General features: G+C 35.8%; 2 protein-coding genes and 3 pseudogenes across 2 annotated transcripts; 1 reads left to right on the top strand and 4 right to left on the bottom strand.

Annotated features, from left to right (window-relative positions):
* LOC131875069 (phospholipase A1-Igamma1, chloroplastic-like) overlaps window positions 1–13,524 on the bottom strand; it is a 35,677-nt pseudogene extending 22,153 nt beyond the window's left edge.
* Window positions 13,525–17,218: 3,694 nt separating this feature from the next.
* On the bottom strand, window positions 17,219–19,075 carry LOC131874760 (phospholipase A1-Igamma1, chloroplastic-like). Its single transcript, XM_059218676.1, has one exon. The coding sequence runs from the start codon at window positions 18,988–18,990 to the stop codon at window positions 17,650–17,652; it is 1,341 nt and encodes a 446-aa protein (XP_059074659.1). The 5' UTR covers window positions 18,991–19,075; the 3' UTR covers window positions 17,219–17,649.
* A 13,999-nt stretch (window positions 19,076–33,074) lies between these two features.
* Window positions 33,075–34,764, top strand: LOC131065499 (phospholipase A1-Igamma1, chloroplastic-like; annotated as a pseudogene).
* A 9,885-nt stretch (window positions 34,765–44,649) lies between these two features.
* LOC131065495 (phospholipase A1-Igamma1, chloroplastic-like) lies at window positions 44,650–62,116 on the bottom strand (annotated as a pseudogene).
* A 4,104-nt stretch (window positions 62,117–66,220) lies between these two features.
* Window positions 66,221–67,899, bottom strand: LOC131065497 (phospholipase A1-Igamma1, chloroplastic-like). The gene is made up of 2 exons (XM_059219083.1): window positions 67,731–67,899; window positions 66,221–67,620 (listed from the first exon to the last, which is right to left on the bottom strand). The coding sequence occupies exons 1-2, from the start codon at window positions 67,897–67,899 to the stop codon at window positions 66,245–66,247; spliced, it is 1,545 nt and encodes a 514-aa protein (XP_059075066.1). The 3' UTR covers window positions 66,221–66,244.
* Window positions 67,900–72,089: the final 4,190 nt, after the last annotated feature.

Genomic DNA, 72,089 nt, shown 5'->3' with positions numbered 1-72,089 from the left:
TTGAAGACGATGGTAGATATGGTCATTTCTAAATAGCAATACATTCACTTGACTTAATGTTTATCCACAAAATTTTATCTGATTAATGCTCAAAAGAATATGTACCATCACCAAGAGAGGGTCTTGTCAACGGCGAATGATCTAGCATGAACCTGTATATCATCAAAAATCATAATGTGATGTACTATTGTATATCATCAATAAAGACCAGCATGAGCATAAAGGTTTTGCAATAATTATATCATCAAAAATTGTCAGATAGTGTTCTCTAATAACAAAAATTGTAAAGCTCATCAAATGCATGATAATAAGTCATGTTGCAAAAATACGTCCCTTCCGATTATATCCTGTACCCGCTATGTGCATGCAAAAACCATGTTGCCAAAAAAAAACGTTCATCAATAGACTTGCATTTTCAACACATCCTTAATATACATGTAACAAACTTAATCATTAAGGTTTAATGATCATTGTTCGAAATGAAATGCATGATAAAAAAATAAGGCACCATTAAAGACCTACTACTCAAGTGTGCCTAAAGGGTCATCTCTTTGTTTAAGAGTATCCAGTATTGCTTCATGATCAGCAGTAGTCACTATCCATAGCTCTTTGGTCTTTTGTTTTGCTTGATGCTTCAACAACTTGACATTTGTAGCTGTAATAAGGTGTGAATACATTATAATGGTTTTGTGTCTCTCATAGTCTTCAAATGCAGGTATGCCATTCTTTCTAATCATGTATGTTCGCAACCAAGTTCCCACAACAACAACTGAACCTGTAGGATATGTGAACCCATCATCATCTGTCACTAGTTGTGTTAGCTTTTGTTTTCCCTGTACACATCATGCCAACCAATATTCTGATCTCTCTTCATTCCCTTGCGGTGCAACAACTGCAAAAACATGTCCTGGCTATACAAGATCTGATAGATGATCATACTCAAGTGAACTTTCCATGTCATCGTTTGACAAGGATATTGTTTGAGATAAAGGAGTTAGATAGTGGGGAACCCACATATCAACCCACTCACTTGACTCGCACTGATCCCAATCACATCGAACACAACTCTGACAAAAACAAGCCAACGCCCGTGTCCAAATGGTCCATGTACTTGCATCTAAGCTGAGAAATGAATGCATTTTTGAAGAATCTTTAATTGTTTGACAATCCAATCTATCTCCCACTATTCCCTCCTCAACCAACCAAAAGAATCTGCTCACTACTGAATCAAGATTACCTCCATGTGACAATGTTGAACTACACCAATCAACAATATAAAGTGCATCAGAGAAATTTGCACCTGAAATCCTCAATTGCTCCTTAACTAGAGCTCTCTTCAAACATGCACCTGCTCCATCATGCTCTCCCTTTCCATGCCCTGCCTAAAAAAAACACCAAATATGAGGTTTATGCCTCTCCACATGCATTCTACTCAACCAATAAAACATACGGGCATTCTTGAATTGACCCGTACAGTTATCTGACCATATTATATGCTGGTCAATTGCAATATTTTTCTCATGCAAGAAACCAAAAAAATTCTCGAAAGAATGTTGCACATACTTGGAGGAGTGTGATCTATCATCACTCATATAAAAATGATACTCCCTAATTATCTTCCTATCCTCTTCTGTACTATTAGGAGCATGTCTATATGTAATGTGAACAAAAATAGCAATCTGGATTGAATTGTAGTACTGAGACTATACCTCATTCTGTGGTTGCAATGTATAGTTCTCTGCAAAATCAACCACTGATACAATAGTGCCAATCGAGAAAGAGTTCTTACACATCCTAAACTATTGATCCAACCACTGAGACCTATGGGTGTGCCTTGCATACTTGTAGAAAAGATTTTCCTTAAAATCCAAAATAAAATCAGCAATACTCACTTCTCTTGAGATTAATTCGCATCTAGAACCTTCACCTCCACTCTTCAAATTATATTTCACTATCTCGTATCTTTTTTTCTCAACATAATTATTTCCAAACTCATGTTCGCTGCCCTCATGAAAACATGAAACAAACTTTGACAACCCACCGCATTCTAAGCACTTCTCGTTCAAACAATCATTTCTATAGAAATAGAAGCCATCATCTCTAGTGCATAAAAATAGATCTTGCAAGTCTCTTGATGATATCGAAAATAGCATTGCACCACACTCCTGCAACATCTCATTAGTATGCATCGTAGAACGAATATGACATAAAATTTCATGGTACATTGAAAAATCCACATGGTACTTGCAACAACAAGTTTTGCAAATCTTAAAAGGAACACAATAAAATGGTTTCAAAGATTCAAAGGCCCTTTGTGATATTTGCAAATTTGGATGTAATTCACAAAAAAAATTGTACAACATTGTTTGGCTTGATTCCAAGAAATGTTTGGGATGCGATGTGCGGTCTCGGTTGCCGATTCTTAATTTCAAAACGTCCTTTACATTGGGTGACACTCTAGAATTAGAGTTCCAAAATTGTTGAATCTCTTCCTTCACATTGTCAGTCAACTTTCTATCAACACGTGGAAGCCTCCCACCAAATGCCCATGTATCTTGTTGAAGTGGATCGTCAAGTCTTTGTCTTCATGCAAGTGCTCTATCCAAAGTTTTACGGTTTATGTTAAAATCAACACAATTTTGTCTCATTTGATGAGCCTTCCTCAATTGATGGCTTACTAAGGAGGTTGTAATCACTCTTTGAGCAGCTCTCTTACTTTGGTATTCTTTCCAATAGAATTGAGAGCGTTAAATATATTTTTTGCAATAAAAGAATTTCTCTCCATCTTCTTGTTCATATGAATCTTCAATTTTTTTAGCAATGGTCTCATCTTTATCATCTTTAGCAATTGAACAAAGAGTTGGCATTGCTCGGTCAAAGTCTTATTGCTAAAATTTTGGTTGAAAAGTTGTGTAGCCCACAACTGAACGGTTCTTGTTGACCTCTTGCCTTCAAGATTCACAATAATGTTCTCATCGATTTCAAATAACCATTTTGGGGTTCTTGAAGGTCTTGGATTTGGAATTTGTCTTTCATCCATGAGAGGGTCTTCATTTCTAAAGTAATTAGGTGTTACATATGGTTAACTTGGTTGAGAAATTCCACCTTCAATGTTAAAGTTTTCCACATTTTCACCTCCTATGTCAAAATTTTCCACATGTTGAGTATTTTCATTATCACTTTCAACATTTTCAAAATTTTCAATATTTTCACTTTCAAAATCTACATTTTCATTTTCAATAACTTGTGGCACATTTTCAAATTCAATTTCCTCTTCAGTTGAAGTAACATTAGCAACATTTAACATAACTTGTCTTCTCCTCCTATGACATTATCTATCTCTTTCTCTATACACTTCAATTTGGTCATTTGAAAGTTTTCTTTTGCATTTAGACTTCCAACAACCACTACTCCCCATTTCCCTCCACACATGCTCCTTCGTGATTGACAATGTAAGTTTTCACTTTAAGAATCTCCCAAAAGCATAAATTTGTCTCTAGCTATCTGAAAACCCGTGATCCTCAATAGAAAATAGAATATATGCAGACTATGGGCCGTTGGAATCTACAGAATGGCCCACAAACCCTTTTTTCCTCGGTTTTTTGTACAAAAATCAGATATCAGATAAAATTTGTGATCCCCAAAAAAATTCCCGTTGCTGCCATTTATTTAATAAACTGCCACATTTTAGAAATCTGATATTCAATTATATCAGATTTTATTAGTCATATTTTAGAGAGAGAGAGAGAAGGAGAGGGAGAGAGGGAGAAAGAGAGAGAGGAGGAGAGGGAGAGAGGGAGAAAGAGAGAGAGAGAGAGAGGAGGAGGAGAGAGAGAGAGGGAGAGAGAGAGAGAAGGAAGGGGAGAGAGAGAGAGATGACCCTGTAAGACACAATATGACCCCTTAGGACACAATATGACCCAAAGCAACCCAATATGGTGTCATTAGGGATCATATGGTGTCCTAAGAGGTCATAAGGGTTCATGGGACACCATATGACCCCTATGGACAACCTATGACCCCTAACGACACCATAGGACCCCTTAAGATGCCAAATCATGTCATTAGGGGTCATATTGTGTCCTACGACCCTGTAAAACACAATATGACCCTTAACGACATGCTTTGGTGTCTTAAGGGGTCTTATGGTGTTGTTAAGGGTCATACGGTGTCCATAGGGGTCATATGGTGTCTTGGGACACCATAGGACCCCTTAAGACACAATATGACCCCTTAGGACACAATATGACCCAAAGCGAACCAATATGGTGTCATTAGGGGTCATATGGTGTCCTAAGAGGTCATAAGGGTTCATGGGACACCATATAACCCCTATGGACACCCTATGACCCCTAATGACACCATAAGACCCCTTAAGACACCAAATCATGTTGTTAGGGGTCATATTGTGTCCTACGACCCTGTAAGATACAATATGACCCCTAATGACATGATTTGGTGTCTTAAAGGGTATTATGGTGTTGTTAGGGATCATACAGTGTCCATAGGGGTCATATGGTGTCTTGGGACACCATAGGACCCCTTAGGACACAATATGACCCAAAGTGACCCAATATGGTGTCATTAGGGGTCATATGGTGTCCTAAGAGGTCATAAGGGTTCATGGGATACCATATGACCCCTATGGACACCCTATGACCCCTAACGACACCATAAGACCCCTTAAGACACCAAATCATGTCATTAGGTGTCATATTGTGTCCTACAACCTCATAAGACACAATATGACCCTTAACAACATGCTTTGGTGTCTTAAGGGGTCTTATGGTGTCGTTAGGGGTCATACGGTGTCCATAGGGGTCATATGGTGTCTTGGGACACCATAGGACCCCTTAGGACACAATATGACCCCTTAGGACACAATATGACCCAAAGAGAACCAATATGGTGTCATTAGGGGTCATATGGTGTCCTAAGAGGTCATATGGCTTCATGGGACACCATATGACCCCTATGGACACCCTATGATCCCTAATGACACCATAAGACCCCTTAAGACACCAAATCATGTTGTTAGGTGTCATATTGTGTCCTATGACCCCGTAAGACACAATATGACCCCTAACAACATGATTTGGTGTCTTAAGGGGTCCTATGGTGTCGTTAGGGGTCATATGGCGTCCATAGGGGTCACATGGTGTCTTGGGACACCATAGGACCCCTTAGGACACAATATGACCCCTTAGGACACAATATGACCCAAAGCAACCCAATATGGTGTCATTAGGGGTCATATGGTGTCCTAAGAGGTCATAAGGGTTCATGGGACACCATATGATCCCTATGGTCACCATATGACCCCTAACGACACCATAGGACTCCTTAAGACACCAAATCATGTCGCTAGGGGTCATATTATGTCCTACGACCCCGTAAGACACAATATGACCCCTAACAACATGATTTGGTGTCTTAAGGGGTCTTATGGTGTCGTTAGGGGTCATACAGTGTCCATAGGGGTCATATGGTGTCTTGGGACACCTTAGGACACAATATGACCCCTTAGGACAGAATATGACCCAAAGTAACCCAATATGGTGTCATTAGGGGTCATATGGTTTCCTAAGAGGTCATAAGGGTTCATGGGACACCATATGACCCCTATGGACACCCTAGACTCCTAACGACACCATAGCACCCCTTAAGACACCAAATCATGTTGTTAGGGGTCATATTGTGTCCTACGACCTCGTAAGACACAATATGACCCCTAACGACATGATTTGGTGTCTTAAGGGGTCTTAAGTTGTCGTTAGGGGTCATACAATGTCCATAGGGGTCATATGGTGTCTTGGGACACCATATGACCCCTTAGGACACAATATGACCCAAAGCAACCCAATATGTTGTCATTAGGGGTCATATGGTGTCCTAAGAGGTCATAAGGGTTCATGGGACACCATATGACCCCTATGGACACCATATGACCCCTAACGAAATGATTTGGTGTCTTAAGGGGTCCTATGGTGTCCCAAGACACCATATGACCCCTAACAACACCATAGGACCCCTTAAGACACCAAATTATGTCGTTAGGGGTCATATTGTCTCTCTCTCTCTCCCTCTCCTCCTCCTCTCTCTCTTTCTCTCTCTTTCTCTCTCTCTCCCTCTCCTCTCTCTCTCTCTCTCTCTCTCTCTCTCTCTCTCTCTCTCTCTCTCTCTCTCTCTCTCTCTCTAAAATATGACTAATAAAATCTGATATCCGATTTAATCGGATATCGGATTTCTGCCATGTGGGAGTTTACCAAATGAATGGCGGCAATGGGAAATTTTTTGGGGACCACAAATTTTTGTACTAAAATCCGATATCCGATTTTATCCAATATCCGATTTTATCCGATATCCGATTTTTGTAGTCAAATTTTCAAATTTCAAATTTTGGCTCGGGAATGCTTTGGTATTTGGCTTGGAAGTGATAAGCATGGAAAGTCAACTGAAAAAATGTGTTTTTCAGTATTCCTTGATTTTCTAGACTTTACATTGGTGGCTGACGACTTTTTTTGTAACCAAAATTGATAAAACAAAAAGGGTTTTTTAAGGACGTTCCCAGCATTCCAAAAATATAAGGCTTGTCTTATTTTGACTTTAATAAATAATTATTATTTATTTTCTAATTGAATTCTGACAATAGTCCTAATTGATATACTGATTGAAAAACACTCATAACTTTCTGTAGCGTCCTAAAATTGTGACACTTGCAATTTTGACTGCATTTTGGTCTTCACGATGGCGATGCAACACGCAACCTGAATGGAGACCCCGAAACTTGCTCACGACACTGAAAACTGCATTTTTCAAGCACCCTGGCCTGAACCTCCTTGCACCCTGCTGTCCCGGGAGGTGGGACCAGAGCGCCCAGCGCCCTGGTCCCTGGGTCCTATTTTGGGCCCGGTCTCCTAAGGGGTCTCGGGTCTTTTTGTTTGCAATTTGGAAATTAACTTTCCTGGTCGGCCTAAGGTCGGGAAAATCAGTCTATCAGCCCTAAATGACAAGTATATAAACTATATTTTTTCTCTCTCATTTGGCATGAAGAGGAGATATGTGTACAAGCGTGGAAATTATACTCAAGCATTCAAGCATTCAAGCATTCCTTCAAGCAATTGATCATTTCAAGTCTCCATTCAAGGATAAGTGTTGCATTCAAGTCAAGGATTCAACCATTGAAGAGGAGATCACATACTACATGCTACAACATACAACATACAACATCTATACCTTCGCACATAAGGATACAAACATCCTTAGAACAAGGTATTAGTACTTGTTTTACAGTCATTTACATTTATAGCTCTTGCTCATTTCTTGGTTAATTCCAAAACCGGGGTTTGACCTAAAGGCAAACCCCTAATCCCTAACCCCCCAATCGTCTTCGCTTTTCTGTGTGTAGGTTGTAGGTACGCGGCTGAAATTGAAGATCTGGAATCCTTGTGCAGAGACGAACAGATCCCCCTTCGTTTCGCGGATTTTTCGGAGGACCATGGCGCCGGGCGCCATCGTCCCGACAACTTTTGCTCAAATTTGCAGGACAGCACCGTATCGACATTTTACTGCTAATTCCAGGTCCGCAGCTTCATCCTATAATCCGAACTCAATTTATAAGCAAATCTTTGTCACTTTCTATGCATGCTTAGCTTAATTCTCCTATCAACATTCTTTACAAAAGAGGGTAGCCTTGCTGTCTTAACCCTTGAAACACATTTAGCATCCAATCTTGCATTGCGTGGGATTGGATCTTGTGGGTTTCAACCCCTCTTTTGAATGTAAAGTCTCTCCCCTAAGTGAAAACCATCGAATCCTAGCGAACCCCCCTTCTCTCTCCTCGGAGTTGGAAGAGGGGAGAACAACTAGGGTTCGATCGCGATTTTCCGCTTTACACTTTCAAACGGTATAACATTTTTTGAAACCAAAATATGCGTCACATCCTATGCTTCATCTACTATAGGGAAAAATTAAAAAAAATTAAATTTCATAAGGTTTTGACCAAGTTAAGGTGGTCAGACGTAGGAGTTTCTGAATTTCTGAAAATTGGTAGTAAAAAAATCATAAATAATTATTTAATTTATAAAAAATTAAAAAAAAATATGTGTCACATCCGGACATGAGTCTAATACTTATATTATAAATATTATAAAAAAATATTAAGATTTTATTGTGATTAGGGTGGTCAGACATACATCTACTTATTTTTTTCCTGAAATTTTAGTACCATTGCATTGAAATTTGAAATTTTCATCAAATAGGATTTTTTTTTTTCCAAAAAACAACTAGTAGCTTAGAAACTACATTCAATTTTCTATATATTCTCTTCTTACATATTTTAAAAGTAATGTTCATAACTTATTCAAATTTTCATGTCAAGTTGCATAACTTTGATTTTCTGAAATTTCATTGCCACTTAAGGTCCTGTTTTGGCACACCATGATCCTGCACATACCCTAGTAGAATATATTAGATCTTCTAGTTTATGGAGATTCACAACTAGTAATCCACCAAACTAATTATGGATATTAGAATAAGGATGATAAGCTTCTACCCTACAAAAGGATGGTTGATGATCTTAAGGGCAATTTTCAAAATATCATAATTGATCAACTTCCATGAGCTCAGAATAAATAGCTAATATAATGGCCACCATTGGATCCCTCTTGTATATCATCTTAGATAGTCCCAGGTATGAATTCATAGTTGAACAACTTCTACAACTAGCCTTTGAGACATCACACATAGAAATGGTGTGCAACATTGTTGGATATCAATCACCTTGGTACCATGACATCCATGCCTATCTTAAAGATATTACCCTCCCTCAAAAATATCCCACAACAACCACCAAAACCTTATTTGTTATTGTGTCCAATTTACCCTTATAGGAGACATTCTATATCATCGTGGCTATCATGACATACTTTCTTGGTGTTTAGATCTGAATGAAGCTAATCTTGAGATGAAAGAAGTACATTCCAATACTTGTGGTGCTCATATGAGTGGATATGTTCTTGCCAAACAACTCTTAAGAGTGGGTTACTACTAGCCCACCATGGAACATGATTGTTGTGAGTTTGTCAAGAAATGTGTACCTTGTCAGTAGCACGAAGACTTGATTCATGTTCTGGCATAGGATTTGCTACCTATTGCAACACCATGGCCTTTTCTACATGGGCCCTTGACCTTGTTGATAAGATCCATCTTCCCTCCTTAGATGGACACAAGTTTATCATTGCTGCCATAGAATATTTCACCAAGTGGGTGGAAGCCATTCCCCTCACCCTTACTATTGGTGTCTAGGTGTCCATGTTCATCCTTTATCATCTCATTTTCCGCTATGGGATCCCTTCCACCATCATTACTAACAATGGAACCCCTTTTAAAGCCCAACCCATGCGTGATATTTGCTCCACCTTCCATATCCAACATCGTTGGTCTACACCATATTACCCACAAGGGAACGACCAAGTCGAGGAAACTAATAAAATATTGCTCCATATCCCAAAGAAAGTTGTCAATGAAACTGGTCGTGACTGGAGTCTCAATATTAATCCTTCCCTTTAGGCTTATCACACCAGCTTTTGGACTCCTACGGGATCCACCCCCTATTCCTTGGTATATGGTGCAGAGATGGCCTTACCAATTGAGGTTGTTTTTCCTTCGTTGCGCATCTCCCTAAAATATTTTGTTTCTGATGAAGACTACAGGGTAGCAAGGCTAGCACAGCTAGACCTTCTTGACGAACAACATCAAAAAGCCTATGATCATCTGCAAATATATCAGATCTACCTCAAGAGCAAATATCAAAAGAAAGTGCACCACCGTGAATTTGAAGTGAGTGATCTAGTCCTAATAGAAAACCCAAGAAATCAACAAGCCCGAGAAAAGAAAAGAAATTTCAAAGCTAATTGGCTTGGTTTAGTTGTGGTTATAGAAAAATATGGTTCAAGAGCATATCAGTTATCTACTCTAAAATGGGAGCCACTCACCGATCCCCTCAACATCTTGCACTTGAATAAATTTTATGCATAGTTCGTGACAGTGTATCTCATGTTTCAAAAATTGAAATACCAAAAAAAAAAAGGATGTGTCCAAATGGTGAAAACTTGACACACAGGTGCCTCAGACACGTACATATGGTGAAAACTTGGAAACACGCGCCGTCTGTACAAGAGGGTAGTTCCATTACCTTTTGGCCCTTGTTTTTGACTCTTCCTGGTGCGGTACCTATCATTACCCACCATTGCCTATCTTATTCTCACATGGTATCCTATGATACCCACACTTCCATCTTCATCTCTCTCACATTCATCTCCTTTTGGTGCGGTACCTTATGATACCCCCATCTCCATTCATCATCATCTATTTTGCCACCATTCGTTTCACCTGTACATAATTCTTGTGAATCCCTTTTCCTCACTTGATCTTTTGTGCAAAGTGTCATATGTATATATGTTTCCATGTATATGTGGTTCCTCCTATGCGTAGATTTGTCCTTGTCCCGCGTGTCAAGATTGCGTCCTCTTAGTTGGTTCTTCAACAGAGCTTTTGGTATCCTAACCTTTGCTTGGTTTCCAGGTCTTTTTGTTGGTCTTAGGTGTTTACCCATCTATCATCTGGTTGTTGCTTCGAGATATATCATTTTCACATCAGCAACACTTATCCATCTATATGTGTAGGATGTATCCTTCCTCTAGTCAGACATCATCGTTGATAATCATCCATTTGTCATCTTGTCGACAAAAGACATCTATGACACCATGTGTTGATTTTGGATTTTTTTTTCTTTGTTTATCTTTTAGAGCTCCTTGAATCCTATTTTCTCTTGGTTGCCATGATCTTTTATATCATGGTGCACTATGAATAACAAGGCTCGGGATGAGATCTTTCTTCTCTTTGGGTTTTGGCTAGCATGTCTTTTTGGAGGTGTTCCTTTGTTGTTCCCTCGTGAGGTCTCTGTCATCTCATGTTACATTGGGGCATGTCTTCTTGCTTGTGGTCATTCTAGCATTGTTTCCTACAGGGTCTCTATAACTCTGTGTGATGCTGGATTGGCCTGCGTGTCTGTGCATACATGTGAATCCATGCATTAGCTATGAAATTCCACCCTGGTTCTCCATACCTTGGTTGACTCATAGACAATTCTATATCAAAATAAGTGTTCACTACATGGTATCCCATTTTATGAGGATGTTCGCACTCCATAATTCTCCTTCATCTTCATTGCATCTCCTTTGCATTTGTTCCCTCCATTCCTCCTTGGAATATGCACATGTTCCCTTGTCTATTTCCTCCCTCTCCTGTCCAGCCTGGTTCTCCTGGAGCAATATCCATAGCATCCTGCATCACATATGAGTTAACACACAATCCATATCTATCATATCATATCATATCATATCACATGCATTACCTTATCCATAGAATCTTGTATCACACATGGGTTAGCATATAATCCATACATCCAATCACATAATATGCATCCATAAATCATATCATACATACATAATATCATCACATCTTGCATCACAAGTGAGCCAGTCAATGGCATATATCATACATCAAACACCCATGCACAACATCATCATAAAGCATAAACCATACATAACATATATCATGGCATCCATATATGCATCATAAATCTCATATAAAGCATCATATAGCGAAACCAAAATAAAATGTATATCATAAATATCATCATGGTCTCAAAATATATGTCAATACAAAAATGTACATGTATATCAATGTGTACATCATATGTTGTATCTAATCAAAAACTAAATTGAGAGCATACAATATTATAATGAATTATGATCACCTATCATGTTCATAAAACATGCATGAGGTGCAAAAAATGAATACAAGGCATATATATATACATCTCTATGTTCATTGTATGGTGTACCAAAATTTTCAAAACCTGCATCATCTGCATAATCCTCCATTGTAGGATGACTGGGCTAGTTCGTATCCCTATCCCTATGATCCTTGTGTGGATCTTGATCCTGATACTGATGTGTCCTCTGTTTGGGTCCTCCTACTCGATCCACCTGTACTATGGCTAGATCTGCCTGACCCCTTGCTAGATCCTCCACTACATGAGGAATTGGCTCCCTGAGCTCTGGGAGGTGGCATATACTACTCCCTCTGATCTGATGGTACGGCCTACTCATATCCTGCCCGATATCACCCTTCCTAATGAGAAAAGGCCCCTATCTTGGCCATCTGTCTCTCCAGCATGCCTATTAGTATCTCCCCCCTCCTCTACTAGATTCGGCCTATCTCCGAGCCTCATCCCTCTCCCTCTGGTAGCGGGCCATCATCTCCTCCGTCGTGCATGCTCTATGACATCCCTAGCTGCTATTGCCACGTCCCTCTCCTGAAGGAGCCTATCTCTCTTTGCCTATAGTTGTGCCCTGACACTCTCTGCTGCATCCCTCTCCTGATGTAGGTTGTCTCTCTCTGCAATGACATCCTATAATTGGTATTGAGCCCTATTCACTGTCTCCTCTAGAGCTCAAATTTGTGCTGCTAGATCTAGAGGTATTGATGAGACCTCTCATCTCTCCACCCTCCTCACCCTCCTAGCAGGTATCAACATCAATGATGTCCTGCCTCGACCCTGTCCCTCCTCCTGTCCCTTTGTAGGTCCCTATGCAGGCGGATCTACATTCATCGATATCACCTCATCTCCCCTGTCTCTTCTATCCCCCCTCTGTCCTTTCCTCTCCTCCTCTTTGGCGCTATCTGCCCACAACTAATCTAGACCTAGCTCAGATAACTACCTCTGCGACTGTCTTAATCGACCACCTGGCTAGCTGATATTGTCCAACCTTGCCTCCCCTAGTTCAAATCTATACCCTCCTAACACTGAGGGGCTCCAATCTTGTCCTACCAACTAGCCTAGGTCTCACCTCTGCCCACCAGGAACTGTAAGTTGCTATCACACTTGCATCTGCACTTCTCCCTCATTGATCCCATAGAACTGGAGCCAATCGAGTCCAACCATCGATGATACCTGCACTATCATGTAGTGAGGGCCCAAACTCTATTACCCTCTATTGGGTAACCCGCTAAAATTTGTGTGTTGCATCGGGCATATCCTGTACTCAACCAAACTGTCTCTACACTCGGTCTGGTCGATACATCTCTATGACATACTTCCACCTGCCGATGATATATCTTGTGGTGATCATATAAGGAATATGTCTCAGATCCTTTGGCCATCCCCGCGATATCCATATATGGTCTCCAGGTGATCATGTCCACTGTCAACCTATCAAATGTGACCCTCTAGTGGTCAATGTCGTCAGTGAGCTTGTACCTCAGACCCCCGTGCCAGTTGAATACCATAGGCGAGGCTACGTCTCTGTCCTGCCTACCCACTGGCTGCATGACAGTAATATGTTCCCATGCCCATACCTGTAATAATGTGACAAATCCAAAGCTTTGACCAAGATGATAGACTATATTATGGAGCTCTTTGTAAAGCTCCGCTAGCACCAAGGTACCCCAGGCCATTGGTCGGCTACCATCTAATGCCTTGATAATAATTGGGATCATCCCCAATAAAACTAGACTCTCTGCGATCTAGTAAGATATACCCACTCACTAGTGCGCAAATGAAGAAGTAGATCCGCCTCACAGCTGGTGCATGTGCCAATGATTTCTCTAATGATAATAGACCATGATGAAGAGGCGCGTCTGCACCTACTAGTCATCTCACAGCCTCTGCCTACGGGATCCTTTGGGCTATGCATCATGCCTCTCGTATTAGCAATTTGAATATATGATAAACATCCTCAAGAGTCATCATAATCTCTCCTGTAAGCAGGTGGAATGTGGTTGTCTCACTCCTTGATCTCTCAACCAAAGTTGTAACCATCATCATGTATGATCAAATATGGGGCATCTGTGCCACATATCCTAGACCGATTGCCTCGATCTGTGCCCAATCCACAACACTCAACTCTACTCTTAATCTCAAGATAGGAGACTATCTCTTTCGACTCATCAGGATATCAATGCTCCACTACACAATAAAACAACAATAGCTTGTCAACTTCTTGGCCTCGTTTCTTCCTCAGTCACCTTTCAACGACTTGTCTTGCCCCTTTTTCCTCTATCTTTTCTTTCCCCCATCTCCCTATCCACGGGTTCAGGAACCTGCTATTTCTTCTTTGGCAGGAATGCATTCCCACCACTCTTTTTAACGATCTCGTCGTAGCAGGATCAAATTCTCAAGGGTCTCCCATGGAAACCCTCTCTTCCCTTGTGGGAACGCAAACTCGTGCTAGCGGGAACGCGATTCTACACCCTTATCCTAACCCGATTCCCCTTTGCGAACCTGTTATTATGGTATCGTGATCCCGCACTTTCCTGCCACCAACCCTCTAGATATGATCCAGTGGGAACATGTTTCCTGGATCAATAAATGCTAAAAGCACAAGCAAAATCAAATCACAAGAGTGGTTTAAAGGGCCTACCTCATGCTCTGACGCTTAATGTCTCCTGAGGCTACGTACCATGTCTGCTCGGTGCCTCGTTCGCACTCCCTTTGCCATTTTGTGTGTGCGCAGTATGAGCTCAGAAATGCACTAAAAACAATATAAATCTCTCCGAGAGCTCCAATTTATAGCAATCAACTCATGCAAATGAGCATCCATAGGGCCTTTTTTTACCATATAAGGTGCTTGGTATGGCTCATTTCGATCGTTCTGGGCCCTCCAGACTGTTTTTAGCATATCTTATCACTTGATGCTCCTTTTAGGATGTCGTCTTTGCCTCTTGCTTCTATTTCTCATCCTCTTCTTTTCGATCCACTAGGGCAATTTTTCTTTCGAGATGCCACTCGGGCCCCATTTCCTATGCACCCTCTCGAGGGAGCACCCCTTCCCTCGTCCTTCATCTTTTCGTTAGTAAGGCCTGGGGCATTTTTCTTGCTTCGCTTTTTCTCCCTCAGGTCGCAGGTGTTTTATTTTCTTCACACCGACGCTAGTGTAGCGCCACCGCGAAGAGGGGCAAAATGTAGACACCTAAATTTGACTAATTAATTTAATCAAATTTAAATCCTATTCTTCTAATTAATTAATTAATTCATAATTAATTCCCCAATCCATTTCCTCTTAGCTAATTAATCAAATTGATTAATTACCTTCTTCACCCCTCTTGGTTAATTGATTTAATTAATCATATTGCCCTTTTCCCAAGCCTATGATTAAATTAATTTCATTAATTAATCAAATTTTAATCCCATTTGAGCACATGGCTCCTAACCTTAACCCCCCATCTAGCTTAACCCTTGTCCTAACCCTAGGGTGATAACTAACCTTATCTATCCTAACCTCCTGACCAACCTTATCCTATCCCTCCTAACCTCCATGTATGCACATCCTAACTAATTTCCTAAATATTAAGAAATATCCCTTATTTTGGGGTCGCTTTCCCCAAAATAAACATGTGTCCCTAAGGACACATGTCACTCCCTTCCTAGACATGTGTCCTTCCAGACACATGTCATTCTTCTTTGAGACAAGTGTCTCACCCTCACATCCCTTCTCCTTCCTCCTTTCTTCTATTTAATCCCTCCACTTTAGACCAAATGAATCCATCTTCATTCCATGCATCGTTACTCTGCAGAAATCGAGCATTCGAAGCTACATCACATGAGTACACATCTAATCCGAGAATAATCAAATTAAAGTGGGAATGGTGGTTTTCTTGGTTTATCATTTTATTCTTTGTTTTAGTTTTATCATTCTAATCCTGAGGTGTTTGAGTTTAATGGCTTGTTTGATTGTTTTCTTTGTTATTTCAATTATTTAGTTTAGCTTGCATATTTTCCCTCACACAATAATAAAACAAAAAAATCCATTAAATGTAGCTATCTTGCAATACATGTTAATCTATTTTTAGTATAATAAGATTTTTAATACCTATCCTTTCCTACACATTTTTCATAGATTTATTTTTAAACTTGTTATTCCAAATGTCCAATTAAAACAATTTTCCTCCTACAAAGCACCTATGTAGTTCTTGGTAGGGACTAAATCTCTGCTCTTTTATTTTTCCCTACTATATATAGCCTAAATGACATCCTTAATAAATAGTTTATTATATTTTTTATTATTCAAATATTTATTTGAAAATTTGGGAATAGATTCAAATAATTTAGGAATAGGATCATATCATATACCAACCAACTATTAATTAGAGGGATTTGAAAATGATATTAAATTAATATGTAAGGCGGTTCACTATATGGAATACCATTTTATAAAATTGTAGGATTATAATAGAAGGTCATCAATATCATAAGATTATTGGAATGGAATCTCACCATGTAGGGAGTGAGCTATAGATACCTATTGGTCCTTAATTTGAGGATCTAAATTTTATCAAGTAATTATTCAACACTACAAATTTATACAATTGCCATAAAATTATCTTTTATTGTATATGTTGACCATGTTATAACACATTTTCAAGAGTGATTTGACAATGCTATAACAACTAGTTCTTTCCAAGAGGGGGGAGCATAAGTAATATAATGAGATTATAAGACTATATTAGAATGAAATTTCATCATGTACCAAGGAATCAAAGATAGTTATAGATCTTCACTTGATGGATGTTAATTTTGTAAAAAAAAAAATTTGTATTAAACAATGTGTTTTTTTAGATCAACATTTTAGATCACACTATGTGTTTTTAGATTGACATTTTTTATCACACTATGTGTTTTTAGATTGACATTTTGGATCACACTCAGTGAACCACCATCAAAAGGAGGAAAAAAGAACATTAATTATTCCAAACAAAGATTATACTACAAATTTCTAATATGCATTGTTCATACAATTATGAACACAAATAATATTGTTAACATTCATGTCAATCAAACATGTTAGATAATACATTCTCACAATTGAATTGATGAGTCGATTTCTAAAATTTCTATTAAATCTATCACATGATTCATCTCACTTAATATCTAGCATTCCACTAGATATCTTATATTTTAATCAATATTTTTCTTTTTTAGAAAACTTTTAGAAAGCTTAATTATAAACTTTTAGCAATATACTTTTTAAAATACATACAACAAATTAAATGTTTGAATTACAAATAATTTAGAAAAAAATTAATTTTCTAAAATCAATTATACTAAAAATAGGTAGAATTAAATTTTGAGAAATAAATGCCTTCATTACACAATAATAAATCCAAAAAAACAAGAACCAATAATTACCGTCCCCAAAAGAATCTGCACAATAAAGTTGATACTAATTGTGTCCAACTGAATCTTTTATACCTCTTTTGAACCCAAAATCAACTTGAGAAGCTGCCTAGGCCATGTGGAGAGGGCACATCATCAGCATCTCTTTCAGGCTGTACCCATCTTCCATAGCAATTACGCACCAGCCCTTTGTTATCCAATTGATGCCAATTAGTGGGCACCATCAAATCCTTCCGCAACATATCAGAGGCCTTATTAATCAAAGCCACATCACGTCGAGCCTCGACTCGAAACGGAGCAGTAGAGCTTTCAAACCCATCCAACAAGTGCAAATACACCTCCAAATTATGACACTTGCCCAGATCAGGGTTACTCCTCAAGAACGGAGATTTCTTGATCTCCAACCCTTATTCAACCCCTACATGTTTATATGACCAAGGGAGAGACTCCAACACATGCCCAATTACTTTATCATATTTCTCCATTCCTTCATTGAACAAAATGCCAGGCATTTTGGGTACCACGTCTTGCTTGCCCACAACACGTAAGACCTTCACGCCGTGCTCCTCCACTGCGTCTTTGAAAGCACCGTTCCCCACTCGTGGAGCCCCAAACGAGAAGACAGTAACGGGAACTTTCCGAGTTGGGTCGTTTGCATGCACATTGACTCCCTTCGCGGCTATTTCAAAGGCATTAAGAAGCGCTAGGGCGCCACCGAGGCTATGCCCACAGATGCTAATGCTCACCTCCTCACCACGCCCCGTGTACAGCGCCACCAAGCGGCGTCTTTCATCCATCACTTGTTCCGATGCGCTGTGCTTGTTGTAGCGGGTGGCGTCATTTTTAGAAGTATAAATACTCAGAAACCCACGCTCCACCTTAATAGCGGTGCACTCGGAGCAGCCGAGGTCACCGACTGGGTGAAGAATATCACGCAGATTCTCCATCCATTCCAGTTGTGTAACAGTGCCACGCCACGCCACGATGATGTCACGCCTCCCAAGGCGCTTCGTCTCCTCATCGGTGCTCACTGCCACGTAGCCCATCCAGTTGGAGTCTAAGCTCCACGGGTCCATTGAATTCGACCGCCCGAAGAACTTGGGCATGTGGACGTCAGACATGGCGTACAGATACTTGCTGACCCGGTAACCCGTGTTCTGAAGGTGTAGTTTCTCCAGCAGCCTTTGCCGGTTGTACCTGCAACTGCCGCAGTACCTGGACTGCGCATCGAAGTCGAAGGCGGCGTAGGTCGCCTCGGCGAATTCCCCGTATTTTACAATCTCTCGCCTGAGTTTTGGACTCGAAGGATCCAGAAGCCCTTCCCAGTCATTGGAACCCTGGTATTTTCTCCAGTCTTGACCTAAATCCTCTTTTGGAGACACCGTTGGGCTGTTTCTGTAAACCTCTTCGAGCCGCCTTGCAAATTTTTGCAATTTGACGGGACTGAATCTGCCCGTCTGCGCAGCTTCTGGCGGCGGCGGATTCACGCGCAGTTCAGCTGTCTTCCGGATCGTGTTCTTCTGCCTCTCCTTCGTTTCCAACAAATCTGCCGCTAGTTCAACAACAGCGGAAACTTTACCGCCATTTAACAGAGATTTCGAGGATCTGTTTCGGGCCGCGAGAATGCGAAGATTTGTGAAAGAAGACGAGGAAACCCTAGAGCTTTTAACCTTGGTGCTCCCGGCAGTCGTGCAGCTGGTCCTCACGAACGGCGTGCGGGTGTTAGGGTTGTATGCCGATTGAATCATCGTTCTGGTAACCTATCTCCTGAAAATTTATCGTATAATCGGATTATAAGAAATGATTTGTACCTATAATCGGATTATAAGAAAGGATTCGTACAGCGGCAATTGTTTTGAACATAAAGAGCACTGGTATTTATAAAGCAAATGGTCCGGGGGGGGGAGAGCTGCGCACCGCGTTGATGTCAAAGTCAGGAATTATGAGCTCTTAGTTCCAACTTCTTTGTCAACTATTCAATTTACGTGTTTGAATAATGAATGATTCGTGTCATTGCCCTATTAGGGTTTACAGTAACGAAATTTGATTTCGTGGTAAAAGAATTGTGGTTTATTGACGAAATTGAGTATTTCTGAATTTTTGTCTATGAAGAATCAAATCGTATTGATTATACACGGAAGAAGAGTTTAAACTTCACTGAAATTCAGTTTAGACTCATTAATTATTTAGATTTGACATAAAATCTTCCACAACTAAAAACTTCAAATCTTCATGCTATTTATCTTTAATTTGATCCTTTACAATTTATAATTGTCTTCCACAAATTTCATTTCATGCGGATACAGTCTCCAAATTGTTTTTTCCGTTGCATTTTAAATTCAAATCATGCGGCCATCAAATTAATCAGATAAATCTGTTTACCTTTATTTAGGGTTGAAGAAGACCACGTGCATGAGAAAACATTTGTAGGTCATAGTCAAGGAAGCCGTCTAAGATTCGTGATTACGACTGAAGACCAGACATTGGCAAAACTGATTTTTGTGGTTTACTGTAAAAACAAAACGTTAGCTTCGCTTTGTAACGTCAAGATCAAATATGAAAGTGCATCTGTAAGGAGTAATTCAAATCTAGGTAGTTCCAACCATCATTTTAAGAGAATCCAGAGAGCAAAACTCATTAAATATGTGTACCGTCATCACCTACGAACGATATACAGACAACTTTCACTCTAACACAGATTTAAATGTTTTTTAACTGGTTTTAAAGAAAAAGGTGTCAGAAGCATTTATTTGACTTTAATTTTAGACTAAAATAATATGGCATTGTCAAAGTTGTTGGTGGTTTATTGTTGAAGTTCTTTGATTAAGAATAAATATATTTATTTACTGTATTCATTCTATTTATTAATTGATCAGCAGAAAATAAATTGTGTGCATTTTCATTGTCTCTCTTAGTTCTTACACTATTAAGAATCGTTTTAACACATGATTAGGTTTTTAATAGAACAAAATTGTATTGTAAAGTTTTAATTTATGATTGGGTCTTTAATGTATATGGTGTTAGCAGTAATCTCTATAGTACTAGAATTAAGTGATCGTTCATATGAAATTTTGATGATTGTATTGGCAAACTATTATAAAGGATCGTGCTCTATGGAAATTTATAAAAGCAAATATTGATCGTTCCTTACCTCCTAACTAAGAAGTAAAGACATGGTATTTGTGCAATTAATTATGAGACATGGTATTTGTGCAATTAATTATTGTATAATATAGATATGATAATAAACTATAAACTAATTTCAAACAGAAAAGTTGTAATATCATGATGCTCATAACATTGAAAAGATAAATTTCAATCCAATTAAATAATGGATGATGTAAAGAATTAACATTTTTGAGACTCTTGCAATTTCATTATTTTATGAATTTTTTTAATTAATAATTTAAATAATCAAATAAAAAATGGGTGGTTAACATCACACTCATGAATCACAATATTTACGTTCTTGACAATTAACATTTTCATCATCTAATGATAAAGGATATGCAAGTTTCTTTTATTGAGTAAAGTAAAATTAATTTAGATTTTCTAGCCTTGACACTATTAAAGGTTGCTAAAAAAATTGCATTACAAATTTAATTACCACTAAAAACACATAAATCACATTGTAAATTCAAATCATTTGAAGTTATAATAAATAAGAGAGGTGGTGTCAATATTCATCCTTCCAACAATTTTATTAGTAGTATGATGTGCATTCTTGATATACTAGGGATTAACCCAAATGCTTTTACATTCAATATGCAACATAGACATAATGGAGGAGAGGTTACCAATTATAACAATAAGTCCATTTATATATGACTAATTTAATTGACTTCTTTCTAAAAATAAAATCTAGATTCTTGAAGGGAAATGACATATTTTCTATAATTTGATTTGCATTTAAAAAAAAAAGTTCTTATAAAAGATGGGTAATATTTTCTATTGTCAAGAGTATATTAGATTAGAGTGCTTGAATGTGAGCTTCTAGATGATATATTAGACTAAGAAACATAACCAAAAATATTAGTCTCTATGAATGCTTTAGAATATTTTACTTTCAATTTTTACATTGATAAAGGGTGAGGGAGATTGTAGGCTAGGACTTGGGAAAATTTAAGGCAACAAAAACATTAGGTAAAACAAAAATAATATGTCAGTGAAAAGACACAAACCCTAAAATTGCAGAGCCGATCAACCAACATTGCAAGGGGCTTCAAGTTGTAACTTAAGGCACAAATGACCTACTCAACAAGTCACTGAGTGAATATAACAAAAGGTAACAAGAACCAACTATGAAATAAGACTTAGACTAAAAATTTACAACCCTAACACATAAAAAGGGGAAACATGAATAGTTACTAGACAAAATCTTAAGAAAACTTTGACAATTCCAACACAACTTACTTCATACATCAGGTTTTTTTAATCTTGGATTGTAGATCACTAAAAATAAATTATGCACTATATAAAACCTCAACTTTCTCCTGCATATTCATGCACTTTCTTCTCTATAAATTTGTGAATATAAAAACCTTCCTTTGTGTATTGCAAGTGAAGTCTCTAAATTACTCTTGCATGGATTTTCCTAGAAGTAAAGACTAGGATTGGTAACTTGTCATAGGTGTAGTTGAAAATAGGTTGTATGACCACTGACTAGATGATGTTACGATAATAGAGTTTAACCCCAACTTGTATGGTCTGATCATAGGCAAAAGTCCCAGGCTTAACAACTGCTAATTGCTATTATTTGTTGTGCAGTAGCAAATGCTCACTATGTGAGATCTTCACTATCCCAATATTTATGCCATTCTCATCATTGAAAGCTGCAAAATTTGACCATTGAAATTTTTCATGCTCTGATGGTAATCGCTAGATCCATCAAATTTTCATATGCTTAATATCTATTATCTCCCATTCAAGCGAAGCTACTAAGGTGGATGCGTCGCATTATTCTTCCATCCACGTGCATTACTCTTTCACGTGACTATCCATCATAGAACTATCATAGAACTATCACTTTCACCATATGATTAAAAATAGTAGAAAATTGATTGATTCAATTAAATTGGGTTGATGATACATATAGGAATGTAGGTAGTTGTAGTTGCATAGCTGTTTGCAGTGTCTAACTATTTATAGCTGTATAATAGAGGTTATTACTAATAGAGACAATGTAATATCTATGCATAGTTATACCAACAAGATTTTAATGTTCAGCAAAAAACTTATTCATAAAAAATAAAAAAATAAATATATTAATCAAATTAATTATATTTTTTGGAAAGCTTATGATAAAGATTACATACTTACAAAATATAAATTTTAAGTGAAGTTCTTTGACCTTCTAAAATGTAAATTAAAAGTAGTTTTTGTCAGCATTTTGATAGGTGCAAAGGAGACTCTATTGCAGACATGATTTAAGACTAGAGGGGTTCTATCAAAGGGGGTTTGATATATCCCTCTTCAACTAATTCCTTCAAATGGGACATCTCAAGGCTCAAATCATTATATTTTTTTTAAAAATGTGACTTTAGGAAAAAATAAGGATGTACCAATTTTATAATCCATTATTGTGGGATCACCCACTGTTGTTGGTTACTCCTTAATTAACCTCATTGTTTTGTTGCATGGTTTGGGTCCTATCAAAAACTCACCTTATTTTAATAAAAAAAATATAAAGACAAAATTAGACACCATGTTGTATATCCCACTTGATTCCACATTGTTTATGTCTATGCTTATTATTAAAATTGTATATTTTTTTAATAGAATTGTGCACCATGTGAGGGAAGAGATGATATTTCATGTTGCATATTATGAAAAAATCAACACAAAATTTAATTTTTGATAACTATTGACTTGAGAATAAGAGTATGTTTTGTATGTTTTGTGTGTTTTTAATCTCAAATTCATTTATAAGCACCTTAGGTAGCAACATGAAGTCTATTGGTGGTTTTTTCTATATTAAGCCTTCAATCTAAGGTTCTAACCAAGGCATAAATAATATGAATTTTTTTTGCACATGGAATATACCTACGTTTCATCGAGGAAAAATGGTTAATGAACAAGAGGATTTTAGCCTCTTTTGCACTCTAAGCCTTGCCAAACTAATGCAACCATAACCGGTGAATCATCAAAAGAGAAATGACCAGCTTATGTAGCAATAGTAACACAATGAAAGCAATAATAAAATATAGAAAGATTATAGAAACAGATCATATTATTGTCTTAGAACCTTCGGCAACCAACCGGTTATCATCATACAATCATCATAGAACATCCGGTAGTCAACCGGTTACATGCCAGATACAATCCATCTAGAACTCTCAGAGTCAACTAGATATCTAATCACGAACCTAAATCCTTATTCTGATCTCTTTTTTCCCATAATATCGTATATATACCCTCCGAAATATATTTGGGTCGGCCACAAAAGATTGCATTTACCAATGCAGGAAAAATGAAACATGTAGTTAGGTCAGCCCTAAGAATGAAAGAAATTCCTTTGGAAAATAACAACCAAGAAGTGTGGATCAACATGAAGGTCGACCACATGCCAAAAAAATCAGACAAGACCCCAAATAGATCCACACACCAAGAAACCACTCTGAAAATGAAGGAAAACCAACTGGTAAACTCAAGAACTATCCCGGAACCCAAAAACAATCAAATCGAAAGCGATAACTAGCCGGAAAAGAATCCAAATGGACTGAAAATATGGAATTAAGAAAATGAACCAAAATGGAAACCAAAAATATGATCTCCAATGAAAAGAAAGCCACCACTAGGGCCTACCAATAGGAACACAAAAAACTACACATAGAACTGAACAAGAACTAAACTGAAAGGAAATATTTTTGGTTGATGCAAGATTGATCAAAGACCGGGGATGCTCCTTCATCAGAAACCCCAGGTAGAAAGAGATGTTCCATGAGAGGCAACTCATTAACAGCAAAAAGGATTCAAGATAAAGACCCCATGCTCATTTATGATTCAAACATCTTCCTTATCTATAAACCTCTTCCTTAACTCCTCTGGAACCTCAAACGGATTCTCTAACTCCCGACTCTCTTTATTTCTCTTCCTTTTCTTCAAATCTGCACACTATCTCTGCTTAATTCTCTCTTTCTTCTGCAACTCATATTTGTTTATGCCACAAGACTTCAACTAGTTAATCACCATAAGCTTTCTACCATATGGTTCTATCTTGTTATCAGACTTATCTATTAGATCCTTCTGCAAACCCATGCCTCCTTCCGATATATTCTCTGGAACTAGTTTCTTAGTACTACAACTTCTCTCAAGACTCAGATTCTTCACCTCCTTCTCTTTCTCCTTCAAAGAAGTCAATGTGAACTTCTTCCCATCCTTCTCAATAGTGATTAGGTTTCTTCTATAGTCATAAATAGCTCCTCTGTCAAACTGCCACGGTCTTCCCAACAAGACATGACAGGCACTCATGGATAAAACATCACACAAGACCTCATCCCTAAAAGGTCCAATATTAAAATTCACCAAACACTGCTCTGCTACTTATAACTTTTGATCATCTTTTAACCAACTTACCTTGTAAGGACAAGGATGCTCAAGCCTCTTCAATCCAAGCTTCAGTACCATCTCCTCAGATACCAAATTATCAGTACTTCCACTATCCACAATAACCTTGCAACACTTACCACCTGATTTGCAAACAGTCCATAAAAGACTCTTTCTCTGAGTAGGTCCGGTATCTTCACTGCTATGCTCCATCATGATTTGAAACATAAGGGATTCTCCTTGCTCTAGTACACATTTAGTTCTGGTAACTTCACCTTCTGGTTCCTCATTTTCCACACAACTTCTTTCCATTCCCTGCTTACATTCATAAAATCTATGTCTGGTTTCTCCACACTTGAAACATTTGATGGGAAATTCTCTGTTGCTACTGCCACTACCTTTCCTCTATGTTTTTTGTTCCAGTTCTTTACTCCACTTAGGTTTTGATTCATCTTCCACATTCTGCTTCTCTATACTCATCTACCCCTTGAATCTCTCCTTCCTTCTAGGGTTATTTGGTTGTCTCCTTCTCACCTTCTCCTCAGTCGTCAAAGAATACTGGTAAGCTTCTTCAACTATGGAAACCCTCAACATACTCATCTCATCCTAAATGTTAAATGCAAGTCCATTTATGTACCTCACCACCTTTTCTCCATCCATCTCTCTATGTCCAGATCTGATCATCACCTTGTAGAATTCCTCAGTATACTGTTTCACAATCATGTTTCTTTGTTTCAGGTTCTGCAACTTCTTGAACAATCCCAACTCATAGTCTGTCGGTATGAACTTGGCCTTCAATATTGCAACCATTTTCCTCCACTGGGTGATCTTCATTTCACCATTCTCCACTGTGTCTCTCTGTAATTCTTTCCACCATAAGGTAGCATGCCCTTTCAGCTTAGTCTATGCCAACCAAACTCTCTGCAGGTCCTTGACATCCTCAAGCTCAAACTAATCCTCCAACTCTTTGTTCCAATTAATCAGATCCTCTGGTTTCAGCGTTCTAGAAAAGTTTGAAACCTCCACTTTATGAACTTTACTTGCTTGCACCATCGCTCTCATAAGTATTTCATCTCTTTCGTCTTCCGATCCTTTAGCCTCTTCCGCCTCAAGCTCTTCTCCAACTTCTTCATATTCATCCTTAGACTTTGGATTCCTCCGCAAACTAGCCAATGCATTTTGGATCTTGTTCCCCATCTCATTCCTGAAATCCTCCATCATCTGCTCTACCCTCCGGGGGTTCATCCTTCTAGGCGGCATCTCCTCCTCTGCTTTGGTGAACTGCCTCAACTCGACAATCTGATTACCGATTTCAATTGCCTCTCACTCGGCGATCTATTGAACACGCATACAACCTACCTCCAATTGGTGATCTGTCCACCCCAAGGAATGCCTCAACATTCGCAACCAACTCTTCCACCAACCGGTTCATAACCCACTTTGATACCAATTAATGCAGCCATAACCGATGAATCCTCAAAAGAGAATTATCTGACTTATGCAGTAATAGTAAGCTAACAAAAGAAATAATAAAATATAGCAAGATTCTAGAAACAGATCATATTATTGTCTTAGAACCTCTGACAACCAACCGGTTATCATCATACAGTCATCATAGAACATCCGATAGTCAATCGGTTACATGCAGGCTACACACCAGATATAATACATCCAGAACTCTCAGAGTCAATTGGATCTCTAATCATGAACCTAAATACTTATTCTGATATCTATTGTCCCATAAATGATTACATAATACTGTAAATATATCCTCCAGAACATATCCAAGTTGGCCACAAAAGATTACATTTACCAATGCAGGAAAAATGAAATGTGTAATTAGGTCAACCCTAAGAATGAAAGAAATTCCTCCAGAAAATAACAACCAAGAAGTGTAGATCAATAGGAAGGTTGTCCACATGCCAAAGAACATTGGACAAGACCCCAAATAGATCCACATGCCAAGAAATTACTTCAGAAATGAAGGAAAACCAATCGGTAAGCTCAAGAACTGTCCCAGAACCCAGAAACAGTCAAACCGGAAGCGATAACTAGCTGAAAAAGAATCCAAATGGACTAAAAATATGGAATTAAGCACATGACCAAGCATGGAAACTGAAAATATGATCTGCAATGAAAATCATGCCACCACTAGGACGTACTGATAGGAAAACAGAAAACTGCACATAGAACTGAACAAGAACTAAACTGAAAGGAAATATTTTTGGTTGATGCAAGATTTCTCAAAGACCGGGGATGCTCCTGCATCACAAACTTAGGATGGTAATCCTAAATATCTTTTAAAGGATAAAAAAGTCAAGGTTTGAAGTGAATCCCCATAGTGTGAATTTGTGATTTAGCTATGGTTGCTATTTTTTGTGGAATACTAGATATAATTTATTAATCTCTTCTTTAGGCAACTAGGTCAAAAAATACAATTAGGGATAAGTTTTTGGTTGAAAAAACCATTGAGATACATTCAATGAATATAAGACACAACATTACCTTAGTAAGACACAATATGTATACTCCTCTAAGGTTTAAATAGTCACGGGATTATAATAGATTCAATATAAGTTCATAATAATGGACTTTACACAATGGTTGGAAAAATTAAACTAAAAAAAAAAGTTTTTGATAAAGATAAACAGGTTTTATAGGGACCTAAAACCCAGAGTATTACAGACCAAGTCCAGTAGCCAACCAGACAATAAAACTATGTAAAACAGGAGACAAACTCCACACAGACCAAAAGCCCAAAAAACCAAAATAGCTAAACCAAAAAAATGGGGCAAAGAACTCAACTAAGAGAGTGGATGAATTCAGTATTTTTCTGAATAATCATCTTATTAATTTTCTCCAAATCCTCCATGATGAATCTGGAGGTTCCCTAGTCTTGGCTCCAACTCCTGGTTGTAGTGCAAGGACTCAAGCTAGTCTTCCCACAAGCAACACTCTGTCTGGACCCTCCAAGGAATTCTTTTTCTACATTTCCCCCAAGGGAGGGTCACTGGCGATGGTCCTGGTTCTATATTCAGTCATCATGGAATTAATTTTTTCCAAACCATTAGCACTATTGTTCATCGCCTACTTACTGATTTCCACTAGATTATTCAGGTTTTCCTTGATCTCACTCACATCCTCTTTTAGCTTCTCAATTCTGTGCTCATGGTCAACCTTCATAGTTTCCACATCCTGAGAAATTTCTGGATCATACTCATGATCTTCTCAGTTTTACTAGGCCCAGGAGATTCCATAAAAGTCTCAACAATTCCTTTAATCACATCTTTCAGGAATCCAATTTCCTTATCCACCCACTTCCAACAGTTCTCCTAACTTCTAATAGCCTCCAAAATTAGATTTTCCAGCACCTTCTCCTCCTTTTTCTTGCCTTTATTTTCCTTATTCACAAACCCTTGTTTCTCATCATCCACATTGATAGGGATGTCCAACATAATCTCATGGTCCAAGACTTTGGACCCACTAGATTTTGTTAATTTCATTTTCTTTTTGGTGGGGTGATCCAGGTCTTGCATTTTGTTGCTGCTTGATTTGAACTTACTTGCTGCCCACCTTGGAGGATTGATTTTACTGTTAGTTCCTAAGGTCACCATAAGCTCCCCTTCTTTCTTTGGTCTATACTCAGGGTCCTTTGTATCCTTGATATCACACAAATCTATGGCAGTACCACTATCATCCTCATCCATCTTTGTATTAGAAACCAATTGCACATCAGGATTAGAGGAGGAAATATGGGTTTTATCCTTGGGGGAGGGTTTCACTTCATGAGCTTGGACGTATTTCATAATCAACAAGATAAGCCCTTCATCAATCACAGGGTTATCTTGGTTTTCAAAATGTTTAACTAAACTATTCTCCAAGGATGAAACCAAATAGAAGGGGATGGGAATAAATCTACCATGCCTAAAATGATTTAAGATAGTAAATGATGTGAGAAAATGCTAGCATATGTACCATCCAGGGTGATGTACCTCATGATGAATTATACCATATCAGCCCAGAGGGAAATCAACTCTTTCTTGTTATAGCCACCATCCACCATTTTTGTAACCCTTTGTCTTTCCTTTTCCTTATCATAAAAGGCATTAATAGCCTCCTCAACTGACTTCCTGTCTTTATAGAATTTTATGCCTTTCATATCCAGAACAGTTACAGTGGCAAGCAAGTTTTGTCAACTTGAAAATCTGCACCAAAGGTAGTCAGCACACCCTTATTCCAACCTTTAACAAAGCTTTCTGTAAAAATGACAGAATGACCATGCAGTCTCTCCAAAAAGGGCACCATCCCACCATCAGAAATTTCCTCCCAAACCTCCTTATTCTTCTACCACTTATCATAGGTCGTGGGTTCAAACCTATTCTTTTCAGCTCCCATTTTGTAGCTCGAGCAAATCAGACAACAAGAATCCAAAAAAATCAAGAGGAAAACAAACCAGAAACTGGGCAAACTGAAAGTTCTAAAACTTCTCAAAGTGGTGATAATTCGAAATACCACCCCAACGGCTCCCATCCCATCATAATTTTTCATCATAAATTTCATTGGAAAGATCGGAGATCTTGACATCATTTCTTGCCAGGTCACATGGAGTTTTTGAGAAAGTTTCCTCTCCTCTCCACCATTTAACTGCCACGTTACCCAATGCCAAGTTGGCCAAATGATCCGTCGGTTTGTTTCCTTACTGGAAAACATGCGAGATCTTGAAATCCTCTAGCTCAACTATCATTTTAAGATAGTTCTTGATTAAGTTTGAAATAGTCCAGCTAGGCACCGTACATCCTTTAATGCATTTGACAATGTTAAGTGAGTCACTTTCGAGCCAGACCTGTTTGAACCCCTCCTTGCTCACCATGTGTAGTCGTATGTAGACAACGTTGGCCTCCACAAAATGGTTAGTTTGGGTACCCAAAGGGAGCGCCACTATAGAGACCAACAAACCCAAATGGTTCCTCGCCATTCCCCCACAACCAACAGGCCTAGGATTTCCTTTGGCCACCCCGTAGATATTAATTTTGATCCACCTTGGAAGGGGTGGATTCCAAGAAACATTCTCTCTGGTATGTTTATTTTTATAAACAAGGATATATATATTCCAACTTATCTTCCACTGCTTGATAGTATCCCATTCCTCCTGGCTAGACTCAAGAGGAGGATCATTTTTCCTACCAGGAAAGTAAGTAAGAAAATTTTCCTTAATAGCATTCCTTATTTTGATAGCCACCACAAGAAAAATGGACTCCATATCTCTAAAAACCCTATTATTTAATTCCTTCCACAAACCCCAAGCAATATGAGGTAGGGATAAGTTTTATAGAATACCAATCACATGGTTGTCATAAGGGCACTTCCATTGGAACCAAAAGTTATGAATAGAATCAAGGGGGACCCAAATAATATTTAGTAGGTTGAAAAAGAAGGCCCAAATGACCCTAGCATAGGAGCAATGTAAGAGAAAATGATCAATATTTTTGGCTTCTTCTTTACATAAAAAACATCTATCAGTGATGGGGATCCCACATTTACATAGATTATCAATGGTAGAGATCTTGTTTTGCATGAATAGCCACAAGAAGATATTAATTTTAGGAATTAAGAGTTTATTCCAAACTCCAGCCCAAAAGGGGGGAGGAGAAAAAGACCTGGTGATGATTTTGAAAGCATCTGCCACCAAAAAATGCCCTGAGGTAGAACCATTCCATATAACCACATCTTCCACCATAGAGGATGGAATGATGATCAGGTTCAACCAAGAATACAAAGGAGACAAAGAAGCATCCAAGGTTCTGAGGTCCACCCAAACTCCATTACTAATATAATCCAAAACCCAAGTTCCAATCAGATTAATGTATTTCTCTTTGAATTGTGAAGCCCACACCGAACTAGACAAAGGTCCCTCTCTTGTCCACCAATCATCCCAAAACCTTATAATTCTACCATTTCCTAGAAACCATTGGCTTCCCTGAGAAATAATGCAAGAGGATCTGAAGAAGTTATTCTAAAGATCAGAGACAAAAGTCGGGAGGGAATAATTTTGTAGCATTCTTTGGAAACCATGAATTTGGTATTTGTCCTTGAAAATATCAATTCATTCATTGTTCTCCTTTAAACATCTCCCTAGATACTTAGCCATTAAAGCTCTATTAAAGTCTCTCAGATGTCTAATATCTAGGCCTCCCCTTTTTCTAGGCAAACAAACCTGATCCTCGGTGACCAAATGAAGCCTACTCTTGGATTTCTTGATTTTATTGAGTGAAAATGGTCAAATTTCAAGGTTGACCGATGCTCAATCCTACAATAGAGTTGTATCCAAATAAAAGAATAATATCCAAGTAAGCCCTTACTCTCATATTAGTTTAATGTTCTTAGGTTTGTCCTGTAAAGATTAAACTCTCAAATGCCCTACTTTCTAAATAATATACCTCTACCTAATAATTCAAAGCTAGTTTGAGAGCTTCACATCTTTACTTGAAAGGTTTTTACCTTGGAAAATGATTGTACGAAAATAAAATAGATGTATATATAATATTTATTTCAAATGCAAGCTAAAATAGACTAATGTGAGGAAGAAAAAGTGTGAGCCCAAGGTGATGTCAACATGGTTTCATGATGAAACTCTTAGATATGGCTTAATAGAGAACTTTGTAGAATGGATGCATCGATATTATACACAGATGATGTATAAGGATAGATTACCACACAACTTCAATAGAAGAGTGACATTGACAACATGTCATGATGATGTCAACATCAAAGAGCTAGATTCAATAGAAGGATATTTGTGTAGAACATAATCCAAAATTATGAATTACTTATTCAATTCTTTCATACCAACAAATGATTGAGAAAGTAGAGCATGACAATAGGTGGTAATCAAGGATGAGATAGTTCAAATCAAGGCCTAATACCAAAAGGATTTAAGATAAATAGGTAGATCTCAAAGTTATCCAGGGAAACAATGGAGATTTCATGGTGATCAAAGATGCTCAATACCCTAGGGCCAAAATATAGGAGCATTTTGAATACAAAGGATTGAGTTTTATGAGTTTGAAGAGGAGTTAGACGATGAGATGTTCAATTCTAAAAATATTTTAAAAGAGATTTGACTTCAAAAAACTATTAAGGATTAGAGCTTGACGATGGGATATGAACAATACAAATGGAGGTTCGATACTTTAATGTTAGGAAAAAGTATAAGACATCAAAAGGTTTTAGAACTTGGACAACTAGTATGAAAACATGACAAGTGTTACAAACCAACCAAATCTTTATACAAATTTTTTCAAGGGTTTGGATTAGATTGTTGGGATTTGGTGGATGCATATGATATAGGGATGAAGATTAATAACTCAATAGATAAGGGAAAATGGAGATAGCAACAATGCCATGTTGATAAGGGAATCTTTGAAGGTCTATATCTCCAACAACTCATAGAACCTAAGTAAAATAACCTCTATAACACATAGAAGATTTTGGATATTTTAGAGACACTAAAGCATGAAGAGAATATATGGTATATCATAAGAGTGACTTGAGAAAAAGATTGGCCAAGGGGAAAACTAGCATTTTCTTAGAACGGTTATCAAAGGTAAGTTAACACAAAGCCAACATAGTGTTTGAGAAAGTAAAGCTAAGACTCCAACTACTTTGTACACATATGATTGAGATCCAATTGAACGAGAACAAATCTTAATGCCATATCACTCATTTTATATGCCCCACATTCATCTTAACCTATTACAATAGAAAAAAATTGAAATCCATCTTTGTTATTTAAATTTAATCTAATTTTGTTAAAATTTAATGGAGAACCTCATCCTTTGTGTATTCCTTCTCTATAATCAACAAAATTTTATTCTCCATACACTTATTCAGAACTATTCAACTTCGACAATAACCAGAAATCAAATTTCATAGCTGTGAACCCAAAGGCAGTCACACGAATCATTCGTCATTCCGACACGTAAATTGAATAATTAACTATTTAATTAAAAAAGAAGTTGGAATTAAGAGCTCATAATTCCTGACTTTGACGTTTCTTATAAGAACTCCATTCACACCGGCAAACGGTTTGAGGTTTGACATTGTCTTGCAATAATTTTCTAACAGAAAATGCGTTTGCCTGACATCAACGCGGTGTGCCCCGGACTATTTACTATATAATCACCACTACTCTTTACGTTCAAGACAATTGCCGCTGTACGAATCCTTTCTTATAATCCGATTTCACAAATCCTTTCATATAATCCGATTGAGATAGGTTACCAGAACGATGATTCAATCGGCATACATCTCTAACTCCCACACTCCGTTTGTGAGGACCAGCTGCACTACTGCTGGGAGCGCCAAGGTTAAAAGCTCTAGGGTTTCCTCGTCTTCTTCCACAAATCTTCGCATTTTAGCGGCCCGGAACAGATCATCGAAATCTCTGTTAAATGGCGGTAAAGTGTCCGCTGTTGTTGAACTAGCGGCAGATTTGTTGGAGACGAAGGAGAGGCAGCAGCACACGATCCGGAAGAGAACTAACCTGCGTGTGAATCCGCCGCCGCCAGAAGCAACGCAGACGGTCAGATTCAGTCCCGTCGAATTACAAAAATTTGCAAGACGGCTCGAAGAGGTTTACAGAAACAGCCCTACGGTGTCGCCAAAAGAGGATCTCGGTCAAGACTGGAGAAAATACCAGGGTTCCAATAACTGGGAAGGGCTTCTGAATCCTTTGAGTCCCAAAACTCAGGCGAGAGATTGTAAAATACGGGGAATTCGCACAGGCGACCTACGACGCCTTCGACTTCGACGCGCACTCCAAATACTGCGGCTGTTGCAGGTACAACCGGCAAAGGCCGTTGGAGAAACTGCACCTGCAAAACACGGGTTACCGGGTCAGCAAGTATCTTTACGCCATGTCTGACGTCCATTTGCCCAAGTTCTTCGGGCGGTCGAATTCAATGGACCCATGGAGCAAAGACTCCAACTGGATGGGCTACGTGGCAGTGAGCACCGATGAGGAGACGAAGCGCCTTGGGAGGCGTGACATCACGGTGGCGTGGCGTGGCACTGTCACGCAGCTGGAATGGATGGAGAATCTGCGTGATATTCTTCACCCAGTCGGTGACCTCGGCTGCTCCGAGTGCACCGCGATTAAGGTAGAGCGTGGGTTTCTGAGTATTTATACTTCTAAAAATGACGCCACCCGTTATAACAAGCACCAGCGCCTCAGAGCAAGTGATGGAGGAGATACGCCGCTTGGTGGCGCTGTACACGGGGCGTGGTGAGGAGGTGAGCATTAGCATCTGTGGGCACAGTCTCGGTGGCGCCCTAGCTCTTCTTAATGCCTTTGAAATAGCTGCTAAGGGAGTGAATGTGCATGCAAATGATCCGACTCGGAAAGTTCCCGTTACTGTCTTCTCATTTGGGGCTCCACGGGTGGGCAACGGAGCTTTCAAGGACGCAGTGGAGGAGCACGGCGTAAAGGTCTTACGTGTTGTGGGTAAGCAAGACGTGGTACCCAAAATGCCTGGCATTTTGTTCAATGAAGGAATGGAGAAATATGAGAAAGTAATTGGGCATGTGTTGGAGTCTCTCCCTTGGTCATATAAACATGTTGGGGTTGAATTAGGGTTGGAGATCAAGAAATCTCCGTTCTTGAGGAGTAACCCTGATCTGGCCGGGTGTCATAATTTGGAGGTGTATTTGCACTTGTTGGATGGGTTTGAAAGCTCGAGTGCTTCGTTTCGAGTCGAGGCTCGACGTGATGTGGCTTTGATTAATAAGGCCTCTGATATGTTGCGGAAGGATTTGATGGTGCCCATTAATTGGCATCAATTGGATAACAAAGGGCTGGTGCGTAATTGCTATGGAAGATGGGTACAGCCTGAAAGAGATGCTGATGACGTGCCCTCTCCACATGGCCTAGGCAGCTTCTCAAGCTGATTTTGGGTCATAAGGGCATATAAAAGCCCCAATTGCTTACACACAATTAATATCAATTTTATTGTTCAGATTTTTTTGGGGAAGGATAATTATTGGTGGTTGATTTTTTAGATTTATTATTATGTAATGAAGGTATTTATTTATCAAAATAATACTCATTTATTTTTTCATATAATTGATTTTAGAAAATTCATTTTTTTAATAAATTATTTGTAATTCAAACATTTAATTTGTTCAATGTATTTTAAAATTTATATTCTTATAAGTTATTTTTAAATGAAAAAAATTGATCAAAGTATAAGATACCTAGTTGAATGTTAGATATTAAGTAAGATGATTCATGTGATAGATTTAATAAAAATCTTGAAAATCAACTCATTAATTCAGTTGTGAAATTGCATTATCTAACATGTTTGATTGGCATGATTGATAACGATATTATTTGTGATGATAATTGTATGGACAATGCATATTATAAATTCATAGTATAATCTTTGTGTGACAAACTTAACATTCTCTTTTCCTCTTCTTAATGATAGATCGCTTAGAATGATCTAAAATGTCTATCTAAAAATGCACACTATTGAATCCAAAAAAAAAAATTATTTCAAAATTTAACATCCATCAAGTAAGGATCTATAACTATCTTTGATTCTTCATTACATGAAGAACTTTCATTCTAATAGTCTTATAATCTCATTATATTAGTTGTGCTCCTCCCTCTTAGAAAAAACTAATTGTTAATCTTATCATTTTGAAAAATATTTTTCCAAATAGTAAATCCCTTTACATATTACTTTGATCTTACTTTTTAATCCCTCAAAATTATTGGTAGCTTATACATAATATGATCCTAACACTTGTTTAATTATTATACAAAATTTGAACATAATAAAATCACTTTGATCTTACTTTTTAATCTCTCAAATTGAGTTTTAGTATAAATGTAATTTTAAAGTTGATTATAGCATGTGATGTTATTTCCATCATTATTGTTTTAATTAATGTCTCACAATAGGACCAAACATTAAGATTTCAGCTCTTCTTCACTACAATTGGATGATTTAGGAAATGCATGTCATAATCAACAACTTTAAGATTATACAATGGTAATATATAAAGCAATGTATTGCAAATTTTTGGTCGAGAGGATAATAATGTAAATAAAATATCAACCTCCTTCAATTCAGAGTTGAATATCGAGAGGCATCTATTTTGTCAGATTTATTGAAAGTTAACATCTAACCTCATTTTTTATGGTATTAAGATTTTACACTTGAAAGATATAATCCTTTAAAAAAATTATGAGTCAAATATTAAACATTACACTCAATTTATAATTTACATTATGAAAATCCTACTTTAGATAACTAGACTTCCATATTTTTTTGGAAGAAAACTTTGACCAACCTATATGACCCACCTCATAGAGTGCTAAATATATCTTGGTAGGACCATAGATTTATGATATGTCAAATCACTCTTGGAAATGTGTTATAGAATGGGCAATATATATAATAATAAGATAATTTGTTGGGTTAATTTTGTGGAAATTGTATAAATTTGTAGTGTTGAATAATTACTTGATAAAATTTAGAACCAAAAGCTAAGGACCAATAGATATCTCTAGCTCACTCCCTACATGGTGAGATTCCATTCCAATAATATTGTGATATCAATGACCTTCCATTCTAATCCTACAATTTTGTAAAATGATCTTCCACATAGTGAACATTCTTACATATTATTTTAATATCACTTTCAAGTCCCTCTAATCAATAGTTGGTTGGTATATGATATGATCCTATTCCTAAATTATTTTAATGTACTAAATTATTTAAATCTATTCATAAATTTTCAAATAAATATTGAAATAATAATAAAATATTTGCTAAGCATCTCATTTAAGCTATATAGTAGGAAAAAATAAAAGAAGAATAGAGATTTTGTCCCTAACTAGAACTACATAGGTGCTTTGTAGGAAGCAAAGTGTTTTAATTAGACATTTGGAACAAGTTTAAAAATAAATCTATGAAAAATGTGTAGGCAAGGATAGGTATTAAAAATCTTATTATACTAAAAGTAGATCAACATGTATTGCAAGATAGTTACATTTAATGGTTATTTTTTTACAAAGTTTAACACAAAAATGCCTCTTTTCAAGGCAAAATCGTATTGAATGAAACTTGCAAGAGGTATGGCTAGTGGATTCTAAGGTCTCTCTTGTTGTCTCCACATACCCTCCAACCAAATGCCTTGGATGCATACACACAAGTGGTTGAATTGTCTATTATATCTTAATTATTTTACTACAAAAGTTCTTTATATATATTATGCAATCAAATTGAAGGAATCAATTAGTTTTTCTTCTTGTATTAATACTAGTAAACCATCCATTGACATAGAGAAATTAAATTAGAAAGTGAAACACTAATTTTACATCATATTTTTGGCATAATAGAAGTTCATTGTGAAGTATGGAATAGACTCTCTTAATTTTTTTAAAAATCCATGGTCAAATGACTATGAATCTTCTAAAAATTACTGAATGTTGTGGAGGTTGAACTTAATTCGTTTTCTAAACATCAAATATTTCTTTTAACATATTGAATATTTTTTTAGTTCCCCTTTACTTGTTTAAAAATTAGCTTATCTAGACTCTATATTGTATTTAAGTTGATCATGATAGATCTATTATAAATGATCATTTATATAAATCAGAATTCATATTTATAATCAAAATATACATAAATTTATATTATTATACAAATAATTATATAATATTAAAATACATTTAAACTTTATCCTTTAAACTTCTTATAAATACACTTGCATATTTATTGAATATAAAAATAGAATTCTTAGAAAGCCTATTGCATATTTATTGAATATAAAAATAGAATTCTTATAAAGCTATAAACCCTTCCCTACCGCCGGCATGAGGTGCACTATAAAACCCAAGAGAATCAAAACACAAAGGCAATCACATTTGACATTCGACGATCACCACTCTAACACGTCGAAAGCACTCTTGAATAAACAACTATTTAGTTGACAAGAAAAAGGGAAATAAGAAGGCAAAGAATATAATTCCTGAGACAACCTCGTGCTTTGACATTTATTACAAGAACTCCATTCATGCTGCCAAAGTATATTCTTACAAACGGTTAAGCTTTGACATTGTTTTACATTATCTTTGCGACAGAAAATGCGTTTGCCTGACATCAATGCGCATCACTCTGCACAGTTTCCTCTATAAATACCACTACTCTTTATGTTTTAAAAGAATGACAGATGCACAAACCCTTTCTTATAATCCAATGATTGAATCGGCATACATCCCTAACACCCATGTTCCATTCGGGAGAACCAGTTGCAATACATTAGGATTTGACCTCTTCTTGGTTAACATTAGATAATTTGGGAAATATAAGTCTTAAAAATAAACAATTTATGGATTATATAAGAGTAATACATAGAGAATTATCTGTGAATTTTTGGTCAAGAGAATAAATGCTATTTAAATGAATTATCGACCTCCTTCAATTCAGAGTTGAGGATTCAGGGTTATCCATTTTTTTAAACTGATTGAAAGTTAACATCTAGACTCATTTTTATGGTATTGGGTACATTCGCACTTGAAAGAAATAATCTCTAATGAAAATTTAATAAGCCAAAACATTACATAGTACACATTTCATTATTTACATTGTGAGAATCCCAATTAGATAACCAAACCTTTGAAAATTTTCTTTGAACAAAACATTGACCAAAATATAAGACTCAACTCATAAAGTGTCAAATATAACTTAGTAATACGATGCATCAAATCACTCATGAAAATGTTTTATAGCATGGTCAACATATACAATAATAAGATAATTTGTAGGGTAAATTTGTGGACAATATGTAAATTTGTAGTGTTAAAGTAGTTATTTGACAAAAAAAAATAGATCTTCAAAGTAAGGACAAATGAATATCTCTAACTCATTCCCTACATCTCAATAGCCTACAACCTAACTGATCAATTGTTTAATGAATATTAGTAATATTTATCAACTATCATTTGTCTTATATAGTTTGTTACATCCTCAAAACCAGACCTTTCTCTTATACAAGATGTTTCATTCCTAAAACTAGACATTATCCTCTTGATCTATCATTTGTCTTATATAAGTTCTTGCATACTGAAAACCAAACACTTGTTTTATATGAGATGCTTCATTCCTAAATCTAGACACCATCATTATTATACTACCAAAAAATACTTAACTTTAGCAAGATCTAAATGGTTTGTTATGTCTAGTGAGTCTTATCTTTTACTTGATTTGATCTTAATGGCATGTTTCATATGCTACTAAAGGATGTCCTACAATGGAGGAGCTATGATGGAGCATGATCATTTGCTTGCTATGTTTGTGGATTGTTTCTTTAATAATGTTATGACTTGTCCAAAGACATGATTATCTATGGTCATTGAGGACCTATGATTCTAGTGTGAATGAGAACATTCCGTCTTGTTTTAAAGTGTCTTCTATCTTAGCAAATGGTATGTGAGAACATCATGTCCTCTCGAGGGGGCATCATCCTACTAAGTCATCATCTTTCCCCATCCTTCCCATGACGAGGGCATTGTGCTTTTAATCCATATCCCTTTCCTAGCCACTATGTTTTAATCTTCTTTAAAATAATATGATAAATTGCATTGTTTCAAAGAGTGGCAAAATGTAGACACCTAAAAAATTTCCTAACCTAATTAAATAAATATCTATTTTTTTTAATTATTATACCATTATTCGACTATTAATGAAATAAATATTTGTATTTACTTAATTAATTCATTAACTTCCACTATTAATTTAATAAATATATTTTTATTTAATAATTCATCATCATTTTTTTCTATAAGATTAAATACTTCTAACTTTATATTTTCCCTCCTTTGATTAAATAAATATTTTTATTTATTGTGTTAATTCACTATCCTCTTCTTCCAAAATCTAAACTCAAAGTCATGTGCCAAGTGTCTCACTTTTACTCTTCTTTGCATCGAAAACTCCTATCACCTCTTAATCTCAAAACTTCCTTCATTTTCTCACCTATTAATCTCAGCCATTGATTCTATCCGAGACTTCTACAAAGTGGCCTTCTTCTCTCATTTCAACATCCATAATTTGCGCCTATATCCATTAAGCTAAATTCTGCTCAGAACCTTTTGTCATCGTTTCATAATCTCACTTGTATTATCAATCAACCAATCTCCATTTCTTTATGTCATCTTGTGCTAGTGCTTACTATTGAGAGCATATGCCTCAAATTCACAAGATTATGAAGGATAGGAGAAAAATGGACTCAAGCTTGTCAATTGTATGATGTACAATATTGTTTATTTTCATGCATTTGATTTAGAGATCCATTTGTTTTTTTGAATGAATTTGTAGATTCTAGGCTTGTGGCTGGGCTAATTAGGGATTTAGAATAGGTTCAAAATTTAGCATACATAGGTTTAGATTTGTATTTTTTTAAATAGTGTAGTTTTTAAAAATTAATTATTGTATTTTTTATGGTTTTGAATATCTATATATGAATTAAGTAATTTATTTTTAATGAATTATCAAAATCTAAATTAGTAATATATTTGAAAATCTATTTAATATGTTTTGCAACTCTTCTTTTCATTTTTTTATACTAAATAAATTAAATGACATACTTAATTATTATATTATTTTTTATTCTTATATTCATATATTTATTTGAAAAATTAGGAGTATAATCAAATTGTTGAAACTGTTAAATACATAGTTTGTTATGGTGAGTGAATAAATGATAGGATCATATCATATATTAATAGAATATGACTTAAATACATATGAAGGCAAGTTCAAAGTCATATGTAAGGAGATTCACCATTTGGAAGATCATTTTACAAAATTATAGGATTAGTGAGTAGCTCTCCCTAAGATGAAAGAGTAGAACAAATATCATGAGACTATAAGATTATTAAAATAAAAGTTCATCATCTAATAAGAAATCTAGAGAAAAAAAAAAATTTATCATCAATTTATGGATGTTAGTTTTATCAAACAAAGCTTATTGTAATGCAAGTTTTCATGCATTATCAACACAATCGTTAACACAAATAATATTGGTAGCCTTCATGTTGAACATTCTAGACAACATACCCCCCACACCTGATACCAATTGGTTGAAATTGCATTTTTAAAAGTCATCTAGGGGCAACCTGGGTTGGGCAAAAGGGGTTGGAGTTATTAGAGACTCATGTGGAAACCTCATCCTTGCCTATGTGTGCAAATCTAGAATCCAAACTTCAAGCATGGCTGAAGTGGTAGTTATTTATCATGAGCTGATCGTGGTTGAGTAAAAGGGGCTCAAGTGTTTAATTATTGAAGGTGACTCAAGCAATACCATTATGATGCTCAAAAGGGCAGCTAAACTATATTGGAAAGCCAACTTTCTTATCACCAAGTGTCTTGATCTCCTTCTCTTACTCAGAAAACATCAAGTTCTACCATGTGAGATGTGAAGGCAACTGTGTGGTGGAAAAGTTGGCGGGGACGGGCATGTATGTTAATGATTTCAAAATTTGGCTCCACTTGCACTAAATTTAGATCCAAAGGCTCATGCCATGATCTTGAAGAACTCGTTAGTTAATGATGTATAATTCCAAAGTTAGCCTTTTTGTACTTTCCTTTCTTGCCCTTTTCACTCTTTGCTAGTTAAGTTGGTGAGATTTAAAAAATTATTAATGGTACTTCCTACCACTATATTTCCCAAGCTTGTCACTTCCTCAACCCAGTTTTCTATTTTTTGAATATGGGGGACAATTTGATTTAGACTAAACCCAACAGTTGCTCTGATTTTAGGAATAATGGGGAGTTGTGGGACAAAGTGATCAAGGGGAACCTAGATAATTATGTTGAAGGGATGACCGATCATGACCCTAAGCTCTATTTTTATTTCATTAATGCTTGGGACAATGGGAACATGAAGATTGGTGATTTTACTTTTGTGGTTTTGGCAGAGGCTATTGTGAACGTGACAGAGCTAGCTCTTGATGGTGTCTCCTTTCGCACAAATCCAAAATATAATTACAATCAATTTTTTCAACTAGATGAAGGAGTTTCCAAGCTTCAAAGGCGTTACAACAAGGAGGATCCCCCCAGAATTTGGAAGGATGCGGTTCTGATCAAAATGAAATAGTTCACCTTAGACGATAGAAAAAGAAGGTTCCATGCATAGATTTTTCCCATGATAGATCATCTCTAGTATGGGGTTAGAATGAATTTCCATTTCTAGATTATGTTTTCTTTCTCCCGGTCTGTTTGCAAAGCCATTGAAAAGGGCAAACCCCCACTCCACCAAGGTCTCATCCAGATATTTTATAACTTCCACCCTACTTTATCTCCCTCTAGTGGAGTCCCTTCTATTGTGGCTAGGTCTACCTATGATCCCAATATTATTGTTACCCCCTCTAATTATGAGGAATAGATCATTCCTTCCTGTAGTTCTAAAATTCTCACTAGGAAAAATCTTGCTAGAATGGCTAAATTTAAGGTCATTGTTGCTACCAAAAAGGATTAGGATGTGGGTGGCTAGTTTGAATTACAACATGATATAGTTAACGAGGTTGTTGTTGATTCTAGATTTGAATCAAGCAACCCTCAAAGGATTTAGATACTTTGGGATTGCACTAGTCCCCTGGTAAAATTGGAGGAAACCCTAGCCCTCCCCCTCTTAACCCTCCCTTCACTGATCACTCCATCTTTCAGGGTACTACTTCAACTCTAGAAAAAATTATGAAGGACTTGCACAATGGCATCCAAAGATAGGAAGATTTGATAAAATTTCTCTCCGTGCAAATGAATGTGGTCATCAAGAATATCAATCAGCTAGACGTAGAGGCCGAAGCTGAGGCTAAAACCAGCACTTGGGTTAAAGAGTTGGATAATGACAAAGTATGAAAAATTATCGATGATCTTAGGGGCATTATGGGGCAATAGGAAATGGTGGGAGAAAACATTGCTGACATGGACTCCAAGATTGGGAATGTAGACAATAAGTACAAGCTGAAAAAGATCAAGAAAACCCAAGATGCCCTTAAAAAGAAAATTGAGGAGGTCAACAATGCTTGCAAGGATGTGGCTAGTAGCATAATGCCCCCTATAAGATATCAATGGCAAGATGGAAAGGAGAAAGATAGAAAAGAGAAGACATGTGGACTCCTAGGCCACTATCTCTAAGCCATCACTTCGATGGTCAAATCCACCCCTGACTCTACATTGGCCTCCTTTGGTTCTGGGGCTAGATCGAGTAAAGAAGTTTCCTTTTCTGATAAATTTCTTAGTTTATGTCATAATTGGTAGGAAAAGGGTACCCCTGCATAGTAGAACATCACTTTTTGTTTTTGCTAGGTGGTTGTTTCATGTTTTGGTGGTCCTGGTTCTTTTTTGTCTGCTAGTTTTTTAGTTTAGTTATTGGTTCTATGTTCACCCTATTGGGTTTTTGTTGTGTTTTGGTGGGGGGCCTTTTTGCCAATTATGTATCCCTCATGTGTTCTTGGTGTCGCTTTGCGATTATGTAATGATACGATCTTATCTCGCTTGTATTAATCAAAACATTCTAGACAACATATTCCTACAAGTGGCTTGATGAGTTGATTTGCAAGGTTTCTATTGAACATATCATGTTTATATAGTCTTACTTTATTTAGTTTTTTTTTGGTCAACATTCTTTGTTAAATAACACCTTCACTAAATAAATTCTCCATTATGTAATTTATTTGTAATAGAAATTTTAAAATATTTTTAATAGTGAATAGTTAGTTTACTAAAAAATTGAAAGCTTAATTCAAAATTTTCACATTTTTTAAAATATATTTATAGGTCTAATTTTTTTAAGAAGTTATTTTAGTTTTCAACAATAAATCTAAAAATAGAAGATGGACGAGATGATGACCCAGAACAACAAATTGTCAAAGAAGAACTTTGTGACTCTCTAGGCCATTCAAGATGAAATTGACAGAAGGCATGCTAAAAAGAAACAATATTTAGATTGATCTCCTGCTACGACGATGGAGTTGTTGGTGTCGAGGGTGAAAGCTACACCGAAGCCCCCTATTGTTTCTTCAGGAAAAGGTTTGAACAAGAGGCTCTCCTTCTCTAAGAAAGTGAAAGTGATGATCCAGGATTGGAAAATTGAGAAGAACCCCACCAGATAGACCACTTTTCTTATAGTCTTCATCTAGTTTTTTGGTGTTTGGCTTTGGTTGTCAACTTGGTTTTGTTCCTTATTGTCAGTTGATTCTCTAGTTTGGGGCTCTCACTCCTTGTGAGACCCCTGGTTTCTTCGCTTTAGGGGTTATGTAATGGTTCGGGCCTCTCTTAGTTTAATCTAATCAAAACAGTAAACCTAAAAATTTGATAATACATATAATACAAACAAATTATAAAAGAATATTAACTTTTAAAAAAAAAATTATATAACTTAGGTTTTTATATCATTATGATACTTAATTTAGAAGGTTTCAATTGAACATATCATGTTTGTAGTCATACATTATATCAAATGTTTTATTAGATACCTTATGTTTCTATCAATTTTTTTATTTTTTATTTTAATTTTCAAGACTCTAATTTTCAAGACTGAATTCCTCAATATGTAAAAAAAAATTAATATATTTTAAACTATATATAATACTAGAAAGATTATTTTTTAAAACTTAATTTTAAATTTAAATATTTCTAGTCCTTAACAATGAACTAAAAAATGATAATAAATATAATATTTAACAAATTATAAAACAATTGAATTTATTAAAAAAAGTAAAAAATAAATAAAAACCTACAATATTCTCTTTATATTACTTTTTATATAACTTGGTTCCTTGGTATGCAAAGTCAACCAGAAAAGAGCTCCCAGCCATGTGGAGAGGGCACATGATCGACATCTCGCTCAGGTTGTACCCACCTTCCTTTATTTTCCATCTGATACCAATTGGCCGGCACTATCAACTCTTTGCACAGCATATCAGAGGACTTGTTAACCAACGCCGCATCACGTCGAGCTTTAGCTCGAAACATTGCAGACGAGCTTTCAAATCCATCCAGCAAATGCAAGTAAACCTCCAAATTATGGCACCCAGCCAGATCAGGATTATTCTTCAAAAACGGAGATTTCTTGAGATCCAATACCAATTCAACCCCAACATGTTTGTATGTCCAAGGGCAAAATTCCAACACATCCCCGATCAGTTTCTCATATTTCTCCATTCCTTCGTTGAAGAAAATGCCGGGCATTTTGGGCACCACGTCTTGCCTACCCACAACACGTAGAACCTTCACACCGAGCTCCTCCAATGTCTCCTTGAAAGCACCGTTGCCCACCCGTGGAGCCCCGAACGAGAAGACGGTAACGGGAACTTTTCGAGTCGGATCATTTGCATACACATTTACTCCTTTAGCGGCTATTTCAAAGGCGTTAAGAAGCGCTAGGGCACCACCGAGGCTATGCCCACAGATACTAATGCTCACCTCTTCGCCGAGCTCCGTGTAGAGCGCCACCAAGCGGCGTATCTCGTCCATCACTTGTTCTGAGGCGCTGTGCTTGTTATAACGGGTGGCGTAGTTTTTAGAAGTATAAATACTGAGAAACCCACGCTCCACCTTAATAGCGGTGCACTCGGAACAGCCGAGGTCACCGATTGGGTGAAGAATATCACGCAGATTCTCCATCCATTCCAGTTGTGTAACAGTGCCATGCCATACAACCATTATGTCACGCCTCCCAAGACGCTTGATCTCGTCTTCATCAGCGCTCACTGCCACGTAGCCCATCCAATTGGAGTCCTTGCTCCACGGGTCCATGGAATCCGACCGCCCGAAGAACTTGGGCATGTGCACGTCAGACATGGCGTAAAGATACTTGCTGACCCGGTAACCAGTGTTGTGGAGGTGCAGTTTCTCCAGCATTCTTTGCCGGTTGTATCTGCAACTGCCACAGTATTCGGAGTGCGGGTCGAAGTCGAAGACGTCGTAGGTCGCCTAGGCGAATTCCCCGTATTTCAGAATCTCTCGCCTGAGCTTCGGGCTTAAAGGCTCCACAAGTCCCTCCCAGTTATTCGAGCCCTGGTATTTTGTCCAGTTCTCATCTAAACTCTCTTTCGGAGAAGCTGTTGGGCTATTTCTCTGTATTACTTCCGACCACTTCGGTAATCTCTGCAATTCGACGAGAGTCGGGCCGTCCGTCTGCAGCAGTGGATTCACACGAAGCTCAGCTCTTTTATGAATACTGTTCTGCCGCTTCTTCCTCGTCCCCAACAACTCTGCCCCTTGGCCTGATATCTGGGCTTTCAAAGATGTGTTTAGAGGAAAATTTGAGGAAGAAGAAGAGGCAACTCTGGAAGTCCTAACGAGGAGAGGCACGTGGGTCTCGAGAGTATATGCCGATTGAATCATTGCTCTGTTAATTTGCCACCAGATAATTTTATATTCTCACAGAGCATAGCCTGATTATGTAAGAAATGAATTGTGCTCTTAAACATCAAGAGGACTAGCATATATATACATAAGAATCGGTGCAGGGCGCAGCTCGTTGATTACTTTGTCAAACGTCAACCACACGTAGGTTTATACTTCATCAATGTGAATGGAGTTCTTGTTGAAGTTGTTAAAGCACGACGTCAGCAAAAAAATTGTATTCTTTATCTTTGTTGGGTCATCAACTCAAATTTATATTGCAGTCAAATAATATTTTACTACAGCTATCTATTCAACACTGCTCTGGACGGTTGGAATAATTCGACTGCTTGCTAACTGTCTTAGTTCGATTTGTCTGAGGTTGGCAGGTGGATCCTTGCGAAACAAAAAAATTGGTAAGACTTACTTAATGTTTGTGCTTTTTGCATTGTTTAAGGAGTGGAGTAATTTAGAGAGATCCAAATTATTCTCTGGTCCTTATATCATGTTCAGGTTCGTGCATTTTGATGCTAAAATAATGGAAAGCTTGCATTGCTCTTTTCCGAGTATAAGGTATTTGCCAATCTAGGCTGTGTGTGGGGAAAAAAAGGGATATATTCATTGCGTGCGTTGAATGTATTCTAATAGTTTTCATCTTAATCATTGCAGTGTCCCCTCAAAGCCTTCATCTCCCATAGTCATTTAGAGTGAGGTTGCAATTCTCCATTTTTATTCTGTGATTATTCTAATTTTTACATTTAGATAATTGTATTATGAAGTACATTTCTTTGGTGGTAAAGAATTGTCTTAGTAAATGTTCATATTTAATTTCTATAAGTATAAATAATAAGTTTTTAGAAGGAATTTTGTATATAGTAAGATGTCAAATGTATATAAATTGATTCAAAAAATGTAAAAAGATAAAATAAGGAGAAAACAATATAGGGAAATGTACTTTTTCTAAAGTTTCAATTGTTTCAATATCTTCTATACATAGATTAATGTAGAAATTAGGAGGTTCTTGGTCATGCTTGTCACCATTCATAAGTTGTTGTTTTTATCTATGGGTTTGAACACTAGGCCTAGTAAACTCCATGCCTTTCTTGACAATAGTTTAACCTCAACTTTCCCCTTGCCTTTCTATAGCATAGTCTTGATTATTTTATGCAAGGGAAAGGGATTCAGAAGGAGAGGGTGGAATGAAAACTTTCAACTTTAAAGAATATTGGCCTTGCCTTTGATAGACTTGGTACCAAACTAGTAAGGAAACTAGAACCTTTCAAGTCATTTTTCAAGACTTTGTAGCGTTTAAACAATTCTAAGCTTGGAGATGACAACAAGGTCAAATTTTGGATCACTACACAATCATAAAACTTCATAATGAAAGACAATGTAAGGTTCTAAGAGTCTAGAGGCAATATAGAGAAATAATGCTTGAGAAGGGGAGGTATTTTCAATCTCATATAATGTTGCATTATCATTGATGTTTGAAGTTAAGTTAGTGTCAAGATTAAGTTTCAAGTATTGTCAATCTAATACCAAAAAAAAACATCATTATCATGCGGCTCACAATTTAGTGGTGAAGCTGAATGGTTCAAAAGAAGTTCACCAATCCAATCATGTTTTTTTTTAGTGCAAAAGTTTGATACTCTAAAAGGATGAGGTTAAGATCCCAACTTAAACAAATTTGGCATAATGAATATTCCCTAGACCTTGACTCTCAGTCAAATAAAGCAATAATTGTAACAACCAATTCCATGATATGATAAACTAACACTATAAAACGCTATACTTCCAATAATAAATTAATCAAATAATTAAATTGATACTGATTTGAATCTATAAACCTAACACAATGATGTGAGACTTTACATATATTTGTGAAAAGAAGTATTCTTTCAATATTAAATTAAAGAAATAAAAGTAATTTTACTGGGTTCAAATGTTGTATAGATTTCAGCAGTCCTTGAGCTACTCCTCACGAAAGGAGATTCGGTGTTAGTGACGTATTTGTGCAGCAGCAATGCTGTTAAACATAAAGAGTAGTTATATTTATATACAAAATGATGTCAGCAAAATCATTTTCTGTTTGAAAGATATTGCAAGGCAATGTCAAAGGTCGACTATTTGCAGGATTATACTTTGTCAATATGAATGGAGTTCTTGTAAGAACCGTCGAAGCACAAGGTCATCTTAGGAATTATGTTCTTTGCCTCGTATTTCCCATTTTAAGTTATCTATTCAACATTGCTATCGACGTGTTGGAATGGTGAATGGTGAAGGGTTCATGTGATTACCTCTCGTTTTGAGTCTCCTCGCATTTATAGTCCACCTATAGTCCACCTAGGAAGGTTTATTGAGGTAGTTTTTTTAATTTTTAAATTTTGATTCTATGATCAATATTGGTAAAATTATATTCAGTAAGTCTATGAAAGATCAAGTCGTATTGAGTTTAAGGCCCCCAACATCATAAGTGATGAGATTAGGATGACGTACTAAGCAACTTTGACAAATGAATACTCCTCAATCCTTGGCTCTCAATCAAAAAGATATTACCTTAGATTCATGCTCGTAATTGAATTGCAAAAACCATACGAGTTTCACATAAAAACCTACAAGATATTACATATTTAAACATGGTTTATATATATAATTTTTCTATGCTTTTGTAGGAACGAATCTAAGTCCCAACACACTTGCCCAATTACATCAAACATTTTTGGGCCCAATCCATAAATTGAATCATAAAAATTTGAATCTAAATCTAAACCATGATCAATAACTTAGTGCAATACAATTAAAACACACACAAACCATAAAGAAGTGTTCACCTATGATAAGATCGAATGGATAACATGTGGAGATGAGAGTCAACACCTGGTTGAGATTTATAATCAAATCAAGTGTCCATTGTTTAATTTGGTGATTAAAGATGGTTTTCCAAGTAGCCACTAATGTGAAGTCATGTAATCTAATGGTATGGTCACTTTAGATAATGCCACAACCCACAAGAGAAATAATTACTTTTTAACTTGAAAATTGACACAAGGGAGGTGATATTCTATTTAGTCAAACCCAAGCTAAATGTCATCTAAGATTCAAATCATTCTCATGAAACCCTTTCCAACCAATGAGATAGAACCCTACATGTGCATAGCCAATTGCTAATGACCAAGTGGTGAAAGTAATAGTGTTAGCATCCCATTTATGTATTATGTGAAGTAGAAAGCCTTCATTCTCCCACACTTGGTGCAATTTAATAATAGGCTAAGATGAATGGTGGGGCATACAAAACAAGTGATATGACATCAAGATTTGTTGTTTCCATGTTTTTTTCTATCATTTTATAATAAAAATCAAGCTTAAACACATAAGACATACTCTTATGTTCATGTAGCAGTTGCCAAATTTTTTTTATTTTTTTCAAATTTTTATCATCTATCCCCCTCACTCTGTGCAATTGTATAAACTCTAATGCAAGTGGGAGATATGAGATGGTGTCTAAATTTGCGTCTATTTTCTTATCAAGTGGTAGATACGATATGGTGTCACTTTGTGTCTATATATTTTTGTGTTGGTAGCTAAAGTGTTCGTAAGAATATTTGAATTTAAATATATGAAAAATCCTATGCAACTAATATTGTGTTGAGAAAAAAATTATCTCCCAGGGCTCACTTAGCCAAATTATGCAATCCATGTAAAATGAATATCTTCTGCCATCCTAACTTAAAATTGGGTCATCCAAGCATAACTAATTTATAGAAAGTTTCCACACTTGGGAGAACTAATATTTATGTCCAAATGTAATTTAAATGTGCTTCATCCAATTTATACAATTTACAAGACCATGTGGAATCAAATGACAAATGGAACATAAGAAAAATAAGACATGTGGAAGCTTCAAATGAAGCCTCTAGATTGTATGCAAATGTAAATGTCTAGAAAATAAGAGTTCATAAGCATTATACTTTAAATAATTTTATGCATAAGTGAGTGTGTTACTATTGTTATTTTTTTGATCCATTTTGGCACAAAGATGTTGAACACTTTTCAAAATGTTTGAACATAAAGTCGTCATTTGATCAAAGTATAGGTCTTAGGGAGTCTTATATGATTAAATGGTAAGTCAAAAGATAAGTTTAAGTCTTAAGCATGTCATAACCCAAATCTCTCTCTCTCTCTCTCTCTCTCTCTCTCTCTCTCTCTCTCTCTCTCTCTCTCTCTCTCTCTCCCCTTGACATTGTCTATATCTATTAAATTCCAACCCTTTTCCATCCTTTCTACTTTGAGGTTACCTTTTTATGGTCTATACATGCCCACAAAAGAGAAATATGGATTCCCAAATAGATGAGCTTTGTAATGCCCCGCAAGGAACCCCGAAGGAAAACCCACATCAAGGGTGAATTTTTATTTTTTTAAAAAGGTATAAACATAATAGGTGCATAAAACACAACATGCATGATAACACAAGCGAAAGACTTACACCAGAATTCCTTAAGGGTTACCAATGAAGAATTAAAACCAAAAGATAAATTCCACAATTAAGGTTAATCCAATAATCCATCATTAACTCTATGATCACAAGAAGCCATATGCAATAGCATATTATACCATTGAAATATTTAAAGGATACCATATAATCTCATCAATAGACATATACAAAATCATAAAGAAAGTTGATAAATAACATCCCAAACTTAGTATTACATTGCTCTTCCAATACATGGCTTCTCAATATACATATAAAGATACAACTTAACCAAATACAAGGTTACAAAATATCATGATACAATGATCACATAGGTCTCCAAATAACAATAATCTCCAATATGAGATACAGCATGAGCCATGAACCACATAAACACCTACGAAGCCAATCCTCGCATGAAGGCACGAACAAGAACATCTGATGGGAAGTGGCACTACCACCCGACCATGTAATTCCCAAAATGTAATCACCCCACCATGCTAGGAGATAGAAGAGGACCCTCAAGCAAACAAAATCATGACATGGTTGATAGAACAATATGACTCCATTACAGCACAAAATGACTCCACAATATCTAGGTGACTCAACATCACAAATACACAAGTGAACATAAAGAGAGAGTGTCATCGCATAGCTTATGATGGTTACCATGGTTGGCCTCCATAGGTCCTGACACCCATCCTAGGTTACTCCGGTAACCTTTCCTGAACCTCCGACTCCAACTAAGTCTCATGCAGACCCTACTAGCCTTTCATGAAGACAAGGTGGTCAGTTTGCCATTCAGGCCTTCTCACTACATTATGAGCCCTATACAAGTACTCACCTATGTGCGAGGTACAATATCTTATTTAATGTTATGAACTACCCACCTAATCAATTAATTAGATTATCACTTTATTATCTAACTTTTGATGGGTTATCCCGCCAACCACTTTGGGCATGGCCCCCACTTGAAAGCCACCCTCTCAAAGGACACTAAACAAACATGGTCACTCCACGAGGATCCTATGGCGAAGCAGATAACCATAACACCACTATCCAGAACAAGTTGTCAAAACAAGGACATACTGACTCTTGGTTAACCATAAGGTAAGGACACCTTTCCTCTCCCTACCTTCCCTCGCTCCCTTCCCCCTTCCCTCTCTCTCTCTCTCTCACTCTCTCTCTCTCTCTCTCTCTCTCTCTCTCTCTCTCTCTCTCTCCCTCTCCCTCTCTCTCTTTCTCTCTCCCTCTCCCCTCTCCTCTCCCTCCCTCCCTCCCCCTACTCTCCCTCTCCCTTCCTCCATACCCCTTCTTCTCTCCCACCCTCCCCCCTCTTCTCTCCCTCTCTCCCTCCCTCCTTCCCTTCCGCCCCCCTCCTCTCTCCCTCCATCCTACTCTCCCCCCTCTCCCTCTCTCCCTCTCCCTCTCCCCCCTCCCTCTCTCTCTCTCTCTCTCTCTCTCTCTCTCTCTCTCTCTCTCTCTCTCTCTCTCTCTCTCTCTCTCCCCCTTTTCATTCACATCTTTTCTACTACCAATAGCGCGTATGGGGTATTGAAACTATTAGCTCACTGCCCTGCCATAACCGAATCAATTCTAGCCAATCTGGCAACTTTGAATTGCATGCAATTGATGATTTTTGCAGCGGGCGAAAAAATGATACCAATTGAAAATGGCTTTGACTCATCAAAAACCGAGACAAGCCATTATAGAGGAGCCTCACGCGACCCCACAAGTTCAAACAGATCGATCATATGTGTCCTGGATTTGAAGAAATAGTTCGTCAAATTTTGATAATTTTTTGAACTCAGGGCACTTGAGAGATCGCATCCATACGGTATAACTCTTGACGTTTCGGCACTTTGGGATGCACGACAAGAGCATGCCTAGCTTAAAATTTCCCACCTAGATGCACTTGCGATGTCGGTTTGTGCACACGACGAACAAAATTTGACCATTGCGAGTGTGAGGGTGCTCTCGCACCAAACACATATTTTTGTTTATATTCATATTGTCGATTTTTGTTGTTTATATTCATATTGTTGATTACATATGCAAATATTCATTTAAATTTATAAAAGGGAAGCTACCAAATACATCGAATACACAATAATGAACTGAATACAAGGAGTTTTGTAGGGTTAATTCAACATTTTAGAACTTTTATCAAATCATATTCCATGATTGCAATGTTTTATATCATATATTTTTGTTGTTTATATTCATATTGTTGATTACATATGCAAATATTCATTTAAATTTATAAAAGGACAACCACAAAATACAACGAACACAAAATAATGAACTCAATACACATTTATTGGATTGAATAATGATATTTATATATATAAAAAAAGGCATGTCTGCCAAGTCAATACAAGTATTACAAAAATGTGGCATATGCCATGTCCAAATTGATATACAATAAAAATGTAGAATATATCTACATGTATTGGTCATTCTATGACCAAAACTAACACTATATGATCCTAAACTTGTGGTGGATCATCAAAATCAAGCCTCTTCGATGCAATACGTGGCTCTGTAGATGGCTGCAAAACCACAATTCAAAAGCCAAGTTAGAATTCTTTTGTAGAAAATAGTTCACAATTAACAACATAACTATGCATTTAACTTTAATTCCTTTGCAATTGAAATGTAGATTACCTCATTAGCTGATCTAGGAGCTAATGTCTTCGTTCTCCTCTCCTTGTCACTCTTAGGAGTTTTCTTGAAGACATATTTAAATGGATCCACGTTATGGCCGTACCGCGAAGGGGTCTATTGTAGATTAAATATACAATTAATACAATGTACTAACATAAATGTATCAAAAACACTTAAAAGCTGTAATATAGAGAACAATGATGTACCTGTGCCTAAGATGCTTCTCCAATGGACTAAGGATGGCTCACCATCGATGTAGACATTGTTGCTATTGCCTATATACAAGAAATGTTCAAAGATTAAATACAATTAATATAATAATAAGTATTGAAGGTTAAAAAAAATTAATTTTACATATCAAACAAAAGTGTACCGAATCCTAAGATGCTTCTCCAGTGCAAGGAGGAGGGTTCACCATTGATGAAATATGTATGGATATTTCCTATATGAAAAAATGATAAGATCACAATAAATCAGAAGTTCACATGTACGCGTGCATATAATCATGAAATCAAGAAAATAAAGTAGAGATACATACCTCCGCCCTCACTTGATCCATGGGCGAATCAGGTGCATTCAACAAATCCACATAGCTCAATGACCGCTGTACATGTAAAATAGACAAAAAACACTAATCAATCTACAAACCCCAACTAATATTTGATTTCAATATTTTCAAACAATTGTACAATTAAAAATGTGTTCAATTACCTTCTTCCTATGTTTTGGCATCTTCAAGGAATTCTTTTTCTTAGGATGAGCCCTAGACGTGGAGGGGGTACCCTAAAAAAACAAAATTAACATGAGATATTAGTACAGATAATAAATTAAACATAATTTTAAAAATCTAAAATGAAATGACTTGCATATTCCATCAAAACAATACATAAAAAGGGTTGTACAAAATATGATACTGTATAGCCTTGTAGGCCAAAATCGATCGCTGAGAGAGTGATGTAATCAATCTAGGACATTTTGTCCCCTGTCAACACCTACAAACCAAAAATTGGACCAAGCATTAAAGATAGTTAGTATATCTTGTATTTTTTTGAATTCAATGTGTACTATTATATTTTAACATGTTACAAAATTTATACCTCAGGCATTGAAGTTGCAGCTATGGTAACTGGGGGCGGAGTATGGGATACCACTGCTGCATCCTAAAATGCATATTATTTGTCTCAATTTAAATCGATGTATAAATGAAAATTCATTTATGTAATTACAAATTTAAAGTGACTGATAAATAAAATGCTATGAATTCAAATCAACACCCCTGTTTATGTGGCTCATGGGAAAACACCATGTCCATCAACTCATCTGTTAGCATGAAATCCTCAACCATGTGGGCCTGACATCTACTCCTGTAAATCGTGCATAGATGAGATGAGGATCCATCTACACTGGCTGCATCATCTATCCTCGAGCATATCCCTGAGAAACTGACACACATATGCTGGATGAGCTTTTTGTCGCCACCTAATGGCTCATCATCCAATACAATAGGGTATGCTAATGATGTCCCATGCTGGATGATGGCACTAGTCAATATTGTGGCCACCTGAAGAGTCTGTAGCTCCATCAACTCTTTCAGCTCTACTAGGACAGCCTGATGCACCTTGGGTTTGGGTGCTAGGGGGTAACGAATCTCTGCGGGTAATCGCCTATGGGCTCCAGGTCTATCTTGGGCAGAGCCACCACCTCTACCATGGAACTCTCTCATGTCAAAATAGTTTAGGTGCACATTGAGCACAAACTCACCATATACTTTTCTCAAAAAATATAATGGCACCTCATAATTATTACAAGGTGGATCATCAAAGACCATCCACCACCTCTGCCAAAAAAGATTCTTCATCTGCACATTGGTACACCAATGTATGGGAAACCACTTTGCATTAAGAGGTAATGACTGACCAGTTTTGGGATCAACAAAAAGGGCACATATTTGGTGTTTAGTAATATTTTTGTTTTTTACTCCATCATATGATAGCCTATCGACATAGAATTGATGACACCTATCCCTAAAGCTTCCCCATTTGGTAATTTGTGTGGAAACAACTATGGCACCACTAGCTAATATTTCTAGGCTAGTGGCAAGGGATTGATGATGCTCAAGTTCAGAAGTTTTCAATTAAACAATCAGTCTATTGATTTTAGATGTATTTTGTCCTAACTAATTAATTAATTGCTCCCAAGTTTCGGGTGTGCAGTCAAAAGGAGGAATTGGGGGTCATTCTTGTGTGTTTTTAGGAGGTGCATTTGGTTGTTCTTGTTTTGGATTAGAAGAATCTGGTTTTTGAAACAAAAAATGAAAAAACCTAATCAAAATTAATGAAATTAAATTCAAAATGTAAAACAAATTGAACAAATGGGAAAGAAAGACAAAAATAAACAAAAACTAACCTTGATCCATAGCTTGGAGGACAAATCTAGCACCCTGTTCGCGGTTTAGGAGAGGAAATGGGAAAAAAATGAAGTAAAAAATGCACCATTCACGAGTAAATGAGACCTAGTTTTTTTTTTTAAACTTTTTTTACCAGGCACCGCGTACGCGGTTATATTTGGATTATTAGCGCGTACGCGCTCATTTTCCTATGAGCAATATGTACATGCTCATTTTCCTAGGTGTAGTGTGTACGCTCTCATTTTCCTAAAAGCAGCGCGTACGCGCTATCTTCTCTAGGCTCAGGAAGAACAAACCTAAGCGCATACGCGGGAATTTCAAATTTTAAAACCGTATATGCGCTGCTTGTTTTTCCATGTTTTTTTTGGATGGTGTCCACTTTTCTGACCACCATCTTTGTGCACATACCCTACGAGGTTCTATAATTCCTGGTAGAATGGTGAAGTCACTGTGGGATGTATTTCCTTTGTGGTGTCACCAAAATGAATTGTAGAAGTTACTAGGCTGAAGAACAAAGGGGACAAATTGGAGAAGTGGAGTAGCGGTTATTATAAATATTACATGAAAAAATTATTTGAGAAGGGTGAACAACTAGTGGTGGTTCAAAATAGGTATGGACACTTTTCTCTCCCAAAACCCTATCTCATAGTTATTTCGTAATGAAATATTTCACACTAGAGGGCCACTACACTTTAGTTCATGGGTACCATTTCCCCATCTTAAATCATACTAGACATGGGGAAAGAATTAACCTACCCTATTTCCAATTTACCTCCCTGGAGTCATGTATTGCGAATGGAGAAAATCTGCCACTCCACCAAGGTTTAATCTATCTAATGTAAAAATATGCATTTGACCATTCCCCGAATTGAATTTTTCTACTCTCTTTACCTAGTAATGTTGAGCCTAAAAATAAAAATCAGGGGTCCTTTGTTAAAATAGAATTAATTGAATCAAAATCCAGGGCTACGCTCTCCCAATTCCACCCCTCGGCTAATCTCAACGGTAAGAAAACACTGATGCTACATGAAATTTAGCTCCTATAGGTTACCCTCCTTAAAATAAACCTATACAAAAGAAAATTGGATACCCTCAAAAATATCCTTGCCAAAGCTAAAAGGATAAATAACTCTATTAGGAAGAACATCACAATTGATCTTGACCTGCACGAATCAAATAATGAGGAGGAGAGGAAATTGGAGAGGGAGAGGAAGGAGGGTAGTTAAGGGGAGAGAAGATCTGCTAGGCTACTTGCCAAGGAGAAGAAGGTTGAGCATGAGACTAAGGAAACAACTACTAATCTTGATGAAGCCTTTAATTTGGAGGAAGTGGAGGATGTTTCTAATGAGGATTTAGAGGATGACGAGTTTCAAGTTGAAGAAGAGGAACAAGAAGAACAATACAAAGAGGAGACGAAAGAAGAGAGAAATTCTAAGGAGGACTCAGGGGATTCTGACAAGAAATCACAACCTTCCAATCCTCAGGAGGATGAGGAGATGGTTTCATGTTCTTTGGATTTTCCATTAGAGAAAGAAAGTAGAAAAAAATCAGAGGATCAAATTGTGGAGCTTAAAGAAATAGTCTAGAACTTGGAAGAGAAAACAAAAGACTACATGCCCAACATTTTGATAATATTTGTGAGGCTTTTGGCTTGTTTTGCACTATCACAAATGGTATCACGAGGAAGGATTCTATGGGGGTAGTGTCAGGATAGATCAAGATAAAAAACAAATAAAGGAAGCTATAAAAGGAAGGGAAGATGGATGAGGATAGTGAAGATATGGAGGATAATTAGGAGGAGACCTAGGTGAGACATGTTAACAGGCTTTAGCAAAATTGGAGTATGATTAATAATTATTAAACTATTGTGCTTAGTTTTTGTTTTGTTTAACACTCTGCTCAAGATAGTAGATTAATCAGTTAGTCTATATGATAGTATGAGGCCTACATGCCACTTAAATCAAACTTTTATGATGACAATCTCTATTGTTATAGTTCTTAGTCTTGTTGATACTCATTATAATCTAATTATTCTTGGAAGATGCACCTAGTTAGTTAATATTAGTATGTTTAATTATAGAATCATGTTAATTTTTTATTAGTTATGAGGAACATCAGGCTGGGCTTTCTTGACTGGTTGTTTGATGCTAGCTCTTGTGATGCTATACTCTGATTTTGTTGTTTTTATAGGTTTAGGGCCTTCTCCTTGATAATATAATAATAATAAAAAAAGTACATCATAATACAATAACATAAATGTAAAATCATCAAAATAGAAGATCATTTAATTAAGGAAAATTATACAATTCCTCTTAAGTGTAATGAAAATGTTAAAAAAGGTAGACTCATGAAACTTTACATAAAATTTTAAACGGGTTATCTACATAATTTAAAATTTTGTAGGAACAAAATTATAGAAAATTTAATATAGTTTCTAACCACCTTTTTTTTTTTAAATAAATTTTATTGATGAAAATTAAAAAATTTCAATGAAGCAATGCACTTTTTTTTAATTAGTGATTGATATGGTTTTATAATTATACTTATGATAGACTAACATTCTTAACAAAATTTAGATTAAAGGATGGGATCAACTTAAGGTCTTGAATTTTTATTAAAAGGTTGGATTTTAAATGGATGGTAATGGATTAGGGATGGGATGCTTGGGTGAAGGATTTTGATGACAATGAAAATATATGAGAGCTAAAGTCCTTAACCAAATTTTCATGTTTAAAGTATAATTTTTTATTAAGGATTTTGGATTTGAATGCTTGATTGAGATAGAGAGATGGATAATGGGTGATCGACTTTGAATGAGGGCTAGATGAACTAGATTAGGACTTGGTTGGAATGGGATTAGGTTTAAAAGGTAATTGGATTAAGATGATGATGAAGGATGTGGAATAAGGATAATAATGGATATAGGATAATTAGGAAAAAGATGAAATATGAAGTTATATTAAGAGTATTGAATTTTGATATGAATTATGGAGGATAAATTATAGATGAAGGATAATTAGGATGAGGATTAGTACCTTTATTGAATTAGGTAAACTGATTAGGATCAGGTTTGTAACCCTATTCTTTATGTTCTTCTTTTTGAGAGCTCACTCCAAATTTTTTTGGAATGATCTCTCAAGGAGCATCATCCCATCTAATCTTCTAATTTTGTTGTAGCACATTTTGTTCTTTTTAGACATGAAATTATTTAAACATCTTATCAAAGAGGGGTAAAATGTAGATACTCAATATTTAATGTAATTAATTAAATTTAATATTTAATTATTTTTTGCTCAATTTCACCTTCCTTCCATAATTAATTAAATTTTATTTGATTAATTTATTTTCTTTATTTTCTTCTGAAGGTTAGTTAATATAAATTTATCCCCCATTCCTAATTTTTTTTCAAATTAAATTAATTAATTAATTAATTACATCTTTTAATCCCCAATAGTCTTCTTTCCTAATTTTAAATTCCTCTAAAATATGAAATTTCCATCACCTACCATATGTGATCCCTCTTTGCAGGTAAAAGCATGCACATTCCTCCAATAATATTTCACCCCAATTTTCATAAATCCACTAAGTCCTAACAAATGTCACCTTTTAGTTTGACCTTGTCTGGAACCACCTATTTCTTATCAAAACTATTGTATTTCTCCACCCCTTTCAAAAGTCAATCTTGCCTCTTTTAGGAAGCCAAAAAAATCCCTCATCTTCTATTATCCAAACTCCATCACTTAAGAACCCTCTCTCATGAAACCCTCTTGCAACACTTGTCCACTTTCTCTTATTTGAGAGCACCACCCTTTGTGAGCTATTGAACTTGTGACAATTTATCTCAATTTTCCATCCATCCCTTCATGAATCTATATAGCTAAGCCCTCATTCCTCATTTGGAATTAATAATTTATTGTATCATTTTATGCTGCAATTTTGATATTTTGTGAACCTTCATCCAACTAAGGTTATATTAAAATTTCTACTAAGCATTCCACATTGAGATGATTTCATCAAGATAAAATCCTTAGGAGTTTTGGGAGCACTCTATTGCAAGCTTAATTTAAGAATTCAAGAGAGTTTTGAGATATCAAGGTAGTATGCATCTATTTTACTTATCCAGACATTTTTTTTGTCTTCAAATCAATCTCTCTTTCAAGGTTATATATCACACAACCATGAATTTTACTCTTTATATTTAATAGGAATTTTTGGTTGTAGGAGATTTTTTGGAATTTATGGGTTTCACTATTAACTCCAAAAAAAATTTCCTTTACTTTCATTCTTGTATATTTATAACAACATGCTTTATATTCTATATTTTTCTTCTAGTTTCTTATAGTTCTATGGTAGTTTTTGGTGCTTAATTTTTTTTAGGTGGAGTGGGTAGTCTAAACTATCTCGAATTCTTGTTTAAATTATATTTTGAAGATATGTGATTGTTCTAGTTAGAATGGTTTATATATTTTAATAATAACCATGAAAATTTGAAAAATATCAATTATACCAGTTTATAGTATTTGACTTTATTTAACATGTTAACCAGTGTTTCTGTTAGATTCACACTAGTGATAAGCTCTATAATTATAACTAACACTTTATGTTACAAAAGGGGCTCCCGCTAAGTAAATTTTTTTTCCTATCCATCATATACTAATTTGAGTGTCTTATATCTTTTTCTTTGAAACAAATGGAAAACACATTCTCTATTTTTTACAACTAAGTCAAATAAGGATTTCATGATATAACAATTCCATGATTATTTGATATATCAAGAGTTTATGGTCTTAATAAATTATATTTGACACTCTATGAGGTAGATCATATAGTTTTGTCAATGTTTTCTTCCTTTTTTTTTTTTTGAGTTTTGATTACCTAATGGGATTTTCATAATGTAAATTATAAAAGGTGTATGACGTTTAATGTTTGGCTCATAAAAGGATTCTAAGGATTATTTATTTCAAGTGCAAATACTTGATACAATAAAAAAATGAGGATAGATGCTAATTTTTAATGAATTTGACAAAATGGATACCCCAATATTTTCAAGTCTAAATTGAAGGAGGTTAATAAGTCTAAATTGAAGGAGGTTAATAACTTATTCACCTAATATTTATCCTCTAAATGAAAAATTCATATGTATTGCTCCATGTTTTACTCTTATATAGTCCATAAGTAGTTAATTATTCAAGACTAGTCCAAACTTATCCAAGGAGATCCCAAATCCTAATGTCTTGTCCTATTGTGCGACATTAATTTGAACACCAAAAAAGAAAGTAGAATCACATACTACAGTCAAATTTAAAATTACATTTAAACTAGATTCCAACTTCATATTTTTTGTAACAAACAACAAACTAGGGTGTTGAGTCGTAAAAAAAAAGTACCTAAAGGTAATAAAAAATAGTAGCAGACCTATTCTTCATTAATAAAATCCTCCTTGTCATCCTCAAGACACTTAGTTTTTTCTTCATTATCTTTGTTATTCATAGCCCTAGTGTCATAATTGTAATTGATGTTGGTGTTGGGTGGCTAGCAAGTCTATCGGATTGTCATGACCAAGAACTCACAATGTCATTTATAGAGTTAAGAATATTGATAGTTTCATCCTCCTCATTATTGTCCTCCAAAGCCTTAGAAAACTCCACTTTCCCTTCAAAATTAACTTCTTCAAAATAAAATTGCATCGAGGATCTTTTAGCATGTTTGGTCTTGAGGTTTTTGATTTTCACAATGTGCCCCCATGTTTCTAGAAATAGGTGTCCTTAAAAGGACCTTGTTGTTTATTTTGCAAAGTCTTTCAATAGCTATGTTCTAGAAGGAGGAGCAAGGGGTTTTAGGGGATTTAGTCAATACAACACAAGGGTGGGGGATAGGGTTAGTAATAGCACCCAAGGAAGATTCAGGGGAGACATGTAGGGTGGTAATTTATTTATTCCTTTAAAATATAGAAAAGACTCAAGAGTGATATGTAGCGAGGCAATTTTTTTCTTTCCTTTTGTAGTAAAACCCTTAACTTGGAAAGTATAATCCATCATAGGAGGAGAAAAAGGTGAAGTATTAGTTTATGGGGTGTAATCATTAAGAAATACTTGATGGATTTGGGGGGATAGATAGCTAGGTGGAAACAATAAAGTCATATATGAGCTCCTAGTGGAGAAGAATGGGGCGATTTTTTCAGGTTCTTAGTGATCAACTCGTTAGCTACCTTCACTAAGGAATCCAATGAGGAGAGTATGAAGAAAATGAAACTAATGGTGGGTTAATATTGAAAATAGTTTAACAAGGGAAAATGATAATAGTAACAACATTTAAATCTACTCTCCAACATAAAGTATTTCATGAGTAGAAGACATACCTTGTCCCATGGCTTAATGAGCACCTCTCTATCAAAACCACCCTAAATCTTCACTGATCTGTCACCTTCTTTGAATAAAAGAGAAAAAATTATCTTTTTGAGGACCTTGTAGTATTTCAAGTTAGCTTTCGTCACTTACATGATATCTTGGTGGCTTGAGAAATGACCTCACCCACTTCAAAATAATTTTTTCCCATCCTCACCTAGTGGTTATTCCAAGCACCCATAAACTATATAGAAAGGTTCTCATCATGCATATTGAAGCATTCCTAGAATGTAGTAATTCTTGCCTCATTATAGATATGCCAAAGGGTAGCATCATTACAAAAATCATCATATGACCCCAACTAGCTCTTACACTGTCCCCACCCATCGCAATGAATAAGGAATGGAAGTTCTACAAAAAGAATAGCTTGGAAATTCTACGAAGCCAACACCTTTGTGATAGAAACACCCAGCTTCATCTTAAATTGTACATCAGCATTAATATTTTAATTTGAATTTAACTCAAGATTAATTTTTTATTAGCGTTGATCTTACATAAAAAAAATCATCATTATCAAGTGGCTCTTAGTTTATTGATGAAATTGAATTGCTAAAAAAGAGACCACAAATATAATCAAGTTTTATTTAGTGTGAAGGCTTGATTCTCTATAGGATGAGGTCTAGATTGTACCTCATACAAAATTTGTACAATGGATATCCCAAACCTTTGTTCTTAGTTGAAGGAGGTAATAATTAGTGCACCTAATGTCGTGTAGTGCGATATAAACTAACATTCTAAGATATTTTTCTTTCAATAATAAAATATTTAAATAATTAAGTAGGCATAAATTTGAATTATAGACATGATATAATGATGTGAGAATTTACACTAACCTAATGTCATTTTTTAATTTTATTTTTGATGTTAATTTTATTCATGAAAATAACTATTATTTCAATTTTACAAAAAAAATGTTACATTAATGATAAATTAAATCCAATTTTACTTAACTCAATTGTTGTATAATAGTTGAAAAAAGTTAGGATAATATTATGTATAAGCTACCCATCACTTTAAAGGATTAAAAACTAATATCAAAATTATATGTAAGGAAATTTACTACTTGGAGGAACAATTTACAAAACTATAGGATTAATGATTACCTCTCCCCTATAGGGAGGGGTGTAGCTAATGTAAGGAGATTGTTAGAATGAAAGTTCATTATGTAATGTTGATCCAAATATTTTAGCTTTGTCAAAGAAATATTGTAAGATGAATTTATATACATTACCCACCCAAATATAAACACAAATTATCTAGTTATCGTCCATGTTGAACATACTAGACAACACATTCACACAATTTGATTAATAAATTGATTTCCATTTTTTTTATTAAATATATCTCATTTATCATCTCACTATACATTTAACATTCCACTAGATACCTTATATTTTAGTCAATATATAAAAGATTAATTTTCTAAAATTGATACTACTAAAAGTAGATTAAATTCAAATTTTAGAAAATAAACATATTCATTACATAATAATGAATCCAAAAAATCAACATTTATATTAATTATATATAATAAGACCTTTTATACCTTTATTATAAAAATTAGGTTGAGAAGAGACCTAGGACACATGGAATATGTATCCTCTTATTTGTTCAACTAAGTCAAATAAGGATATTTTTTAGCCATATTATATTCAATTAAAATTATAATGTTGCATAATTTTTCAAATCATATATTTATATGAAAATTTGATATCTAATATTTTTTATAAACATTCCTTGTACTCAGTGCATAATTGCAACTACTTGATCCTTGGTGATGAATAAATGGATGGTAAGTATTTTTATAATCGTTATTCCAAATGTGACCCTAGATAGGGACTTATTTATATTATAACTTTATTTAATTATCTTCTAATATTTAGTTTAAATGATATGATTAATAAATATTTTATTATATTTTTATTTAAATATATATTTAAAATTTTGAGAATAGATTATTTACATTTAGTTTAAATGATATGATTAATAAATATTTTATTATATTTTTATTTAAATATATATTTAAAATTTTGAGAATAGATTATTTACTGCTAGGTTCATTTAAGTTATATATATTTCATTGTAGTGATTAAAAAAATATTAAGATCATATTATATGCCAACCAGATATCAATTAGCAGATTGGAAAGAAATATTATTGTGTAAGGAGGTTCACTATGCGAAGGATCATTTTGTAAATTCATTGAATTAGAATGGAACTTCATCAATATCATGAGATAATTAGACTTGAATCTCATAATGTAGGGAATGAGTTAGAAATATCCATTAATCCTCACTTTGGAGATCTATTTTTTGACAAATACCTATTCATCGTTCTACAAATTTACACATTGCCCACAAAATTACCCCTATAGATTATCTTATTATTGTATATGTTGACCATGCTATAAACCATTTACTTGCATGATTTATTAATGGTCTTACTAAGTTAAATTTGGCATTGTATGAGGTGGGCCATATATTTTGGTCAATGTTTTCTTCATAGAATTTTTTTTGGAGGTTTAGTTACCTAATGTAGGATTTTCACAATGTAAATTATAAATTTGTACTATGTGTAATGTTTTGGCTCATTAAATGTTCATTAGAGATTATTTCTTTCAAGTGCATATATTAGATACCATAAAAAATGTGGTTAGAAGTTAACTCAATAACCCTTGTTATGGAGGTGAAGTTTCCACGACAATCTTTTCAGGTTGTATTGCAACTATTATAATAATTGGAATGAGTATTGAAATCAAAAGTATCATAGATCACCTTGGGGCGAGCATCGAAAGCAAAAGTATCATAGATCACCTTGATGGTGATTCTTTGTATTTTACAATCTCTCACCAATTTTTATCTATCCAAAGATCAAATGTGTTATCAACTATACCTTTTCTCTATTTAATTATTAATTTGAAAGTCAGAAAACAATTAAATACACAAAAGGACAGCCAGTGACCATTTTGATTCCTAAATAAAGGTTGTTGTCATACTATGCCATCATGATGCCCCACCTCCTTGTCTGTAATCTTAGCCACGTAGCCAATATTTGTGGAAGAAGACGAAGTATCTCTAAATATTGTTTAGATTATACTTTGTCAAAATGAATGGAGTTCTTATAAGAAATGTCAAAGCACGAGGTCGGCTCAAGAAGTATATTTTTTACCTTCTGATTTTGTATTTTTTTTTTCTATCAACTAGATAGTTTTTTACTCAACATTTCTTTTGACGTGTTGGGGGTGGTGACTGGTGACCAACGAATTTGATTGCCTTTGGGTTTTGATTATCTTGGGGTTTATAGTGCACCTCACGGTGAGAGTAGGGAAAGGTTCATAGGTTTCTAAGAATTCTTTTTTGTGTTCATTAATAAATTAGCAATCGTTCTTTTTTGTGTTTAAAATAATATGTAAAGGAAATTTCTATTTGAAGAAACAGTTTACAAAATTATACAATTAGTGACTAGTTCTCTCAATGAGGGGGGATCACATCTAATATAATGAAATTATAAGACTAAATTAGAATGAAAGTTCATCATGTAATTAGGAATCAAATATAGTTATAGATCTTCGTTTTATGGATGTTAATTTTGTCAAAGATATATTGAAATATGAATTAAAATGCATTGTCAGCACAATTATCAACACAAATAGTATTAATATTATCATTCATGTGGAACATGTTAGATAACATATTCTCACAATTAAATTGATAAGTTGATTTCAAATATTTGTATTAAACATATCACATTTATTATCTCACTTTATATGTAACATTTCTCTAAATATCTTATATTTTAATCAATATTTTTTAAAAGAACTTCCAAAAAAACACTTAGAACTATAAAAACCTAACCATTTAAATTTTAAAATATATATAACATTTTACACAAAGATTAATTTTATAAAATTAACGCTACCCCAAAAAAGGAGAGACCATATTTAAATTTTAGAAAATAAATACTTTCATTTTTTAATAATAAATGAAAAAATTAACAACCAATAATTATCCTCCCCAAAAGAATCTCAACAATAAATTTGATATTAATTGTTTATAGGTAATTGGAGCTTTCATATGCCCTTATGACCAAAAGTTAGCTTGAGAAGTTGCCGAGGCCGTGTGGAGAGGGCACATCATCAACATCTCGCTCAGGCTGTACCCACCTTCCATAGCAATTACACACTAACCCTTTGTTTTCCAATTGATGCCAATTACTGGGCACCATCAAATCCTTCCGCAACATATCAGAGGCCTTATTAACCAATGCCACATCACGTCGAGCTTCAGATCTGAATGGGACAGTCGAGCTTTCAAACCCATCTAACAAATCCAAATACACCTCCAAATTATGACACCCGGCCAGATCAGGGTTACTCTTCAAGAACGGAGATTTCTTGATCTCCAACCCTAATTCAACCCCTACATGTTTATATGACCAAGGGAGAGACTCTAACATACGCCCCATTACTTTCTCATATTTCTCCATCCCTTCATTGAACAAAATGCCGGGCATTTTGGGCACCACGTCTTGCTTACCCACAACACGTAAGACCTTCACGCCGAGCTCCTCCACTGCGTCCTTAAAAGCACCGTTGCCCACCCGTGGAGCCCCGAAAGAGAAAACAATAACGGGAACTTTCGGAGTCGGATCATTTGCATGCACATTCATTCCCTTAGCGGCTATTTCAAAGGCATTAAGAAGCGCTAGGGCGCCACCGAGACTGTGCCAACAGATGCTAATGCTCACCTCCTCACCACGCCCTGTGTACAGCGCCACCAAGCGGCGTATTTCATCCATCCCTTGCTCTGAAGCGCTGTGCTTGTTGTAGCGGGTGGCGTCATTTTTAGAAGTATAAATACTGAGAAACCCACGCTCCACCTTAATAGCGGTGCACTCGGAACAGCCGAGGTCACCGACCGGGTGAAGAATATCACGCAGATTCTCCATCCATTCCAGCTGTGTGACAGTGCCACGCCACGCCACCATGATGTCACGCCTCCCAAGGCGCTTCGTCTCCTCATCGGTGCTAACTGCCACGTAGCCCATCCAGTTGGAGCCTTTGCTCCATGGGTCCATCGAATTCGACCGCCCGAAGAACTTGGGCATGTGGACGTCAGACATGGCGTACAGATACTTGCTGACCCGGTAACCCGTGTTTTGCAGGTGCAGTTTCTCCAACAGCCTTTGCCGGTTGTACCGGCAACTGCCGCAGTATTTGGAGTGCGCATCGAAGTCGAAGGCGTCGTAGGTCGCCTGTGCGAATTCCCCGTATTTTACAATCTCTCGCCTGAGTTTTGGACTCAAAGGGTCGAGAAGCCCTTCCCAGTTATTGGAACCCTGGTATTTTCTCCAGTCGTGACCTAAATCCTCTTTTGGAGACACCGTTGGGCTGTTTCTGTAAACCTCTTCGAGCCGCCTCGCGAATTTTTGCAATTCAACGGGACTGAATCTGTTCGTCTGCGCAGCTTCTGGCGGGGGCGGATTCAACGCAGTTCAGCTCTCTTCCGGATCGTGTTCTTCTGCCTCTCCTTTGTTTCCGACAAATCTGCCGCTAGTTCAACAACAGCTGAAATTTTACCGCCATTTAACAGAGATTTCGAGGATCTGTTTCGGGCCGCGAGAATGCGAAGATTTGTGGAAGAAGACGAGGAAACCCTAGAGCTTTTTACCTTGGTGTTCCCGGCAGTCGTGCAGTTGGTTCTCACGAACGGCGTGCGGTTGTTAGGGATGTATGCCGATTGAATCATCGTTCTGGTAACCTATCTCCGGAAAATTTTATCGTATAATCGGATTATAAGAAAAGATTAGTGAAATCGGATTATAAGAAAGGATTCGTACATCGGCAATGAAATTGGACATAAAGAGCACTGGTATTTATAAAGCAAATGGTTCGGTGGGGCGCACCGCGTTGATGTCAAGCAACCGTATTTTCTGTTAGAAAATTATTGCAAGACAATGTCAAACCTAAAACATTTGGAGGATATTATTCTTTGTCGGTTTGAATGGAGTTCTTGTAAGAAATGTCAAAGTCAGGAAATATGAGCTCTTAATTCCAACTTTTTTGTCAACTAAATAGTTGTGTGTTCAATTTACGTGTTTGAATAGTGAATGGTTCGTGCGATTGCACTATTAGAGTTTACAGTAATGAAATTTGATTTCGTGGTAAAAAAATGTGGTTTATTGACGAAATTGAATATTTTTTAATGTCTATGAAGAATCAAATCGTGTTGATTATACACGGAAGAAGAGATCAAACTATATTGAAATTCAGTTTAGACTTATTAATTATTTATTAATTATTTAGATTTGACATAATATCTTCCAAAACTAAAAACTTAAAAACTTGCTATTTATCTTTAATATGTTCTTTTATAATTTATAATTGTCTTCCACATTTTATTTTTTCCGATGCATTTCATGATTCAAATCATGCCACCTCAAATTAATGATAAATCTGTTTACCTTTATTTAGGGTGTGATTGCGTTTAGACCCAAAAACAAGTTGAATAATTCTGAATAAATATATTCTGAATAATTATAAACAGAAAACATCAAAATAAAAGAGATCAAAATTTTAAATAATTCAATTTAAACCGATTAACTATCAAAATTTGACATAAAACCTTTCAAAACTGAAAACTTCTAATATTTTTTAGCAGTATATTAAAACTTCAAAACTTGCTAGTTATCTTTAATATGATCCTTTACAATTTATAATTGTCTCACACAAATTTCATTTCATGCGGATACAGTCAAATTTATTTTTCCGTTGCATTTTACAGTAATTTTTAAAAAATTGGTCTTACGGATTTACCTTAATTTATCGTTGAAGACCAGGTACCTGAGAAAACATTTAGATGTCATAGTCAAGGAAGTCGTCTAAGCTGCGTGATTACGACTTTCACTCTAACAAACATGCGAATGCTTTTAAACAAAAAAGTGTCATAAATATTAATAAATATTAATAATGCATTGTCAAAGTCGTTGCTGGTTTATTGTTATAGTTGTTTGATTAAGAATAGTTTTATCGTATTCATCCTATTTATTAATTTATCAGCAGAAGATAAATTTAGTGCGTTCTCACTGTTTTTCTATTTTCTTAGATTATTAACAATCTTTTTAATACAAGAATTATCTGATCTTACATATGAAAAACACCTAAAATTAATTAAATTAATATTTAATTAATTTAAGCTTTTCTACATAATCAATTTAATTAATTGTGTTAGTCCTCTTCTTCTTAAAATTAATTAAATCTTATTTAATTAGTTTTGTCATTGCAACATTATAATTAATTTATAAAAAAATTAATTATTCTCCATTCTTCTAAAATCATTTCAAATATCATTTATTTCTTCTAAACCCTACTTAGTTAATTAATTTCAATTAACTAAACTAACCATGTGATTCCTACAAATCACCTTTCCTAGCCCTATCATTTAGCCTAATTAATTCCTCTATAATCATGCTTATCATTATTCCTCAATTTTATATTCCTCCACTCATTCTCTCTCCTCATGTCACATCCTCTTAACTTTCCCACTTACACTCTAATCACTCATTAATCCACCTAATCAATCTCTTTAATCATTTGCACATCCATAACACCTTGATTAGGGATGGGTCAATTTTGATCCTTTCAAGGAAATTCAAATTCTTTGAATCTCCCCATGCATCCTCTTCCCAAGGAATTTTTAATTATTTTTCTCATTTAGTCTTCCCACACATCCTCTTATTTTGAAACTTTTAATTCCTTCTCCCTTCCCCCAAGGAATTTTATATTCTTTTTCTCTTTCCATTGTACTTGGGAGCTCTTCCCCATGAATCTTGAGAAGTGTGGAGACAAGAAATTCCTTTATGGCTAATCTCTTGTTCTCCCACTTTGTCCTCTCAATCCTCTCCCACTCTTTCTTTCAATCCTAGCCCTCAATTTTGGCCTCCTCCAATCTATAAATTGGAGTCTCATCTCCTCACAAATCTTTCACCTTTCATGTAGCCTTATGCTGGTCTTTTGAATTCCAAATCCATCAATGACCCCCTCATAATGCCAAAATCCTATCCCATCTTAGCCTAATCCCTCTCATCCATCATCATCATTCAAATAAAATCCCAAATCCAATCTTGTCATGTAGTGGAGAGCAATCCACAAATCCACCATCTCAAGGAGCAAATCAAGTGGACATCAAGGGCGCACTCCACTTCAAGCTCAATCAGAGGAGGAAGAGGAAGGTATACGAGGTTATTTGCTATTTTGATTGCTTTATTAGTATTGTATGTTTTGTTTATGCATCTAACCTTCTTAGCATTTTCTCATCTTCGGAATGTATTTGACAATATATTATAAAAGATTGTATTTAAAGTAAATTTGTTAGAGCGAATATCTTTTATTCTTCATCTTTTATTCAAAGAAGTCATATCTACTCTACAATATTTTTCATTATGAGATATGGTATTTGTGAACTTAATTAATAATTATTGGGTATCATAGTTATGACAATATGTTGTCTATTGAGTCATTGACTTCAAATAGAAAAGTTATAAAATCATAATGCATCCAACTTTAAATATGAACATAAAAAATATATTCCAATTAATAAAGGATGATGTAAGAAATTCATCACTTTTCGGACTTCTCCAATATCAATTTTTAATGAAAAATATTTTTTATTAATTATTTAAATAATCAAATAAAAAATGAGTGGTCAACATCACTCTCATGAGTCACAATATTTAAGTTCGTACAAATTAATATTTTTTTTTCTATTAAATATAAGGTTCTTAATACAAAAAATAGCACCATCGAGAGTTTCATAGTCAACAATACATTGAATATGGATAAACCTAGCTACACCCCTCAAAAAATTGAATCTATAAGAATGAAGAGTCCAAATACATATACATATTGTAGATAATTACCCATATATATTGGAGATCAATACATATCACAAAAAGGATAACCAAACAATATTTCTCCATCCAAGGATCTAGAACCCCCCATATTTTCCACCCATGTTGTCCAACCTTGTGTGTCATCATACCTTCTTATCACTTTGCTCCATAGTATGGGGTTCAGATATGGATGAATGATTGCTTCAGCCACTGGAATATTCTGCTCCTGGGCATGTTTCCCTCTGACACTCTGTTTTTTAGCTCTCTCACAATATTTTCTACCAATTTCAAAGGGGATCTGTCACTGGAGGGTCTAGACCATGTGAAGCCATGAGAGGTTTCCATTGTGAACATCATCGTAGCTCCATCTTGCAACAACATTTCAAATTTTCTACGTGCAATTCTCATAGCCACTGTCACCTGTACATTAATATCATGAAAGATGAGTCTTATCAGAGACTTAGTAAGGTTCCCATCCTTGCAAGATTAAAAAGGTTACCATTCCTATATTTCCAAATAAGCCATAGTATTTCAACAGAAAGAATAGACCAAAATAATTTACAATATTTCTTTAGGCTTTGGATATGACCAGTCACAACATGTAAGATATTAATATTATTACCAATACAACGGTCAAATTATTTTCATGTTTATTTAGAAAACAAGCAATCAAAAAAGATATAGTTAACAGACTCAAGGACCCTGCAACAAGAGCAAGAACTGACTTCCCCATTGAAGTTTTGGATAGGAAGTTTATGGAGAATAAATAACTAACAAAAATATATTTTCCCCATTGAAGTTTTGGATAGAAAGTTCATGGGGAATAATCATCTAATGATAAGATATATGCAAGTTTGTTTAATTGAATAAGTAAAGTTAATTATACTGTTTCAATTCTTGGCACTATCAAAGATTGCTGAAAAAAATAAAACAATATATAATTACATTGTAAATTCAATTATAACTTAAATCACTTAAAACACATATTTCAATTACATTGCAAATCAAAGTGATTTGAATTCTTAATGAATAGAAGATGAATGTCAAT

Source organism: Cryptomeria japonica, chromosome 4, assembly GCF_030272615.1.
Source record: "Cryptomeria japonica chromosome 4, Sugi_1.0, whole genome shotgun sequence".
Taxonomy (NCBI): Eukaryota; Viridiplantae; Streptophyta; class Pinopsida; order Cupressales; family Cupressaceae; genus Cryptomeria; species Cryptomeria japonica.
Note: the sequence above shows the minus strand (reverse complement) of the source record. Positions and strands in the feature narration are given on the sequence as shown.

Excerpts from the sequence above, each read along its gene's own strand:
- LOC131874760 (XM_059218676.1), bottom strand. The coding sequence starts at position 18,990 with ATGATTCAATCGGCATACAACCCTAACACCCGCACGCCGTTCGTGAGG.
- LOC131065497 (XM_059219083.1), bottom strand. The coding sequence starts at position 67,899 with ATGATTCAATCGGCATACATCCCTAACAACCGCACGCCGTTCGTGAGA. Across the intron at positions 67,621-67,730 it reads GAAATCTCTGTTAAATGGCG|AAGCTGCGCAGACGAACAGA; the intron begins GTAAAATTTCAG and ends CGCCCCCGCCAG.